The sequence below is a fragment of the Lepisma saccharinum genome, chromosome 12 (assembly GCF_977018435.1).
Source record: "Lepisma saccharinum chromosome 12, izLepSacc3.1, whole genome shotgun sequence".
NCBI lineage: Eukaryota > Metazoa > Arthropoda > Insecta > Zygentoma > Lepismatidae > Lepisma > Lepisma saccharinum.
In genome coordinates this window covers 70,590,998-70,654,981 of record NC_139240.1, presented here as the reverse complement: position 1 = coordinate 70,654,981, position 63,984 = coordinate 70,590,998, and the positions used below count along the sequence as shown (strand labels likewise).

Below are 63,984 nucleotides of genomic sequence, written 5' to 3'. Positions count from 1 at the left end.
AACTCACAACTTTAAGGATAAATCCACAGAATATTAACATCAGCCTATCTATTACATTCGCTAATTTTGTTTATGCAAGTATTTAGAATATTCTCTAGACTTCAGAAAGTTCTTTCATAGGGGAGCTTCTTTATCTGTACCTACACTGTCCCCGTTGCAACCTCCCGTTTAGACAGAAATCTGTGACTTTGATGTCATCATGCAAGTTCCCTCCGCATCTGCGTCAAAGGTCAACAACAGCTCCCAAGTTTTGGGGAGGAAGGGGAGTTTAATTGCTTCGGCCGGGGGTGGAATATACTGTACGCACTGTGATTAAATATTGTGCGTTTTTCGTGTGTGATATACATATCTGTATCATCTAAAATAGTATGAGGTGTGCAAGGGATAATTTCAATATCAGTCAATTAACACCAAGAGATGTTTTAAAACATGTAGAAAAATGTAGTATTTGTGTAGTATATGATATTTATAAATGAATGAGGGCCCCCCCACACATAATTCACCCTCATTTAATATTTTTTTAAAAATGAACTTGGTTTACAAAGCCCCCCTCCCCCCGTGAGCCTCCCCTGGAGATCAATTCTAGCTACGGGCCTGGATGCTGCAGCATTAGGCCCATTCCTGAAATAGGCCCAGATGAAAACAGACGAGAATTTTCCGAGAGCTGAACAGTTTTCTTTTGCTATATTAACCTGAAAATAAATCTTAGATTGAAATTTGGAGCCCCAATTTCGGACGCCTAGACACAGCTTTACTTATTATACAGTTACTATTATTCTTTTTGCTGTGACGTAACTATAACGTCGTTGCGTTTATTGTCCACCGAAGATTTCAAGCATCAGGCCCAATTTCGTCTTAATCCGACCCTGCCTGTCTCACTATCCGGTTCAACAAAAGCAAGTTGAGCGCAGTCTCTATTTCGACGCACGAAGAAGGTTTGTCTGTCGCATTATCTTCCTCCCTATCACAACTTAAGGTGTGAGTGGCGGCGATTAGGGGAGGGGGCGTGCCCCCCTCAGTTTTGGCACTTTCCCCCCTAGTTTTGCAACCCAATCGCCGCCACTGGCTGCGATAGTATTTCACATCGACCAAGCGTGTATTCTCTATTTCACAGCAAGCCATCTGTAATACTGTCTGAAGTCTTGCGGCCGAGTGATTGATTTACTTTATTATACAGGATGATTCAAAAGTCCCTTATAAAATGTAAATTTGAAAAGGATAATTCAGTTTAATGAGTATACCTGTAGAATGAAATAGTGTCGTTATGATGGAATTATTAAATAGAATTATTGAGAATATACTAACAAATATTAAGGATCTCCAAAGAAGTTAGGCTGGGTACAATTGGTCATGATAGAAACAGGTTAGGCCTAGGGGGAACTATATTGGTGTGTTCTAAGCAGACGTCCGCCATATTGGTGGCCGCCATATTGATTTCAACTCAAAATTTTTAAATGGGAAGAGTGTGATGTGGTATATCAAATCAGGCTAGAATTTCACGAGAAATGCAATGGTGTAATGTTAAGATTTGCGTTATTTTTTTTTTGGTGCGTCGGCATATCGTATCATTCTAAAGAATGATGGGATCTGAACCAGTCATTGTGCAATTAATTGCTGGGTGATGTAAGTTACTCATCATTCATCCTCTGATGAGAACACTCGTCATTGGCACGAGGAGTTAACGCTTGGCAATACGAAAGGTACAAAATCAAACTAAGGAACTAAACTGCAGAAAAGACAATGGTCACTCGTTGGGTTTTGTGAACCTTTGAACCTGAATCATGGCTGGGTGTTAGGATAGTTACCTGTCTATCTGATGAATTATGATGAATAAAATATACGAAGTCCTCTGTTGGCTTCTCTATTGGTTGACCAGAGCGTCGTCTCACTTCTGCCCTACTGCTCTCCTAACCACTTCTCCCTTCTCAACTCCAATCCAAATGTCAGTCCCCTCTCAGCTTGTCTCACCTCTATATCCCTAGGCCATGGAGCTCTTCCTCCATGCGGAATCGTGTTTTTAATTGCCACTATGCAAACCGCCGACTCCATAGGCAGAAGAAACTACCTGTTTCCTGAATAGCTCAGGAGGTTTGCATAGCACAACACTGTGCATTGTTTACATGCCTCAGAGGCTGAGACAACTGAGAAAAACAAGTGAATGCCCTGGTCAACGCGAAGCATTCAGAGAGACTTAATAAAATAAACATATAATCTTAGGGATTGATACGATATAGAGCCATTTTGCACCCTTCAAATTGTACGAGAAAAAATCCCCTTATCTAAAACCGTTACCTTAAGGTCAAAAAGGGGGTGTAAAGAGCCACTTGAGAAAGGTTAAAGAGAACTACACAGGACATTAAAAAGGTAAGGAAAGGAGAGAGTTAACAATTCCTAAGAGACATTTTAAAAGGCTCGCTCTTCTCAAAAACTTAAAAACATTTGTTAAAGCACTGTCATCATCTCCCAAGACGGATCATAATTCCTTGGGATGAATGATGATAACATGAGGGACAATCTGAAATGCCCATGGACACAAGTCCCACAGAGATTACGCTGGCCGCGAGTCCAGACGCCAGAGCGTCGCTAGTCTGCAACAATGGAGTCTAGGGGTACTACGTGGAAGGGAGGTTGACATTTGGGTGCCTTTGGAAACGGTCATCCCTTGCATCCAATGTTCTTAGTACCAAGTTCAGGGCTCTAGACCTACGTACCCCCTGGAGAATTAGGTCGAATTCATTTCCCCTTTGCAGCCTCAGCTTTTATCCTAAGTCAGAATATGTTATTTTAGTTATGGTAAGTGGCTGGGCCCCGTATAACGTGACGGGTGCAAAATAGCCTAAATGCTGACGCACCCAAAATTTTAAATTCATTTTTTTTAATTGTTGGATTTCGATGCTGAGTACTGTAACAAATCAAATAAATTAATCAGCTCGTTCAATAAGAATATTCCACTTAACATTTTACATGCACGACGCATTGGAGGGTCCGACGCTTGTGTGTGTGTGTGTGTGTGTGTGTGTGTGTGTGTGTGTGTGTGTGTGTGTGTGTGTATAGCAGCCGCACTCAGATTCCCGGTATCCTCGAGAGTAGCTCTATTACGTGTAAAAATCTCGGTCCAATCAGAGCACTTTTAAAACTTCCTCGCTTTGGCGTGAAAAGTACAGCTTCCTCTTAATGGAGGGTGGGAAAACAGGTGTGTGTGTGTGTGTGTGTGAATCTTGAAAAATATAATCGTTGTTAGAAAATATTGAAGCAAATGAATGCTATTCTACATTTCTTATTTTGAAAAATGGGATCATATTAACCTATGTATAGGCTATATTGTCAGAGTAACATGACACACGCGTCCTGATAAGATTATCTGTGCTTAAAGTGAACTCAAACTCAATCGATAGGTTTTGGAATTTCGCATTTACATCCACGTAAATATACATAAGATTCGTGAACTTGCCCCCTTCCCCCCCCCCCTCCACACACACACTCAAACTATGATTTAGCTCGTTTACCGAGCGAGATTTTTACTGGAATGTTTTTCTTTTCTGCTGGCGAGACAAGCATCACTAAGTTTCCACACGAAATTACAAAGATAGAGAACAAAGGGCAGGGAAAGGATTCAGATCACAATGCCAAGCCCATGGTGACGTCATATCACCAAGGCGCGTCACCAACGAGGTACTAATTATGCTGCGGATAAACCACGGGAAAGGAACCTAATTGCATGCCCGAAACACATTCTCTCTGCAGTCATGTACGCCGCCGGATGCGTGTGCATTTTTAGGTTCGCGTGATTGTTTTTGTTTGCTGCCCTGGCAACCCTGTTCGGCAGTGAATGGCGTATTGCAGCTCGCAGGTAGAAGGGCAGAGCAGAAGCCGAGCATTGACATCATCGCAGGCGAAACAGCTGGTCTGCTGTGCACTGGGAGAGAGAAGTGAGTACGTTCAGAAGCGCCGTGCTATACTTTGTGCAGTTGTGTCGACAACGTTTTGTTCCTCGAGTGCGTTTGTTGGTGCTTGTCCTGGGTTTGCAAGAAGCGTGAATGAAATGTTACAGCTATTTTGCAAAGTGGAAAACCGAGCTCCGGTCATGACACCCAGGGAATTGCTCGTCCAACGGGAAAGATCTTTCCGCAAGTCTTGTCTGGTCAGTGAATCTAAATATCTTGATTAAGTCAGTGTGTTTCTGACAAATTGCTTCATAGTCAGTTCTAGGTTGCTGAGCTGCAAAAGCTGAAATAGTACCCTTATCTATAGTGTCCGTCTATCTGTCAACTATCGGTATTCCAGAAACAACAAGAGCTATAAAAACAAAATGTTGTTAACAGATAGACATAAATTGTCATTTAGAGAAAACAATCGTAGTAGTATGGTCGTCGCCTTGTAATCAAAGGGTCCCAGGTTCGACGATTACCCATTCTGTGCATAAAATGAGCTTAAAAGAAAATCTCAAACGACTCATTCTAAAAGTGTGAAAAGCCGACACTTTGAACATGCTGCCTGCTCGGTGATCTAGGACGTAAGTGTTCGACTTTCGGGCTTGCCATCATATTTCCCGGGTTCGAGTCCCGGCCTAGACACCGGTGCTATTTGCAAGTCACGTCTAATCATCACTCATCCTCATCATCGCGATTAGCCAAAAGTGGTAGAAAAGCGATGGCAAATAACAAAAAATGCAAATGCTTTCAACATACCGTAGAACGAGAGAAGTCTGTTCTGGATTCTTAATACATTTAATTTAGTTGCGAAAGTGCATACATTACATGAGATTTTTTTTCGTTGAAATTTGGCAACATCTGAAATTGCTTTAATAAAATCTATCTGTAAATATCAATAGGAAAACTAAATTTTGTATTTGTATAGTTTCATATTCTCAGGGTGAATTTATTGAGGAATGTGTTTCACGTCTTTGAAGTCCCGTGGCCGATAATCGTGAACAGCTCAGCGTCTGTAGTGACATCGAGACGAAAATTGGAAATATCTCGGTCTCGTCTCGATGTATAAAAAATGCTCTCGTCTCGAGTAGTCTCGAATAATCTAGTATAAACAACATCTATGGCGAATAGTGATAGTGACAAACTTTCACACAGTATAGAGGTCATTAAAGCAAACAACTTTCCTTATGACGTTTTTCTCTTTGAAACCTCTTCGTGTTAGGCATGAACGTCCGCAGTATTTTTTCCAGGGGGGGGGGGGGGGCAACATGGCATATTTTCCCCAATAATAGTGTTCATCCCTCAAAAAACATTGCTAAAATTTGAATTTATCATGTTCGTGCAATAATTAACACACATTATTGTGGCTGAAATATGTAATCTTTGGTTGACTTTCGTTTTCCAGGGGGGGGCCACGGCCTCCCCTTGCCACTCCTTCCGGACGCCCATGGTGTTAGGGGCGATTCTTTCTGAAAACACCCAAATGTCAAGCTTTCTTCCTGCCGGACCTTGTTCGAATCCCGCTCAGGCTTGGTTGTTTGTGAATGTCCATTCATCAATTTCATCACTCATCCCCATCTTCGCAAATTAGCCAAGAGGCACAAAACGCGAAGTAAAATAAACTAAATCAAATCAAATCAACCTTTCTTCCACGTGGTACATACACCCTGGTGGCAGACAAGCGAAGTAAAATAAAACAAATCAATCAGTCAATCTTTGACGCCATTTTTCGACTCAAGGAGCCTCAAACTTTTATCCTGAATGTGTATGCAAGCGCGCAGAATACTCTCACCATTTGTCACTAAAGGATTGACTTTGCAATTATTTTTTTAAATACAAATTCCGATCTATCGGTCGCTGTATCGGTTGTAATTTATTTACCGATTTCGGCCGATACTTTTCCGCTACATTCACGAGCTCAGCAAAGATGCCGCGCGACACTTTGCAGGAGAGTAATTTTCCTGGAAATTAGTTTATTTTTATTTTGCAGTAGTCTTGTGTGAAAACGCTGACATTTGTGGTAATATAACATTTAATTCAATATTCTTATGCCGCCGGCGGAGTGGTTATCACTCGCGCTACGACGCCAAGGGTTCCAGGTTCGAATCCTGACCTGGGCATGGATGTTTGCGAGTGTCCATTCATCAATTTCATCATATCATCACTCATCCCCATCTTCGCAAATTGGCCAAAAGTGACACAAAACGCGAAGTAAGATAAAGCAAATCAGGCAGTCTTCTTATGCCGTTGTGGAATATTTTAGAGTAAAAATCTGGGTATATGGATGCCTAATATTAATCAATATTTTCCACAAATTGTAATTATTACAATTCTCAAGCATCAGTACACTGTCGGTATCGATGGGAATCGATGAGAGTATCGGTATCGGTTTTAACTGGTATCGGTTTAAAGTGGTGTCTGTTTAAACTGGTGTCGGTTTAAACTGGTATCGGTTTAAACTGGTATCTGTTTAAACTGGTGTCGGTTTAAACTGGTATCGATTTAAACTGGTCTCTGTTTAAACTGGTGTCGGTTTAAACTTGTATCGGTTTAAACTGGTATCGGTTTAAACTGGTGTCGGTTTAAAGTGGTGTTTGTTTAAACTGGTATCGGTTTAAACTGGTGTCGGTTTAAAGTTGTGTTTGTTTAAACTGGTATCGGTTTAAACTGGTATCGGTTTAAACTGGTGTCTGTTTAAACTGGTATCGGTTTAAAGTGGTGTCGGTTTAAAGTGGTGTCGGTTTAAAGTGGTGTCTGTTTAAACTGGTATCGGTTTAAAGTGGTGTCTGTTTAAACTGGTATCTGCTTAGCCCTATATACGAGTATGACTTATCTGTAAAGAATCAGGTATATTCAGGTACATTGACTTGATATATCTGAAGGTAAAGCCAATCTCGATCTTCTATCGATTTTTACAAGGTTGTCTCTACGCCATCTCTACCCGTGTCAGAGAATTCCAACATGTAAATAATTCGAGCGACTCCTATCGCGATGTTATAGAATTTGATATCTTGCCGTTTCACCGTCATCCAGCGGCGTCAGCAACGAACGGAACAAACCGCTCCAAAGCCGATGAAGCATGCAGATTTCTGCTTTCGAAAGGAAACGTGCACGAAAATAGGAAGATGCGACTCAGCTGTTCCAGATGCATGTAAGGAGAACAGCGTGACTTGTCGCAGAGCGTGACAAGTTGCGTCTGGGAGAAAGCATCGACGTCCAGTTTCACCAATAGAGAGCGACGCCTGTACACACTGCATGCATGTCAGAGATAAATGGCTATGCATGCAGTGTTCATTAATCCGGGTGTTCCCAAACTTTTTCGTTCCACGGTGCCCTTAGTGGTTCAAGTTTTTTTCCGTGGCGCCCAACTCAGTTAGGCCTATCTAGAGTTGACGAGCTGTATCTTTGCGGGTGAACCCTGCCCAAGCCTGGCTGCGCAGTAGCAAGGAGGAGGAGCTACCGGCTGCGCGTGATTATCCTTGCGTTCTGTCCTAGCTGTCGACCACCCAAAGGGCGAGTAGGTGGCAACTACATAAACGTATCTCTCTCACACTCTGCGCGGAGTAGCCAAGGCCACCCGCAAAGATACAGCTCGTCAACTCTTAACACTTGCAGCGGTCAGTTATTGTGGTTAGGTTGCTTGCCTAAGTTAAAACATTTTATGTGTAAAAAAATACTAAATAGGCACATCTTTGGATTGATGCGATGGTCCGATTCTAAAACCATGTTTAGACTGACAAGTAAGTGTCATTTCAGTGAAAATATTGGAACATTTCGCAGCGCCCCTGTAAGCCAACCACGGCGGACACTTTGGGAACTACTGCATTAATGTTTCTAAACTGTGGTTGTCCTTGCGTTATGTTAACCGTGGTACGGAAGAAAAAAAACAAGGGTTTATGTGTGTGCGCAAAAAACTAAAAACAAAACGCAGTCCATAATTACCATGGCAACAGGTCTTACAAGATATATTGATACAGGTCAGTCACTATTCTGTGACATCGTCAGTAATAGGTCTAAATATTAAATAACACAAATATCACATACCAAATTAAGAGATTAATGATAACAATAAATATTTCTGCAACTGGGAAGAACAATAAACATTGTACAACGAGAAACGAAGGGGGGAAATGACGTTTCAGCCCTAGTATCAAAAAGTGCAGCGGACTAGATAGGGCAACATTTGATTGTCATAACCAGACCCGTACCCGTCATTAATTAATTAATTTATTTATTTATACACAAATTAATTTGCTACATTTATAAACTACCAAATCAATTCCTTCAAAATGTCAAGAAATTAGAAGATAGGTGACATGTTTTTAATAAGTGTTAGATATTATCTAATTATTGCTTTTCAGTAAAAATGATAATTAAATTTTCATACTTTTATTGTGTTATGTTTTTTATAATGGTGTAAATCTAATGGTCTCTGGAAAGGAATTGTTTCCTTATCAGAGTTGTAGCTAGATATTTCAGCGCTCAGGACGAGAATGATTTTCGCATCCCCTTCACCGAATTTTCACCCCCTACCTAGATGTAGACATTGTAGAAGTTTTATGTACTTACTCTTTCTTAATTGAATCCGATGAAAATAAAACTTAGCATTCAAGAAATTTGGCTAATAAAAGGACAGTCGGTTGTGCATTCCACACCAGCAGTGTGTGTGTGTGTTATTGTTCACATTTACAAAATCGATTGCAAATTAAAGATAACTAGGTGGAGGGACAAAAAATGAGAAACTTTAAGAAGACATTAGTTTCCTATTAAATTAACATGTAAGTGCTATGTATTATTCCCGACGAAAGGAGGTGAGAAATGGAGGATAAATGACAGGTCGGTCTAATGTCTACGTTCTAGGGGCCTAGGATGACAATGACAACCACCTTCGGGGTCGGGTACCCTATTCTACACCCTCGAATTTTGAATTTTTTTTTTTTTCATTATGAACATTATTTGATCCTATTTGTGAATAAAAAAAATTGGAGCGCGGAAAGAAGTATTTACGACTGTACAGCCGTTTAAAGTTGAAATTTGTCGTTTGAAATGGTTCGCAATTATTTCCAATTTCTAGATCGTGATACTAACACGACACCAAATTTTAACTATCGATCTCAACCTAACTGAACTAACCTATCCACGCGCCAATGGTTCGTGGGGCTAGCGTCAATGGTTCGTGGGGCTAGCGTCAATGGTTCGTGGGGCTAGCGCCAATGGTTCGTGGGGCTAGCGCCAATGGTTCGTGAGGCTAGCGCCAATGGTTCGTGAGGCTAGCGCCAATGGTTCGTGGGGCTAGCGTCAATGGTTCGTGGGGCTAGCGCCAATGGTTCGTGGGGCTAGCGCCAATGGTTCGTGGGGCTAGCGCCAATGGTTCGTGAGGCTAGTGCCAATGGTTCGTGGGGCAGCAGACCATCTCCCTGTAAGTCAAGTACAGTGGGATCCATGAGTATTACCCTGCAAATTGTCCTTGACTATTTTCATTAATTTTTCTCTTACATCCTATGTGTTTTTAAGTGATGGATTTTTATGTATGGTGATGCAGAAGTTGTCAACAGCTTGTTTTGAGTTTTCTTTTAATTCTTGAAGCTCTTGTTGGGTCAAATAAAGTGCACGAACATGGTGATGGACAATTTGCACGGTAATACTCATGGATCCCACTGTACAATGTCCCGTATGTCTCGTCGAACAAAGTCCTCTATGTCCTTCATCCGTTGAACGTGTGTCAATCCCATATTTAGTCCTTTTGTCTTAATTCAATGTCACACAAATCAATTCCAATGTCTAAAGTCGCACAAAACAATTGCAATGTCTCAAATATCCAATCCGCCAATAAATTACATAAATTATATATTGAAATCGCAAATTATCCCATTGCACAAGTCATTCATAACAAGAAAAAATTGCAAATTATCCCATTGCACAAGTCAAAGATAAGAAGAAAAAGAAAATGTTCAGACGTGCGCCTGTGACATGAATCCAAGATTCGCCATGATCAAATCCCTGCAAAACCGTTTCGACGTTACATAAGGTATCTAAATATTGAAAAACGTAAGTTTCCTAGCACGTAGATCTAAAAAAATTACTTTCCGCGCTATTTAGAAACATCGTTTCTTATGAAGAACTAATTTTCGTAACGAGAATATTTGAAATGTGCGAAAAATCGAGGGTGTAGAAAAGGGTACCCGAGCCGTACGTTTTTACCCCATGATGTTGTCAGCCCTAAAGAGAGAGAGAGAGAGAAACGAGATGTATGCAACATTCACACACAAGCTGACATTGTTTGTTATTCCTTCTTTGTATGTATCTATGTTATTCTTAGTAAAGTATGTTTGAAGTCCAAACTAATTGCTTATCTTTGTTGTTATAACACACAACCAGTAAGACTGCAGACTTCTGGAGTCTACCTCTCCCCAGAGACAAGCCATTCATTTATACCATAAGGAAATCTAAATTTTTGCAAAATCTTAAAAAAATTATCCATGTTATTTTTGTAGGTTTGCATCAAAATATTTCATGGCTCGAGGGGGGTGTGCATGCCCCCCCCCCCCCCCCTCGGGGTACGGGCCTGGTCACAACACTTCCCGAAGTGGCTCGAAGTGGGCAACTTTATCCAGTGCAGCAACGCATGCAACTCCCCTCGTAGCCCACGGCTGTTGGCAGTAAGCAGGTCCGTAGAATTCCCAACCGATTCGCCTCCCCTCACGCGATTCTTATGTAACTTAATTTCGACGTGTCATGTTCCGCGTAACCTTCCCTCGCAAAGTTCGTGGCAAAGGAAAACGTCACGCAGCCTGTCAGCTGATCACTACAGGTCCTTGGTAATGAAAGTCGGGATTAGGTTCAGGCTGCTAAGGCAAGATTTTCCGGAGGAGAATGTCACAATGTAACTTATCTGCAGGTACATTCAGATTTACACTACTAAACGAGAATGAATATATTACCTACAAAATACTTTGAATTGGCTTCAAGTAAATTGATGCAATATACCGTAGACCCCGCGTCAGATTAAAATAATTGTTTTGTACGGTTTATTATGAGTTTTATAAGACGCTGGTGCTTCCAATCAAGCAACTCATCTCACCTTTCCTTACTTCAGGGATTTTTGACACTTGAAAGCATCATATTCTATGCAAAGCGTTGCCTACATCAATTTGAAATGTTTCAGTCGAAAATAGTCAATATGCACTATTCGTTTAATTATAGCATGAAATCAGTATCTGATAATATTATTTTATATGAAAAAATGCAAATTCCCTCCAACAACAAAATTCAATGAAAAGTAAACAAAAGAGAATTATGATAGAGAAAGTTAATATCGAACTCGGATGTCTTTGAGTGGTTAGCACATCGCGCTGCGACGCCAAGGGTCCCGGGTTCGAATCCCGCCCGGGCTTGGTTGTTTGTGAATGTCCATTCATCAATTTCATCACTCATCCCCATCTTCGCAAATTAGCCAAGAGGCACAAAACGCGAAGTAAAATAAACTAAATCAATCAATCAATCAATCGGATGTCTTTGATCGCAAAAGAATAAAATACACAAACACTTCTTGTGTCGTATCAAGGTATTGAGCGATCAAGGCGTTTCCTAATTTGCTGTACTTTGCGAAATATCTGTCCTTTCCTTTCACTCAATTGAATAACCGGAAATATTTTTTCTTTTCTTTGAACTTCGATCTTCAAACCTTCAATTGTTTTCAGGAATGACGTCAACCATGTTCAGATAAAACTGTACAGTTGCCAGACTTCATGGTACGTTGTTCTTATTGTTGACAAATACAATGATTTCTTTTATCTACAAGGGTGGTTCAATAATTATTGTCCCTGACATATAAGCAGTATTATTTTTCCACAAAGTCCCCCTTCACAGTAATGCACTTCTTCCACCTATGCTGTACAGCCACTATGCCAGCTTCAAAGAATGTCTGTGGCTGAGCCGTGAGCCATTCTTCCGCAGCGTCCATAACAGCAGCATTTGAGGGAAAATGCGTCCCCTTGAGGTGCTCCTTCAACTTCGGGAACAAATGAAAGTCACTAGGGGCGAGGTCGGGTGAGTAGGGAGGGTGTTCCAACACATGGAAACCAGCAGCATGGATTGCGGCAACAGTAACATGGCTTCTGTGTGCTGGAGCATTATCGTGGTGAAACAGCACTTTTCGCCGCAACATCCCACGCCGTTTCTCCTTGATTGCTTCGCGTAACTTAGGGATTAGGGCTGCATAATAGTCCCCAGTAACAGTGTGTCCCACCAGGTAGTCAATAAGTAGCACACCCTTCGCATCCCAAAAAATTGTGGCCATAACCTTGCGTGCTGATGCTTGCACCCTGAATTTGCGGGGGGGAGGTGAATTGCTGTGCCGCCACTCCATACTCTGTCGTTGGGACTCGGGATCATAGTGGTGGAGCCATGTCTCATCCACTGTCACAAACCTATCACAGAACTGCTTCAGGTCTACCCCCATCAGCTCCAAACCAGCCCTTGAACATTGAACTCTGTCTTTCTGTTGTTCACGGGATAACATTTTGGGGACCCATCGCGCTGACACCTTTCTGAATCCCAAGTGTTCATGCACAATGGTTTCCACTGAGCCTACAGAGATGTGCATGATGTCTGCTAACTGTTGCACCGTGATTCTTCTGTCAGCCATAATCATGTCATGCACAGCATCAATGTTTTCTGGGGTGGATGCTGTTGTTGGAGGACCAGCACCAGGGGCCTGTTGACAGCTTTCCCTGCCGCAACGGAAATCGCGGCACCAGTTTTTTACCACCTGGTAGGTAGGAGCCCCATCACCCAACACACTGACCATGTCCTCATGAATCTCCTTTGGGCTTAGCCCCTTTTTCTGGAGGTACTTGATGACAGCTCGTTGTTCGGTTTTCTCCATTTTTCAAACTAAGTGCCACCTCTTACACATAAAAAGAGAAAAACAAATTTACTGTAGCACCTACGGTTCTGAAATTTTGCATATAGGCATCTAAGACATTAGGCTACAATATCCCCATCATTCATTGCAATTCATATCCTCTAAGTATGCCGGGGACAATAATTATTGAATCGCCCTCGTATAATACATTTTTAAAGTTCGTTTATTGTTTGGGATTTTTCATTGTTTTTCCTTCAGTTTACTTTCCTTATGATCTTTATTCCCTTTATTGGGTTTATTCTTACAATTGATCGATTTGACGTTATCCTGTAGGATAACTTTTAAAAAGTGTATTCTATAGTCGAAAAAAAAGCTAAATCCACCCACTTGATTATTGCGCCGACCTGCGTGGTACGATGCCAGGTGTCCCGCGTTCGAATCCCGGCTTGGGCGTTCTTTGTGATTGTTCTTTCATCTATTTCATTATATTATTATCCTCATCTTCGCGATTAGCCAAAAGTGGTAGAAAGGTGAAGTAAAATAAACCAAATTAGTCATTAATTACTTGACTACCCGGTGGAGGCACAATGCACAGCCGTTCGGATCCCACTTTAAACTGTAGGTCCAGTCCCGATTAGCCTATCTGTGCATAAAGTGGAATTAAAACAAAAATGACTGTTGGATCTCACTTTGGTTTGCAGGTGATTGCTCCAAATAAGAGTAAAACAACTATTTTAGAACAATCTATATTATAGCCTTAGTTTCCAATAATGTGGGGACTCTTTTTTCCGTAAAAAAGGTCAAAATAATTATTTTAACTGTAGAATTGAATCTTAACATTTTTCATTTGGAACATTTTTTGATAGGGTGGAAAGTTTCCGAGCCAGGATTAATCATCTAGGTGTGCTAATGGAGTGCGGAATGAAATGTAGGGGATACGATGTTGAAAATAATGGAAATTGAAACATGCATGTAACATTTAACCATCGCATCAAACGCCACTCAAGTTTTAGTAGACATCTATGATAATATGTCAACGAAACTGAAGAATACTAGTTAGTGACTGGCTTCATTATTGCTTGCTTTTACCACAACCGCCACATGTTGGAACATTTGATTGATTCAATTAGGTTAGCTTGAATTACGTCCTTTTTCTGCTGGTTTTGAAATTTCAAAGCAACAGCTTGTTGGAGGCAGCCCAATGACATATTACTATGTGTTCGTTACACTCCAAGAAATTGGTCATGGAGCGTTAACATTCAGACACAAGTTACGAAGGGGCTATGAAATGACAATATGACACTGCAAGAGTTTATAGCATTTTCGGTTTGAAAGTAGATTTTGACTTATTGATTTGGTTTATTTTACTTCGCTTTTCTGCCAGTTTTGGCTAATGACGAAGATGGGGGGATAAGTGATGAAATGATGAAATTGATGAATGGACACTCGCAAACTCCCATGCCCAGGCCGGGATTCGAACCCGAGAGTCCTGGCGTTGTAGTGCGATGTGCAAAATAGGCTTTGAAAAAAGGGTACGTAAGAAAATTAAGGGGTGCGCAAGCACATCTTCACACCCTCCCTATCGCCACTAGTGTTGCCCACGGGACGAGACGGGACAGGCTTTTTAAAAATTCGAGACAAGACGAGATTGATCATGTGTCCCTTTGACAAACTAATATTTTCGAGACGAGACAGCATTTCACAGCATTTCCACGAGACGAGACAGGCCAAAGTCTCGTCTCGTGGGCAACACTAATCGCCACCTCTGTTTAAGAGATAAATGAGAAAAAAAGATGCACAACATTATTTTGGGGAACTTGTATTTAAGTCGGATGATTATGAGCGCTTTCTAAAACTAAATTTCCTAAAGTGACTAACAAGGTCTCCCTGCCGCAGAAGACTAATCCGAGAGCCCTTGCACTCTTTCTAATGCAAACGCGTAAGAGTTGTATCAACAACCGCCGCGGAAACCTTGTTATAAGTAATTCCATTTGCATTCAGAGCCATGCGCAAACATTTACTCGACGGGACGTGGGAGAAAAGCGGCCTCTTCTGCCACCGCTGGGCTGTGTTGAGATTAAAATTCACTTCACGCATGGGCGATGCGTCATTGTCATTTAATATAGCGCCACGTAACGTTTCGGTCTCCTCCCTAAAGAGCAACAGAGAAGGAACCTCCTCTAGTTTCCAGATTGCAACACTCGTCTAGTCCTGACAAGACAAGTGTGTGCGTGTGAGAGAGAGAGGGATACTGAACAGAATAATTCACTTCCGGTTTCTTCCTCGACGTAAACTGATTGGGCTGAGGGCAACAGTGCAATCTAATTCTTGACAGAAGCGAGGAAATGACTGCCATTTGAGTTCATTCCGGTCCAGGAGAGAAAATCAGCAAGCGTAAATGGGTTCTGGCCGTAAAGAACCTTTTTTTATCTGTGAGGCATTTCAATTAGGTCCAGGAACCTTTTTTCAGGATAAATTTAAATACGGTCCAGGAACCCTTTTTCCGAATCAATTTAAATATGGCCCAAGTTCCGCATTGACATGAAACAATCCTCAACTTGGACCGAATTTAAATTGTGCGAGAGAAAATGTTCCGGTCCTGTTACACCTTTAACAACCCTGGCTCAAAGCCCTGAAGCTCAAAGTAGGGAATCCACGACTTTTGCGACACCGTCGTATGCGACACTAGCATTTCTTCCGTCATAGGCGACACTGTATAGAAAATATATTCCATGACAGTTGCGACACCGTCATCTGCGACACAGTGTAAATAGCTTCCCGTCACACTTTATCCAAACTTAGGACTGGCAGCATCATGGACTGGCAACTTGTGTGTCATTTAAAACCTTTATTAGTTTTCCTTCACACTGGCATCATGGAATCTGGGAAAGCTGGATGTATTTATCCTTTGTCAATGACGGATTGTTTAGATCCCTTGTCGGTATAGGAGCAGACTGCAATCCCTTGTCAATGTAGAAATGTAGAATGCGTCGTTTCTCTTGTAGTTGAACCAGCATCTTACTATTTTCTTTCTAATTTCTGAACGTACGCCATTCTCCTCAGAAAGCGCGTAAGATCTCTATGCATTTCATAATCGGCAAACGCTCTTTGTATTATCTTATCTAATGTAATGTACTGACGTCGTCTACGTTTCCCTTTAAGATTCAAGGCCTTCCTCTCACATAAGTAGTAGTTGTACACAGGTTCAAATCTTCAAGTCTTCACTAATTGGTACACGATAGGACTTGACTTTTCCGTCAATACATTAACTGTATTGTTCCACCCCTCGACTCCATTGTTAATCCAGTGCCGCTGTTGGGAGCAGTTCCACATGAAAATGTCGAAAACAGAGTTGTTCATCCACTGTTCAACGAAATAATCCAAAAAAATCTCAATGTGTCGTGGTTTGGCGCATCTTCCATCACACACAGCCATCCGTCATCGACGTCAGCCACAGGGAGGTAAGCCAGAGCTGAAAACATTTTTATACACAGCTTCACGTCTGGATCTGATTTGTAATCGTTTGCTGCTGCACGTACGCAAATGTCGCTAATTCTTGTAAACAAATTAGAAATCGTAGGGGAGAATTCAAGCAGTGCCGCCTATGACAAAAAAAACAACAGTTTTTGCCTTAGCGTCGCAAATGACGGTGTCGGAACTCCCAAAGTAGGTATTCTCCTTCCCCCCCTTAATTTTAAGAGTTAAGCAGGGTTAACATAAATTGGAAGTTACATTGATAAGACATGTAGAGCCACAATATCCAATTCTTCATTACTGATTTTACGGTTTTAATAACGAAAAATAATAGCCTTATTATTTAAATACTTTTAAGTGTTATTGTTAAAGAACATGTTTATTACATGTATGTACTCCTATTTATTTAATACCTACATAATGACATCAAAATAATAGTAATCTCTTAGCTTAGATTGCTACATGATTTCCAATAGTATACTTATTATGTTATGCAGCAGTAACTTCAATGGTAAATATGCGATACTGCCCGAACACCTCTCATTCGTTTATTTCGTTAATTTTAGCATTGATACTTGCCTATTCTGCATTGCGGAAGATTCTTTAAGATGAAGTTATGCCTTTTTCCATAAAATAGTGTCAACTTTTCATATTACGAGTCATTATTTGTATTCCTTGTTCCGCTTGGGTAACAGACAATATGGCGTGCACTCGTCATGGATCATCACGCATCGTGCTTGTGTTTTGTCGATTTGGAGTGGGTATGCAGTGTTTCAACCTTCTTCACCGAAAAATACCTACTTTCGTATTCATTATGTCATCACAGACCATTGACGGATAGCCCCCCCAAAAACATTCACGATAGCCCCACAAACCATTGATGGATAGCCCCAAAAACTATTCACGATAGCCCCAAAAAACATTCACGATAGCCCCACGGACCATTTCCGGCTAGGTTAGGTTAGGCTGGGTTAGGTTAGGTAAGCATAGTTAAAATAAATTTTAAAAAAATTCTCGTAAGAAAAAAGCACGTTTGGAAACACTGGCGAGACCGCGTGACTTTCGACGCTCGCGCCAATGCAGGTACATAATGGAAACAATGGCATAATGTCATAAAATGCAGGTTCCATACATAAAAAGTTATTATTTCTTGTTCTGCAGCATTCTGTGGTGAAGTTTTCAGTTTCCGTGAAAGAAAATACCTCGAAGAACTTCGACAATGCTACAGAAACTGATTTCAGTAAGTAGTTTCTCCTGTACATTTGAAGTAGTGTTGCCCACGAGACGAGACGAGACGAGACATTGGTCTGTCCCGTCCCGTCTCGTGAAAATGCTGTCTCGTCTCGTGTCTCGTCTCGAAAAAATTCGTTTGTTCCGTCTCGTGTCCCGTCTCGAAGGGTTCTGTCTCGTCTCGTCTCGTCCCGTCTCGTTTTGTCCCGTCTCGTCTCGTAAAAGTGATCCGGGATATCATGCCAACAAAAGTCAAAAGTAGCAGAAACACGAAATATTTTTCCGGAAAGTGGGATAAAGCTCCAAATATTTTACCCATTGCGTGGTGAGAATAAATAAGGTTCGTTAATCATGAGGACATTAATATTAAAAATGCAGTTTGTTGGTTACTGATTGCTAGGTATCTTATGAAATCTACCTTGTGGTTTTTCTCGCTTCGTACAACTGTCTATCCATCGTACATTTATACCAAGTTTGTTAGAACCTGTCCCGTTTCCCGCGCTAGCGATCATTCGACAGTTTTGGTGCCAATGAGAAACGAGGAAAAAGTCGTCTGCTAGGCAGCGAGGAGCGAATGGAAGCCAGAAGAGAGGAGCTTACGTAGACGTTGTTGCCACGTTGCGTATTTTAATTTCCTGCCTAGCTTTGCCTTTACCCAGCACGGAGTTCAGGCGGTCTTCAGCAGCAACAACGCTTGGTTTATGCTAGAAAAGCCAGCGATCAGATACTGCGGGAAGCCGGACAGGTTGTAACAAACACGGTATAAGTGAGTGCTCTTTTTCATTACTGCTATACCTTTTGGAAGTCTTGAAATGTTTTCCAATAGACCTTCTTTCTTTCTGAATGTCGAACTTCCGTGCACTATGAAAATGTACATTTTTTCTTTAAATTCTAAGCTTGGCGCTGGGAGCAACAAAAAAAGTTTTTAAATGTGTAGTACGAACACAAAAGACTATTTATAATTTCAATATTTAGTATATTACAAATAGAAAGCATTTATTGTTCTTAATATTGTTAAACATCTTCTATGACATAAGTTTCAAAAAGTGTTTCTTTGTGATGTTGTGCTGTTTCTTATGCTCAACTTATGACGCACATACTTCTTTGTTTTCCCTTTAGCCTCTAAGTCCTGTACCACCACCACTTGATCTAATTTATCCTTCGGCAGTCACGCATCTATAAATATATGTCGGGGGAGGGTGTCTGAGCCAAGTGTTTCAGAAAAAAATATAATAATAACATTAACGACAACAATTAAGCAAATGTTTAAATTAATGCATTAATATAATTCATAGGTCTATTCACTTGAATATGTAAATTAATCAATTCTATTATTGTTATTGCATGACATGTTACAAAGATGGTAGAAGAATAGTAATATAACAGCACGAATATTAGCTAATATCTAGCTTACGTGTAGTTAAGATCTGCATAAAAACAGCTGTCCTGGCAAGAAAATTAATGTCAAAAAAGGTGATGAATTGAATATTTGCTGAATAACAAAAAAAGATGTTACATCCAGTTGACGAAAAATAAAGTTCCTGATTAATATTTATGCTCATTATTATAAGTAGTAGCGTACATCAAACTTCATTGATACTGTCATTCAAAGCAGTATGATCCCAATAGAATCCTTGTTTTCTAGTAAGTTCGGCAGGAATATGTAACCCTCGATTATGCTAAACAAATATATTTTATGTTTAGCTAGAGAAAGGCCCCAGGAGGATGCAAGAAGCCTTTCCTGCAAAAGTGTATGTTTTACGAAGCGAAGAAACGTGACAAAACCACCACGTATGGAAGGCAAACCTGCGTTAATTTTATATCGCACGTTTACAGAGCCGTGCCTCCTGAAGTTATAAAAATCCCAACTTCAATGATTCTTTTAGATATGCTATAGTTGAAAAAAATATGTTTAGATGCACCCAAAGTGCATCATTATCAGATTATGCATATAATGTGTTATTGGAATCAACATATTTGTGTAAATTGGGTGCCTCCCCGATGGCGTAGTAATAACGTCGAGGTCTTGTTATGAAGGGTCCTCGCGTCGATACTCAATGGAGGCACAAAGTGGATAGGATCGCACTTTAAACTGTAGGTCGGTTCGCGATTTAGCCTATTTGCGAATCAAGTGGACTTAAAAAAAAAAAAAACTCAACAATATCAACCTTAAGAATATTAGAATAAACTAATTCACTCGCATGTAAGTTAAATTTCACATATCCTTCTTCATCCTCGTTCATAGACTTCCTGCAATACTCTTGTGTTGCATCCCACCAGGTGCGAAAAATGTGAAGTTATTATTTCCCCGTACTGCGTTATTTCTTTTCATAACAGTAAGGCTAAATTCTCGTTTTATCTGAACTCTTCCCATGTATGTGTAAAATAATCCCACTCTGTCTCAGAAAACCTCTTCCTAAGATCAAATGAAGGAAACAACTCTCAAGTCTCAACAATTATAAATTTTTGCTTAAATTTCCTATCATTTATACAAACAGTAGCACACATCACGTCCTTTGGTGCAACACTGTCAACAGCGAATGTTACTTTCCTCGTCCTAATAAATTTACTTCCAACCAGTGACGGCGCCAGGGAAATTTGACGGGGGGGGGGGGGGGAAGGCTGGCAACAAAATATTGTAAGGGGGCAGTCACATTAAAACGCCCGAAAACACTACACACATATATATACTTATATATTAATAATTATAATAATAACTTTTATTATTATTATAATTATTATTATATTCATGTATGGTGTTTTGTGTGTGTCTTTTATTTAGAGTGGACGTTTACTTTATCTCCACATGATTCGTTTTAATAAAGACATTAATTTTTTTTTATTGGTAAGTTGCGTTGTCTCTAGTGGCCTATTTCAGTACTGAAAGACATTCATAATTTTATAATTCATCGTCTTTCTTGAGATGAAACTACTAATATAAATATTTAAGTTGTAAGATAATAATATAAATGATGAAAATAATGCTTCTAAGAGTTTAATTTTCTTGCAAAATAAACGTGACGTTGGAAGAAATTAATCTTCTTAAGTATTAGAAACAATGTGAGGCACTTAGTGAAGTGCAATTCTCCTGTAGGAGAATTCTGCTCTATGTGCTTTGGAGAACACATTGATCACCTTTGGTACGTCCAGGACTTGACATTTCCTCTCAATGGCAAGAACAGCTAAATGAGGCAGTTTGCATCCAGCATCCTGTTTCGAGCAAACCTTTTCAAAGATTTTAAGGACAACCATCTTCGTAACGCTGAAGAGTTTTGGGCAAAATTTGTGTTTCACCTTTCAGGGAAATGTTATCACAGGATAAAAAATCAGACAAAGGTTACAGTTATCTCATAATTCAAGAAATATTCTGACCCTGGCAATACTTACTCTTACTCTACCACTCCAACGTATGTCTGTGCTACCCAATTACAGGCACCTATGGAGTTTGTGGGAAGAAGTTCTTCGATTTTGATATATACGAGAAAGAGCGAACCTGCATCTAATGATTGAAGAGTGGCAAATCCTAATAAGCGTTCTTTTACCTGCCAGTGATATGTTTTGTATCGAATTTTAAGTGTAATTTGCATTTTAAGGTTCACGTTCAATACATTTCCAAATAATATCCTCTCATTAGCTTCAAGAGTATCGAAGAAATCCCCTTTGTTAAGGTTTCGTCAGACTCATCATCTCGAAATTCAAGTCCCTGAATAGTAAGAAACCGCGATGAATCCACAACAACTGACATGTAGTGTCGGCTTTCTTGGATCACTTTTGGTCCCGGGTTCGATGCCCGGTGGAGGCACTTTAAACTATAAGTCCAGTCCCAATTAGCCTTACTGTGCATAAAGTGGACTTCAAACGCCAAATAAACTAACCAACCAAATCTTGAATCAACTTTGAATGTCTTTTAATAATTAGCGTTGTCACTAACGACCACGATTAGAATAATTTGCCCGTACTACAGATGATGTCTTGTGGTCCTGAAAATATTCGTGATGTTTTAAAATCATCCACATTCAACACTTTTTTCCAGTTCTTAAGACTGGTTAAAACTTAGGTTAATCTCGGCTATTACAGGACATAAATGAATGAGAAATCACCTATGCCCAGGTCGGCGCTCGAATCTTGGACGAAGCAAATTAATATTTGTTAATCAAGTTGGCATTATAAGCAGGAAAGTGATATCATGCAGAATACACCACTTTGAAAAGGTGAAAATCGTCATACTCTTATAAATGAACTCTCTTATTATTCGATATTTAATTAACTTCAGTTGGAAGGCCCGGGTGGGGGTGGGGGGGCGAAGTGTCTGACATGGGGCGTCCCCCTGCCCCCTCTGGGGTCGTCACTGCTTCCAACCCTCTAATAACTTCGCAGCTGATAGCCTCACCTTCGAAATGTAAGCTTGTGTGTCGGCGAATAATACAAAGAACTTGTGTTCACTGTCCCTCTTTCATTCAAAGTCTGCCATTTTCATTTTCAGCTTTTCCTGCAAAACTTCCTGTCAGCAAGCAAACCAAATTACAGAATTTTTATTGCCCCTCCCTTGCATCAACTTTCATTCCTACTTTAGGCCTGGATTTATGGCACGTACCCGCAACTGCAGGTCAACCTCGCCCTATGTTTGGTGTTTGACCCCTGAAGCAACGGTGTCCATTGTTCAAAGCGAAACCTCTTACAGTGGGGAACGGCGAAAGATAGTCTCGGAATACACCCCGGTTGTAAACAAGCTCCCGCCACCCTGACATTGGTGTCAGCTTCCCTCTGAAGTTCGATAAAACTACTTTGTGAAATGTGTTTAATAACGAGTGAAAATGTAGACAGTAGATACTACATGTATTTTGCTCATAAAGTTGAAGGCTAAATTTACAGAATAAAGAGAACAGCTACAACATTCCTTCATCTCATTTACAGAAAGGCTAATCGGGACTGGATCCACAGTTTAAAGTGGGGTTCAAATCACAATGTACCTTCACCGGGTATCGAACCCGGGACCCCTTGATTACAAGGCGACGATGCTACCACTGTACCATCGGGGAGTCCCCTCATAGAACAAAGTTTCCTTCTACGACGATTATACAGAACTTAGTGCCCTTCCTTCATTTGAAATCTATTCTATATCAGCCTCAGTATTTCGTTATTACAATCCAAGGAATAGTATTCTCCTTAAATAAGAAATAAAGAAATAAAAAAAGAACATTGGAAATAATCTTCAAACGGACGTAAAAAAATCGAATCCAACCACCTGCAGAATGCCTGAGGGAACCAACAAGAATTTTATCAACAAAGACATATCCGAAATTTCCATAACATTCTAATAATTTCGCAACCCGTTCAAATAATCATGTGGTAAAATCTTGTCGTGGTTCCCTGTAAACTCTAAAATCACCAAATTACTTCTTTCCATATTTCCCGTATTTTCTCCTCCTCTTTAGCTCTCAGCTTTTCGGAGTGGGATAATGCAAGATTATTTGTCCCTCATTACCTCCTTCTCTTAGTCTTGCTTATATATTGGACTCCTTAATAACTTTCCCAACAACTCCTTATCAATTTGTACTGCCATGTTTCCTACAATGCTTTTCCTACTTCCTAATAACATTCACTTCTGTACACCCTTTGATGGAAAAATTAAATAATAAAAATAAACCATATCCGTCGGTCCGTTTATCTTTCCAACTCTAGAGCTGAGACTATTTTTACAAGATAAACCTCGGACGCAGACATTCCACGATCTTTTAGCCCCTCCTTCCACCTTCTCTACCTGCCCTTTTACTTGATGTTATTCAGAACTGTATTAGTATCTAGAGTACTATCGTAACATAAAGTTATTAACCTGGAATAATTTTTTTTAAAAAAATGGGGAGTAACGCTGTGTTTCGAAAGAGTATAGGAAATAAGTGTAGGTATTCATTCATGCCTGTCTCTAGAATAGTCTTCTTATTTTGTCTTAATACACGCTTATCAACGTTTCTAATTGAAATACTTTATTCCAAGCAAACAAGTATTTGCAACTGATTAAAATTTTTGCTTTCATTTTTTCGAGACATTCGAGACGAGACGAGACTTTTCAAAAGCCGTCCCGTCCCGTCTCGTGTCTCGTCTCGAAAACGAGACGAGAAAGGCATTCCGTCTCGTCCCGTCTCGAATTTCAAAAGGCTTGCCCCGTCTCGTGTCTCGTCTCGTTTACGAGACGAGACACGAGACGAGACGGGACATGTCCCGTCCCGTGAGCAACACTAATTTGAAGAAATCCGTTCGGGCGATATCGCATATTTACTACTTTAATTAATTATTGTCAACAAATCCAGCGTTTTTAAAATCGTTGGATTTAAGAGTAAGGTTTTGTATCTGAAATAATTTAGCGATACTCTGTTGTGATTGTACCCACCTCTGGGTATGATTCCTAACCTTGGAGAGTGGAACAGACAGGGTGACTCATCGGGAATTCTGGGTGAATTATTGGCTCCGGGAATTATGCGTTTACTGCGTGAATTTTTCTCCGTAGGCGCGAAAAATTGCAACTTTTATACATCCAAGTCCAATTGAATGTACCTGTATAAATGCCCTGAAGCAAGTTTTTCACAGTTCAGCTTCTATTTTTATCGAGGATGGAAAGTAAAGTTGTGTGGAAAGTAAAACACATTTCTCTCAATCCGTTTACTTTGTCAGTGTCCTTTACACAACAATCTATCTGACAGACTGAAGATTATTGGAAGATAAGCTATCTTGAAGTTGGTTAGTTGAATTTGAGCTTGAATTCTTATACAATTAACAATTTCTCGTAGATTAGTATATCCCGTAACATTTGTGGCTTGTGTTTTTATATGAATTTCGAGCCTGAGTTTGTGAAATGACAAATGTAAACTTTGCACCTTCAATTCAATATTTTAAATGTAATTTGAACTGAATTAGAAATTTTGGAAACGTTGGAATCATATAGATCATTTATATTGTTAATCTATTTGTGTGTGTTTGTGCCTGGGTGGTGAGAAGCGGTAATACGTAAGGTTGATGAAATGGGGAAACATCGGCTTGTATTTTTGGAAAGTTCGGCTTGAAAACCGGGAATTATACTTGAATGTTGTCATAGTCCTATAATGGACACCCTGAACGGATCAACGAAACAAACTGCCACTTTCTTTGCCATGGTAATGCGTTTCTGGTACATTATCAATAGATTGGTTTTCTGTGGGGTTGTAGGTCTCTCGGACTAATCCTAGATGAGGCCTCTGAACTCCAGCAAATAATATGCTCAAGAAACTCAAGTTCTGCAAGTTTTGGACTATTTATTAATTAACCTCGACTTTACGCTCTTGTACACGTACGCAAATAATATTGCTGTTGAGAATAATTAGTTGAACTCCGAGCTGTTCCTCGCAAGACGCGTGTGCGCTTGAAGGCAAAGTGAAATCAACTTACAACTTCAGCCAACTTCCTGGTGCTTGTTCTGCATTGCTTCTGCTGCCGAATAGCGGTGCAAAGACCTTTCTTGTGTGCGAAAACTTGGCAGTTTCTTCCCTTCCTTGTTTCAGGATGAGAAAGAGATTAATCGTTTCATTGTCCAACTTAAAAGAGACGAATGTTAAATGTGGTAAATTTCCCTCCAGTTTAACGGATCTTAACTGGGTACACGCATCACTCATCCATATTCATGTTCCTAGATTGTCAGTGGTACCCTTTGCAGTTTACGACACTTACATTGTTGACAGTTAAACAGTTGAAAATTTGTAGCTAAATTTGGTAACTGTTTCCAACTATATGTTTTCTCTGGATACTAAGGTGAAAGGAATTCGTGGAATCTTCTAAGGCAAGCAAGATATTCTTCTTTGCATGGTAAATTTTAAACGTTCACGCTTTATTGCAATTCGTCATAACATAATGTAAGTCCTCAGATACAAGAATTATTTATGTGGACTTGAAGACTTTAGTGAACACAAGCGTAGGCTACCAGGAATTTACATCAAACACAAGAAAGGAAACAAAATATATGTACTGATGGGGTGAAGCTCATTCGAAGGGAAATATAATATGTAAACACACTTAAATTTGTCTTGATTTAAAATTCAATAATTTCTATAGGCACAAACATTTTCTGTAAAGTAATATACACAGTACTAATCATGTAAACCTTAAATGATGTGATTATCATTAAACTGTAAATATACATGGCAGCTGATATTTTGCGAAATATCATTAAAGAAATTGCCAAAATTCAGCTACAATGACATGAAAATATATTTTAAGTTACATTTATTTATTTAGCAAAGATCCTTAACAGAACATATTGTTCCAATTATAAAGGATTAGCATTGCCAGACGTCCCGTATATACGAGATTGTACCCTTTTTAAAGAAATGTCCCGGTATCCCGGAAAATGTTCTCGGGACGCCCATTTGTCCTGTATTTAGCTAAAAAAATAATAAGTGAATGAGAATAAGTCATGTTCTGAATTTTATAGTAATGCATTGGGAAAAAATGTCCTCTTAAAGGACGTCAACAGTTTGCTCAAATAAATATATTTTGTCAAAATGTTAAAAATTAGAGATTAGCAATGCTTTAAACAGCAATTGATTTTGTAATGTTTAAAAATGTTATAAAGAATAAATTTAATTATTTCCATGCCTATATAATTTGTATGTCCCGTTTATTTTATTTTAGAGATCTGGCAACCCTATAAAGGATCATATTAAAAACATTTATAATAGAGAATAAATATACATTTTAAAGAAATACAGGAATACAGAACTACAAAATTACAAGGAAAAAGAAAAATATAGACATGGCAGTAGGTATGTTATACAAAGTAACAGAACAAAATATAAACACAATATAGTACAATCACAACAGAGTATCGCTAAATTCTTTCAGATACAAACATATTATACGTCACACAATAGTCGATGAACACTAAGATTAATTACATAAATTGTACAAATATCAAATCCATATGAGAGTAAATGAAGCATGACTGTAAATACATAGTATCGATAAAAATAATATAATACAAACACAGCTTCACTAAACACTGAATAATTTTAATACAATCAAATTTAATGTGAATTTAAATGTAGGCAATGACAACATATTTCTTTTTATTATTGAACTATATATTATAAAAGGATTATGTAGTACATTCAGAATGTGTTATTTTCACTGGATGAAAAGTTACTGAAATTATTAGTTTTATTAACACACTCAACAAACATTTCCATAGTAGGTTCATGTACACAGTATCAGAAACATGTATATTTACATGTATTTTTTTTATTTGCTTTAATCAAATATTTTACAAGGCTGTTTAAGAAACATATCTGTATGTATGGTGCCAAGAAACACACACAATTTTAAGCGTGTTTTTTTAAAAATTATCAAAATGATTTTCTTAAAAAATAAAAATCATTATTTTTATCCACCCTGTTCAAGCAGAAGAAAACATTGCATCGATCAACAACAAATCAAGAAACAAACAAATGCATTAATTAAATTTGATGCATTTTCTATTCTTCCTGCAGGCCTAAATCTGCTATCACGGTACAGTACATCAACAGAGAAGGGGAGAGAAACCGTGGGGAAATTCACGGGCGACTGCCCCCATTGCAAAAAGGTCAAAGAATCCTGTTTTGCTCCATTTGCAGACGGAACCGATGTCCGTGTGTCACGTTCCGTTCTCGAGCCAACCTTGTTGCATGGAGTTCCGTTACTCACGTGCGGGGGGGGGGGGGACTGCTCTCTCGCACGGAAACACCTCAGGATGTTCACACACGGCTCGGGCGGAAGTCACTTCCTGTCAGAGTCATCACTTCTGGTGCAGCAGTCACATGTGAACCACACTCCTGAGTGCGATGCTGAACGGCTTTTCCTTGGTAATTAGCCAATAGTTTTCTTGTAACGTTAACGTATATTTATCAATAACGGACACTGGCGTACGCAGGGAGAGCTGACGGGGCTGCAGCCAGGTACGTAGCCAGGGGGAGGGTTCGAGGGCTTTAGCCCCCGCCTAAATCCAACAAATATCTTGGTTGGTTGGTTGATTTAGTGTTTTAAGTCGACTTTATGCACAGTAAGGCTAATCGGGACTGGACCTATTGTTTAAATTGGGATCCGAACCACTATGTGCCTCCACCGGGTATCGAACCACTACGCTACCACTGCGTCATCGGGGAGGTCCTAAACTTTTTGTGTATAAGTTGTAATAGATTTAGCGACAAATTTGTCTTCAGGGCTTCTACCGCCACGCTGATGCTAATAAGGGATGAGCCTTCCCGAAATAAAATTCTGGCTGCGGGCCTGACTACAGCGCCTCGTTTGGTTATTTTACGTCACTTCCTGCCACTTTTGGCTAATTGGGACTATGATGATGAGTCATGATTGATGAAGGGACACAAAGAACACTCATGCCCAGACCGAGATTCGAACCCGGGACCCTTGGCGTCGTAGCACGCTGCGATAACCACTCCGCCACGGATGTCGGCTAAATTCCTACAAAGAATAGCCATGCCCAGGCTTGGATTCGAACCTGGGAACTTCGGTGACCAGATCGAAATTCGAACACCGTGCTGACCAGGTGTAAATATGAAACACTTCTTATGAGTATTTATTTATTTACGACTTGGTTTACATGGTATTGTTAATAGTTATGTAAATATAACTGTTTATATGCTAAAGTTATGTGCGTAAATAGCGAGAAGTTACGGGACGAAATGCCGGCATCTGCGTCATGTCACGCGCTATCTCGGCCCACGCGCTTACTTCGCTAACGTCCAAGAACTGAAGGAAGTCGCCGCCATGACCGTGGGTGGGGTTAAACAGCGGGTGAGTTGTTTTCGTCCAATCACACTCAACCTTCAGCCAATGGGCGCAGCTCTCATTGTGCTCGTCTACTCCACGTGGAGTCTCAGTCACATGACTGCGGATACGCTGTTGCCGTACTTTGCAACTTCAATGTGGAGACCGTGGAAAGGCGGAGGGACAAGGTGGCGTAGAGTAGATGTGTGGCAACACTGTGCGTTGAATGTGATTGTTGCAACTGGTGGGCGCGCTCCGTGGATTAAAAAGCCAGCTGGTTGTTAACGAAGCTAGCGCGTCGACTATAGTAGCATTAACTAGAGAATATTTTTACTATTCCACTGCTGGCTCACCTGAATTGTCATTGTTACCCTTTGTTGTTGCATTTTTATACGAGGTATTGGTTATTGTTCAAATTCAATTGTTTGTGTAGAACTGTTTCGAAAAGAGTATTCAATTAATGTGGAAATGACGAAACAAGAAGCTCTTGAAAGGAGTAGGTTATCCCACCCGGTGAACTTACTGCATTGAATGCGTTAACATACATTAGCCAACAATAGCAAACACTACTTTCACTATTTCTTGAGCGTTGTACACACTGGCACTTTCCCGTTTTTTGGAAACACGAAACTGATTCAGCGATTGCTTCACTGCAAGGCATTATGGGAACTCCCGAGTTTGATTCTAGGTGGAAGAACCTAGATCGCACTTGCAATTATATGTCCAGTCCTGTTTAGTCTAGGGATTGCTACAAGATCCAGATTTCAAATTATCCGATATCCGTTTCGGATGCAACGGATAATTCGGATAGAACAGATTTCATGAAGGATTTGTGGAAAATACGCACGGTGAAATACAATTGATTGATTGATTTGGTGTTTTAAGTCCACTTTATGCACAGGAAGGCTAATTGGGACTGGACCTACAGTTTGAAGTGGGATCCGAACCACTGTGTGCCTCCTCCAGGTGTCGAACCCGGAAGCCCTTCCTTGATTACAAGGCGACGACGTTACCACTGCGCTATCGTGGAGGCCCGACAGTGAAATACGAAAATGAGGAATAAAGGGATATGTGGATAGACCGTAAAACGGATAATGCATCAGAATATCCTGATATTTGAAATCCAGATAGAAAATTATCCGATATCCGGATAAAACTGGCCATCCCTAGTCTACTTGAGCATAGAAATAAACTTTACCAAACTCTCTCTGTCCCTCTTTTCTCTATTTATCTATTTCTGTCTTCCTCTCTCTGTCTCTCTCTTTCTGCATCGTCTTCTCTCTCATTTTCTCCACTTTTCTCTCTCTCCCTTTTTCACTGTCTCTTTACCTCTCTGCCTCATCTTTTTCCTCTCTCTTCTCTCTGTCTTTCTTCTCCTCTCCCCCTGTGCATAGGCGCCGACTCCATGGGGCTTGGGGGGCTCGAGCCCCCCAAATAATTTTGCTTAAGAGGATCTAATGTATTATTTTGCTTCTCTTGTAAAGTTTACTCTGAATTGTGTCACATGAACTTAACTTTAAATACACATTTGAAATGTTCTAGACCATCAAATCTGGGGGCTGAGACCGCTAAACCATCAAATTTGTGGGGGGGGGGGGGGCTATGTCAAGAGACAGCAAAACACATGACTTATTACTATATACTAAGTATGTAATTATGAGTATTGTCAAAATTTTTACTAAAAAGAGTTTCAAAAGACGATGTGCATGAACTAGGGTAGTGGATGGGACGTTCGGGCTACAAATGGCTCTCACGACATCATTGATATATTAGGGAGATCTGTTTTGCGCTCCTTGGTAGCAGATATTAAAAGTCTGGAATATTTTGCTATTATGGTTGACGAAACTTGTGACATATCCATTCGTGAACAATTGACATTCTGCATTCATGAGATTCCGAATACTGAGGCCAGAACTTAAAAAGAGAGAGAGTGAGTCATTCATTAATTTTAACAAGTCGGCGCACCTGCCCCTGTGTCTCCCATACTGACTGTCTCTTTCTTTCTATCTCTCTCTCTCATATTTCTTCTCACCCTCTTTTTCACTATATCATCCATTCTCTCTTTCTCACTCTCCTGCCTTCCTCTCATTTTCTTCATCTATCTCTTTCGCTTTTCTCCATATGTCTCTTTCATTTCTCTCTTTTTTGTACGTTCGTCTCTTTTACCCTGCCTCTGTCTTTGTATCCGTCTCTCTCTTTTTGTTTATCTCTCACTCATATTTTCTTTCTCAGTCCTTTTTCTCCATATTGCTCTCTCTCGCTTTACTAGAGTGCATCACACATATCTTTGCCGTTGCGCAGATTCAAATTTTCGTTTCGTCTCCCTCTCTCTTAGCATCACGTGTTCTACGCTGCTCTCCAACCTTCGCCATTGTTGCCATATTGTCATTCCATTCCTGGAGACACTCGCTCAAACTCATTGAAAACAATTGAATGGCGCTCCAGCTCGCGGTTCACACCGTTCGGCAGGGACGGTAATGTGGCAATATAGCATGACGAAGTGGTTGCGTCTTTTATGAAGTGCATGTTCATTGGCTAGCTAGTAACTAGTGTTGCCAACTGTAATAATGAAGCACTATTTCTGTCATGAAAAGAGAAAGGCAGTTAAAGTGACTGTGAGTTTTGTTGGATTCGAAGCACCATATTTTATTTCATACTAAGTATTTGACCGGTTTGACGTTGTGTGCGTATATTGCGTGTGTGTGTATGTGAAAGTGTGTGTTTGTTAATGAACGTTAAATTCCATAATGCCTCCAGTTCTGTCAAAGTTGAAATCAAAAGCCTTGCAAAGCCAAGCTCTGGAAAGTCACAAATTGTTCATATTTCATAATTTTGGAATTGTTCAAAAGAAATAAATTATGTGTCTCCATGATCATTTCAACTCTTGGCTCCGGCACGTGTTCTTGTAGAAATTGCATAGAGGAGGCTGTCATTTTTGCTGCTTAATGCGATGCATATTGTTTTCTGTGTTAAAATTACCATGCTTTGATGGGTGACAAGTTCATAGCAAAAAAAAAAAAAAAAAAAAAGACGCGCAGCTTATCGTCTAGTGGCAGTATTGATACTCGTTATCGTTGTGGAAGCTGGCATCGTTTGTAAATGTACAACAAAGGCAAACGACTGTCTCCGATCACAGAGAGGCAATAATACTGCCTGAGGAGGAGTGTTGTGGTCCAATTGTCACGGTTTAACACGTTCGCATGTTATTAGTTCTCAAAGCAGTGGTAGTGTCGGTCGTGTATTATCTGTCGTTGCAGTTCCGTACCAGTGTATACGGGTTTTGGAAGTGAACAGTTAGAACGCCACCAGTGCATTAATGCAATGAAAAATAATATAAAGTGTTTATTTTGTTTGAAATCACTCAAATAAGGAATCACTATGAAGAAGTCTTCTTTGCAGCATTTTTGGTAATTTTACGTATGTGTTAGTCCATATTTTGCGAATTTTTAGTCCATATGTATGTAGCTACATACAAAGTCACTTGTTAGTACATATTAATCCTAGTCCTGGTATAATGCATGGCGTTTAAAACTCAACGTTAGATAGACCTGAGTTCTCTAATTTTCTTGTGCGTAATAGCTGTGCATCGGCGCACTGCAGCGATTTTTCTATCTGCTCCATTAGCAACACTGCTTCTTGAGTTGTGTCGCGCATCGCACGGCAGAAATATATGTGTTGGGCTCTACCTGAGGCATTCTTCTATGCACTCTTGTTCTCTCTCTCTCTCTCTCATTACTTCTGTCTGTGCGTTTCTGTCAACTCTCTCTATTCCCTCTATCTTTTCAATCCCTCTCTTCTCTTTATCTGTCTTTCCCTCTCCTCTCTCCGCTACTTAAGGTGATTCTTCTTTGTCATTTCTCTCCATTCTGTTGATTACCATCCACGAACTAGGATGCATTTACGTGAACGTGGTATCGTAAATTGAACTCCACCACAACAGTCATCATGCTGTTTGGGCGATGGAAGTGCAGCGTGGGTGGTTTCTTATGAGACTGCGTGGTTGGTTGGCGTTAACAAAAAACGGGCGATTTCGTAGTCAACAGACGGTGAGATCTTTCAGCGCGGACAACTTTCTACTGCAGGATAATAGCTCTCTGTCGGTTGCGCTGAACGTATCCAGCACTCGCAACTGTTTATTGCCGGCCACGCAAGAGGGCGTGACTCTGCTCTTGTTTGTTCCTCGTCTTGCGTAACGCTTTATCAAAGAATGTATTCGGGCTGAGAGTACAAGAAATATAATATCGGTCAAGTTTTTCTTATCGAAATGTTATGACAATATTTGCACTTGCATCGTAAAAATGTTAATGGGGCCGATGTTGGTGTTGAAAAGTTGCTCTTCCAGGGTGGCTGCTCACCGGGAATTCCTTGAATTCCGGGAATTGTGAGTGAATTATTGGCTCCAGGAATTATGCCTGTATACTGCGTGAATTTTTCTCCCTGAAAGTTAGAAATTGCAACTTTTATTCATCCAAATCTCATTGAATTTATACGCGTACATATTTATAAATGCCCTAAGCAAGTTTTTCACAGTTTAGCTTTTATTTTTATGGGGGAGGAAATGAAAGTTGCCTGGAAAATAAAACAGAATTCTCTCAACCTTTTTAGTCCACCCCCCGTGGTTAGCACAGCGCGCTACGACGCCAGGGGTCCCGGATTCGAATCCCGACCTGGCCATAGATGTTCTTTGTAATTGTCCATTCATCAATTTAATCATATCATTACTCATCCTCATCTTCGCGATTAGCCAGAAGTGGTAGAAAAGCGAAGTAAAATAAACCCAATCAATCAATCAATCTCAATCAGTTTACTTGTTTGTATCCTTTGCAAAACAATCTATCTAACAGACGGAAGATTATTGTAATGTAAGCTACCTTCAAGTTGATTATTTATATTTTAGTTTGAAATTCTAATACAATTAACAATTTTTCATAGATTAGTATACTCCGTAACATTTGTGACACTGAAAAACTAAATATTCTGACCAAGGCAGTAATTTATTTAATTAAAAACATAAACTAAACGTAACGTTTCAACCTTCTAGCAAGGTACTTGGTACAGAGTCTGAAGAAGACCTTGCTAGAAGGTTGAAACGTTACGTTTAGTTTGTTTTTAATAAAATAAATTACTGCCTTGGTCAGAATATTTATTTTTTCATAATCATGGAAACAAGGCTTAATGGTGTTATAATTTGTGACACGTGTTTGTAGATGTATTTCGAGTCTGAGTATGTGGAATGGCAAATATAAATATTTTAAATATGCATATCATATTTTAATTTAATTGAATTAGAATTTTTGGATACATTGGTATCACATAGACCCTTTATATTAGTAATATGTTTGTGTGTGTCTATTATATATGTGTGGCGGGGGAGGGGAGGGTGAGAGGCGGTAATACGTAAGATTGAAATAGAGAAAGCATCTGCTTGTACCCTAGAATTTTTGGAAAGTTCGCCTTGAAAACCGGGAATTATACTTGAATTTTCTTATGGTCTCAACTGCGGATTTTCTTTCTTTCATTGCGCCGCTGTTAACCAGGCAACACTATAACACCATTAAGCCTTGTTTTCATGATATGAAAAACTCAATATGCTGACCAAGGCAGAAATTTATTTTATTAAAAACATAAACTAAACGTAAAGTTTCAACCTTCTAGCAATGTCTTCATTTGTACTTGGTGCAGAGTCTGAAGAAGACCTTGCTAGAAGGTTGAAACGTTACGTTTAATTTATGTTTTTAATAAAATAATCTGCCTTGATCAGCATATTAAGTTTTTCAGGAAACACTCCTTGATTGATTGATTTACCTTATTTTGCTTTTCTTTCTGTGAGTTTTGGCAGTCGCGAAGATGCGGATGGGTTATGATATGATGGAAGGGACACAGAGAATACTCATGCCTAGACCCGCATTGAAGCCTTGCAAGACAAATCTCTCGTGTCCAAACCGTTTCTTTGTGCAACCTTGGAAGTGGAGTCGGAGCCAAGCAGACCGTTGTAATCCCGGAATATTGTGTAACTGCGGTTTTCTTGCAGCGGATATACGTTGATAAGATAGCGCGGAATTAGTTCACAGCAAGACCTCGGATACAGATAGAGCATGGAAACTCAATGGAATGAGTTTCATGTCACGTAAAACTTAATCAACGAAGCTGAATGGCCGGGAAAAGGGCGAATAGAAACCACCCACTCAGGAAAGAACCCACATCCCCTTGTCGAGAAAGATGCACGTCTCATTCTCTCCCTCCCCGAAACGTTCGGATAGATCACAAAAGTGCACACAGAGGCTGCCAGGGGTGCCTGGGCTCCCCCTAATGTATCCTCCCCAAAATATAATATGTAAAAACTAAAATAATATCCGTGATTTTAAAAGATAATTAATTTCGTTTTATTTTAGATGCCCCGCTTTCCCCCCGCCCCTCTCTGCAAAAGAATATGATATTGTTTACTGTAATAGTCAATAATTTCATGTAGTAAATATGAGTGTCATTTATAAATCGCACAGAGCTCGTCTCCGATGCCGTAGTGTTAATGTCGTCTTCTTGTAATCAAAGGGTCCCTGTGCCAGTTGAGGAACATTGAACAGTCAGAGACTGTTAAAATTTCATCTTCATATACTTTATAGTATCTGTGAGAAAGGAATATGAAGTTACTACAAGTAGGCAGTGATGTGCGTCTACGCGTAAACAACAATAGTCTACATTCTACACGTAGACTATTTAATACACGTAGATTACGTAATCTATGTAAACAACATGGCAAAAGGTGATAACTTAGCAAGGGGCGTCGTGAAATTAAAATAAAATTATACTGCGTGTCAGTTGCTGATGTGTAAGGAGAACTTTTCGTACTCTTCCTTCCAAATTCTAACAATTTCTCACCTAGGAAGAAACCTAATATACGAAATATTCCCGTGTTTTATGGGGAAATGACCACTCTTGCCTCACGACTGCCATCTGTTGTTGTTTTTTGCATACTATTTATCTTCTTCCATAGTTGATAATTGAAGAGAAGAAAAATTGTTTTGGATTCTTTTCACTTCGTTAGAAACCACTATAGTTGAAAATGTCACTTTCCTTTCATGAAACCCTTGAAAATTAATTTTAATGCACTCTAGATTGTCTACGTAGTCTATGTAAACTACAACCCAATGTAATCTACGTGTAGACAATGCATGTAAACGTAAACTTATAATCTACTGCACATCACTGCAAGTAGGCTAACATTGTCCAGAACGTCCTTTAAAGCACCACCAAATTTATTAGTCTGCCCACGCCTATGGGATAGATAAAATGTTGTAAATTTTACATCAGCAGGGTGGCTGGCTACTCAACAGGAATTCTGCTTAAAATTTTCTCCGTAGACGTGAAAAATTGCAATTTTATGAATGGATTAATACAATATATTTATAAATATACTTACAAATGCTCCGAGGCAAGTTTTTCACAGTTTAACATCTATTTTCATCGAGGAAGAAAAAGAAGAGCTGCGTGGAAAATGGAACAGAATTCTCTCAATCCGTTTACTGTGTTAGTGTCCTTTGCAGAACAATCTATCTGACAGGTGGAAGATATCTTGAAGTTGATTAGTTAAATTTGAGTTGGAACTCTTATACAATTAACAATTTTTCGTAGATTAGTATATCCCGTAACATTTAAGACTTGTGTTTGTAAATGTATTTCGAATCTGAGTATGTGAAATGGCAAATGTGAACTCCGCACCTTTAATTATATGTATAATATACCGGGTATTTGAATTGAATTATAATTTTTGGATAAATTGGAATTGCACAGACCCTTTATATTGTGTGGGTGGTGAGAGGTGGTAATTCGTACTGTTGAAATAGAGAAAACATCTGCTTGTACCCTTGAATTAGTTTGCCTTGAGAAACTGGAATTATACTTGAATTGTATCGTGTTCCTAGAGTGGTGACCCTGATCAGATATACGCCGCGCTCCCGTGGCAGAGTGGTAAGCACAGCGTGCTACGTCGCCAAGGGTCCTGGGTCGGCCTGGGCACGAATGTTTGTGAGTGTTCATTCATCAATTTAATCATATCATCACTCATCCTCATCTTCGAAAATTAGCCAAAAGTGGCACAAAAAGCGAAGTATAATAAAGCAAATCAATCATTTATATATGTAAACACCAACGCAAAATATGATTTTATATCTGATATTATTAATAAATTATAAGAATGCAGTCGGAATTTCAACAAAACCCCAAGAAAGTAATTTCGGATTCAAGAAGCCCTTACATTTCTTAGAATTACATATTTTTACCGCGGTTGGTTTGACATGAAAGGTATATGTATGATCGTTATTTTCAATGTTTATATATGAATCAATTTATGAATATGTTGTATATTATTTTCTAACGATGGAAGCGGCCCCGGCGCCCACCCAGTGTCGAATAACATGGGTACCTGGGGGAAACCCTGGGGGGTAAAGGTGGTCAGGGGCATGATGCTGATCACATCACCCCCACTCACGACCGGATCAAGAAAGTGTGGGGCGTTACCCGCACACCCCCTATACGCCTTCATGGCGTGGTGCTATGCACAGGGGAGCACTTTACCTTTATTATGAACTTTTTGTATGTGGTTGAGTGTAAGAAAAGGCATGAGCTTAATCTCCGCCACAAATAAAGAAGAGACAAATAAATAAATAAATATACTATTATCTTAGTGATTACTCGGTGTCGTACACATAACGACGTCATGAGAAAATCATTCATTGATTGATTTGGTTTATTTTACTTCGCTTTTCTGCCACTTTTGACTAATCGCGAAGATGAGCATGGACGAAAATTGATGAAGGAGCACTCACAAAGAACGTCCGTACTCAGACCGAGAATCGAACGCAGGACTCCTGGCGTCTTAGTGCTCTGTGCTAAGCACTCCACCATGGAGGCCGGCAGACCGTGCTACCTGGCCGGCAGACCGTGCTACCTGGAAGAGGGGTTGGCATTTGGGTGTTTAAGAAAGGGACACCCCGTCATGAGAAATGGTATGCAATAATTGTTTCTAAGCAATGGCTACAAGCTTACTGTGCATTGCGAGCGAAGCAAGAACATTTTTAGATCTAGTTCTTGAAACGAATTTAATAGAGCGCCTGTACTTTCATGGAGTGCCACTTTATTCTTATTTTTAAACGTTCCGCACCCCCTCCCCCACTAGGGCACTGGTTTTCAACTCTTGCGTGTTAACTTCTCGAGTGTGTCATTCAGCGAGCTAGTGTCGCCTCCAATATGGCCGCTCTAAGTAGGATAAATCTTTGTTTACATTCAGCAGTAGTAGGAAATAGCAGCGTGTTGTCATTGCTGGTATGGTAAAATACGTTTAAATTACGCGATATTTTTAAATATTGCGAATGCGATGTGAATTCCAGGAACTCTAACGAAGGTGAAGCTGTCCTGGGATTGAAGCATTTAATTATGATAGGGAAAATTAACACGGAAAACGCAGACGAAACTAATGTATACGGCGCTCTGGTTCTTCAAAGCAGTGCTGTATCATCTTTACCGCATGTTGTAACTGGGGTACTCGGAAGGAAATTATTTGAAAATAAAGCAATAGGAAATTGGCCTGTACTTGAAAAGCTGGTCCAGGAGAAAATTGTGAACATATCGTTGCAGTTCTATCTCAAAAGAGGAAGGCTGGTTTAATACTAATATTCACGATTTTATGACCAGACTATCCTCACTGAAAAAAGGACATCGTACTGAATGAAACAGCATTTTCTTCTTCTGGTTTTGACATTAATTCATTCTCAAACTATTTTCATCTTCTCTCTTAATCGACTTACACCTGTCCCAATACGCACATATGTAATACATGGATGCATTGGGTAAGACTTCATGGCTTTTAGAAAAAGAAAAGTTTTATTTATAAAATACAATTTATAACTTTACTTTCATGGTAATATATATATTTTTCTCTCCAAAAATAAAGTGAGCAGACTCTTGCATTCTTCGTAATTTCCTTGCCGAATTACAGTGTTATCCCCTTTGCCAATCTTCTGTCAAATCAATTACGTTTTCCCTGATTTATTTACAGATTTCATTTTGTTCATTCCACGATTCCGTGCTTGTAGCGAACACGTGCTCTTAGCGAACATCTGAAGGAAAGGATTTGCAGGTGCGTGCTGTTAGCGAACACACAAACTTGCCCTGTCTGGTTTGTCCTTGAAAGTGGTCAACATGCAAGTGTTGCCAGTGATACCGTATAATAATTTTGTGTTTGAAATTAGCTAAATGAAGGATTCTCAACAATTTAGGTTAACTACATGAAAATTTTTGTTAGCTATATATTTTTAATTCTATTTCACTCATCTTGCTGGTTTCACAGTCGATTGAAGAAGGGTGTCACTTATCGCACAACACTTGAGCAACCTTGTGTTTTGACGTCACGGGAGAAAGCTTTTTTATTTTAGGCTAAATGCCTACGTTGTTAGGTTAGGCTATGTTTAGTTCTCTTAGCCTAAATAATCATTTTTCATTGTATTTATGCTAAAGGAACCTAACCTAACCTCGTAGGCATTCCTCGTCCGACGTCAGAACACAAGGTAGCAAAACTGTTGTGCGACAAGCAAGACCTTGGCTTATCACTGGCAACATTTGTATGGTGACCAGATTCAAGGAGAAATAAGACAGGACAAGTTTGCGTGTTCGCTAACAGCACGCACCTGCAAAAAAAAGGTAAAGTGTTCCCCTGTGATTAGCACCACGCCATGAAGGCGTATAGGGGGTGTGGGTGTAACGCCCCACACTTTCTTGATCCGGTCGTGAGTGGGGGTGATGTGATCAGCACCACGCCCCTGACCGCCTTTACCCCCCAGGGTTTTCCCCCAGGTACCCATGTTATTCGACGCTGGGTGGGCGCAGGGGCCGCTTCCAACGTTACAAAAGTTCCCGGATTTGAACCTGCCGGGGATCGAACCCGGGACCTTTAGCTAGGTAGTCAGACGCGTTACCTCCTACACGGAGGTATCCCAACCATTCACTCTTTTTCTCACTTTTACACTTTTCACTTCTTACATTTTCTTATCAACTGGACGAACACAAATACCCATGCCTTACCCGGGACTCGAACCCAGAACCCCTGGCGTTGTAGCGCGCTCTGCTAACCACTCCGCCACGGAGGTCGACTAAACAGACTGTCAGAATGATGTTGTTGTTGTTGAGTTGGGGTCTTAAGTCCACTTTATGCACCGACTGAGCCACCGCGGCCACAAATCCTTCCGTAACTGTGTTCGATACGAGCACGTTCGCTAACAGCACGGCACCCATTCCACGGGGTGGAAACACGTGTTCTGACCCATAAAATGATTTAGAGCCAAAAAAAAACAAAATCAAAACTGAACATTAGACCTTACTCTTTTGCGAATTCCGAGGAGATATGTTCGAGACCTATGGGAAACCATAGTGGGAATTTAAGGAACGCCCTCCCTCTACCACCTGACCTTGTCCTTGTATTGGAAACGACACGAAAGGGCGCGGAGAAAATTATGTCCCTCGTCCAGTCAGGGGATCGAAGTTGAGGGTGGCGGTTTACTTCGCAAAGTTCTTTTTTTTCCTGTTGGGTGTGTCCATGGTTGTTCTCTGTGACACGCGAGACATGCAAAGGTCGCCGAACCGAGGAAACTTTTTTTTTTTTCAACATTTCGACCGAAAAAAAAGCATTGCTGCAAGATAGGTTTAGTCGAAATGTCATTTGCAGCACAGCAATGCAACACATTTTAATTGAATGCGACATAAACATTTTTCCTTGTTTAGTCAAGGCTGTCAAAAGGAAATAGATGGTTTTCAGAACCACATTTTTTGTGGTTTAAAATGTGTTTAAAATGCTCCTATTGGCGGATTTAGAGCGAGGGCACAGGGGCACACACTGGCGTACCCAGGATTTTTTCGGGAGGGGCTGAAATTGTAGAAATGGATAGTACATACTGTGACATACACAGTATGATATTTCCTATTTTTAGAACTTTCCACTCTCAAAAATAGCAATCGTGGGTTATTTGAAGAGAGGTATGCATTTACCTCTTGGTTTTTCCCTACTTCTTCGCTGCTTATATTTGAAAACGTTGATGTTTTGAAAATTTCGGAGGGGGCTGTAGGTTCATAAGCCCCCCCCCCCCTTCTGCACATGCTCCTTTAAAAAGGGATGACTAATATTTTCTTTAATTCTTAGCAATGTATTAAGAAAAAGTAAAGTAAAGTGCTTAGCACCACGCCATGAAGGTGTATAGGGGTAACGCCCCACACTTTCGTGATCCGGTCGTGAGTGGGGGTGATGTGATCACCATCACACCCCTGACTGCCTTTACCCCCCAGGGTTTCCCTCAGGTACCCATGTCATTCGACGCTGGGTGGGCGCCGGGGCCGCTTCCAACGTTAGAAAAGTTCCAGGATCAATGTATTAAACGAACTAAAATGTTCGAGCAGCCCTTTTCCAGATATTTGAGCACAATTACATTAATCGGGATACTTAAATAAGTCGGAAATCGAATCGGAGACTTGTTGGTTACAAGGCAATAGGCTACCGTTAACTGCGATAACATTCTATGGCCTGGTGCAGATTCTCGGTGAAAGCACATTGAACGTTGCTGCAGTTCTTCAACGATTGCAGAGAGACAGAGAGAGAATGTAAAAGGTGTGTGTGAGTGAATGTGAGAGAAAAGAAAAAGTGAGGCAGACAAGAAAAGATTGTAAAATAAAATAAAAAGGAAAGGAAACAGAGGGACAATTCAGAGAGAAAAAGAGATGAAGGAAGAGCGAGAGAAGACATAATGAACAGTGATATAAATAGATAGGGACAGAAAGAAAATGAAAAAGAATGACAGAGAGAGAGAGGGTGGGAGGAAGGGATGGCCGTTGCTGATGGATGTCCAAAGTGCATACAAACTTGATTATGGCATTTCTAGAACGTTTTTCGTTGTTTCAGCACTTATTTTTACACTAAGTAATATCGATTAGAGAGAGAAAAAGTGTGTCATATCTTGACATTTATATCATTCTTAGTAAAGGGTGTCCATAAAGTCATATGTTTCAATGAAGAAAGGCCATAATTGTCAGAACAAGAACATTTATTATGTAATGGTACACATGGATCCATGGTAGTATATAAGGGGAGGGCTTAAGGTATCCAAACGTCTCCCATTGCTTTAGTAAACATTTTGCATTAATTGCATTATCAAATCAACAATTAATAATTTCATTATATTACTTGGAAGAATTTTTAGAAAAATATTTATGGTTTATTTGTAATGGATGATCACATATCTAATTACAATAATGTTATTTTTTCCTATCCTAAGCATGTTATGGAAATATAATACTGTAATTGGCAATAATCAATTGTATACAGTCTCTAAAAGTGAAAAATTCAGATATGTTTTTCAAGAATTGCAGCCCAATTTAACTCTACATGGTCTCAACTCTGTGAAACACTCCATCGTTCACGTTACGAAAGCCTTGGATTGAATAGCTTCACAAGTTCAAAGGGGGGTTAGGTCGGTAGACTGTGCTGACCCATACCTATCAATATTCCGGTAAAGGTATTGTTCAGGAATTCACGAAGAAATAATTACATATCGATGTTTTCATTGAAATATAGTGTGACTTTAGGGACACGGTGTATGGACGAATGTATCATAAGGCAGTGTTAACGGACGCTTTCGTTTTACAGAAAATCATGTCGAGGTTGGAGTTGAAGAAGCATAAGCCCGGACAGGACTCCCCAGGGCGGGCCTCCGAGTCATCAGACATGGCGAGGAGTCCCGGTGCAAGGGGACCCCGAATCCCGACCACCCGCTCCTCCAGGGGCGGCCCCGGTTGGTTCAGGGTCTTCCGTCTGTCGGGACTGCTCCTGCACACGCAGTGCTGAGCGCGGACTGCGTTGCAACCCAGCGTTCGCAGCAATAATCACCACAGCTGGGAGCAGAAGCAGCCGCTCGTAGAGACACCTAGCGGGCCACAGAGGAAGTAAACATCAACCCTGTTTTTTCAGTCAGCAACTTAACGTACTGTACATGTTCCATTCCGAAGCGTTTTTTTTTTTCAGGAGTGTGATCTTGTAAGTCCGAAACTCACTTTACCCATTGTAAACACCCTCTTTACACGCCAGACTTGGTAGAATTTGTTAGGTTAAGTGACAGCTGAACCAAACCACATGCAATAAGTATAATTTACGATGGTTAATGTGATTTTAGGAAGTACACGATACAGAAGTGTTCATGATTTTTTTTAGTCTGTGTGTAGAAGAGTTTTAACTTGTGTATACCAGTCAAACCAATGCAGTGGCAGGTGTATCTCTGTTCCTACGCATTTTGAGTGGTTGGTTAAAAAAAAGTGTCTTATAATTGTATTTTTTAATATTTTTTCTTGAAATATGTTAATTATTCCAAGACACAGTCAATTTCTCACCCTCACCGAGGGAATTACAATAATTGTTATGTTAAATCGTCCTTTTTGTAAACAAAATAAAATTGGAACAATATATACGTAACATTTTTTCGTGGCATTGTTACTCTTAGACCGTTTAAGATAAGGAAAAACCAATACGATTCGCTGTCAGGGTACATTATAAACAGAGATCTTCCATTAAATTTGAAAAGAGCGATCAAAAATTACTGGCGCGTTTTTCTCTTGTTATTTCTATTGTTCTTTTGTACATTGTAACTGGTCAACTATATTTTTTAACAGTGGGTTTAGCCAAAGATGTTTTTTGGGAGTGTAAGCTTTGAACAGGACGGATGCTCGACATGTCTTTTTGCAGCCACCAAGTTCAACCGGGCATTCTTCTCGTATGGCCCTTCAATAACAATAACTGTTGACCACTTGTACCATAGGGAAGTTGTGTATAAAATTCTAGTTGTTGTCAAGAATAATATACGTTAATTGTTGAACATTTCGTGTATATTTAGTCCGAGTTCCTAAAATAAATAAATATATAAAATATGTGTTGTACATTTTTTTTTAGTATCAAGCGATCTTATATGATTGTGTTTTTTTATGTTCCTACCCTAGGATATTTGTTAATTTTATCTCTTTAGTTCTAGAGCTGTGGCCCTACGCAGGATTTTTCTCCAGGGGGGCAGAGTAATATTTCATATCTTGCTTTCAATCATAGAAACTTCGTTATTGTTACTACTAGTACAGTAAAACCTCGTTAATCCGAACTAATGGGGGGATAAGTTGACCGGTTTAACGAAAGTCCGGATTAACTGAAATAACCTAAAAGAACAGTTGAAAGTGCATTAAAACTCCGTTTATAGAAACAAAACACGTTTATTATGGTGCATTTAAAGGGTATAGGTAGGGAGACAAATTTATGGTAAATAAAAACTGAGGAGAGCGGTAAATAAAATGTTAGCTCAGCGGTATATACCAGCGGTGGAAAAAAAAATTGGCACACACTTTTTCATTATGAGAGGAAACAACATACACAACAGCTATAAATTGATAAACTACTTCATTTTTATATACTGTACACATACACAAGTACTTAGCTGTCCAACCAAAAAGAAAACATCAACACAAAATCACTTCATTTCTAAATTGCATATCTCAATTGATTTATTCACTGTATGTATTTAAAGGATATCCTTGCTCAAATAAAATAATCACTACTGCACGTACTCAAACACGTGTTGAAAATCACATGATGATAAACAAAATTCATTCATGACTGAACACAAATGACACCATTGTTTCCCTTGATGTGCGGGAACAGACTAATCTTATCGCTGCTACAGCTAGCAAGTTCAATGAAACTGGAAGTTGAGTAGACATTCGGGGGAAGACAGGAAAGCAGCTTGACAGGGAGCAAAGTTTTCGAACTGAGATTATGTGCATGGGAAATCCCAATTTGCAGCGTCTTCCTGATGTGATCGAAGATAAAACGTTCTTCAGCTGCAAGTGGTAGGAAACTTTAGGCAAACGTTTCGTTACAAAGGGAACAGTTTGCGCGCACAACCTCGATTGCCGGTTTTTGCGTGTTTTCTACTTAATTTGATGATATTTCACGGTTATTTCGCGAAAAAGCGTTCATTTCGTGGAAAAGCACACATTTCGCATTACTTCGCGAATAAAACTCATGCATATTTCATCATTGTGGGTGTAGTTACTTGCAGAATGTTCAAAATTCCATCTTTTTTTCACATTTCCCGATTTCGCGCATCGCGAAAATTCAATGTCCCTAGGTATAGGCCTAAATACACTATATAGTACAGTACAAAGTCTGCGGGAAACAGAATTTCAAGTGGTTGACTGCCTTTTCTTCGGGAATTTCTCTTGTTGACTTAACTTCTAGCCACATTTTTTTTATTTTTTTTGCCTGTCCGGATTAAGCGAAGTCAGGCTTATCAGGGTCCGGATTAACGATGTTTTACTGTACTACTATACAAATCATAAAATTGAAATTGAATTGAAAATACTTCGGCGTTCAGACTCGAGTCTGCTATTTACCTAGGAACTGGATTCGCCTTTTTTTCCCATAAACTTCTATCACTTTGTCGATGAACGGTTCTTTGTCTTCTTGTACTTTTTCACAATGCACAAACATCAAACAGAGAGCACTTAATCTAATGCCCTTCATGGTACCTCTGATCCATGTTATTACGTGCCGAAGGGTGCTGTAAGAATAAAGTAATCATTCAAAATGTTGGAGTGTGAATTATCAAGGTCAGGTTACGACTTATGGAAATGATTTCCTGACAATTGCGGCGATTAGGGGGCAGTTGCCCCACCCCCACTTTTGACCACTTTTGCCTCCTCACTATGTTAAACCTTTTCTACCTAGGGTAAGTAAAGTGCTCCCCACACAGTTTTGGAACCAAATCGCCGCCACTGTCTGACTTTTCTTAATCCCGAACAGTCGAGAGGATCTTATTTTAAAAAAGGTTAGTTCTTGATATTTTCTGCATTATAAGTGGCTGAAATTTCTTGAAATTAAGTTTTATTCCGGAAGTGCAAAATACAATCACTTGATTGGGAAATACTGTGTACAGTGGGATCTATGAGTATTACCGTGCAAATTTTCCATCACCATGTTCGTCTACTTTATTTGATCCAATAAGAACTTCAAGAATTAAAAGAAAGCTCAAAACAAACTGTTGACAACTTCTGCACCAGCATACATAAATATCCATCGCTTAAAAACACACAGGATGTAAGAGAAAAATTAATGAAAATAGTCGTGGACAATTTGCACGGTAATACTCAAGGATCCCACTGTACAATGTGACATTTTCGCTGGATAGAAGATTGGGATTTTTCTTCAGTTTCGAATGTCAGAATTATTAATATTTCCTTCCCAATTCTACCCCGACCAAAACTGTTTCCGTGCGCACACTCCTAGTTACGGCAGCCAATAATGATTCTAATGTCTTGTGAAAACGTTCTCTCGTTATTATGTTGGACATGACAGTTCCTGTAACTGACAACCTGTAAATCGCAGAATGCAATACTCTTTGTAATAAAATATCGCTACAATTTGAAATAAATATGTAACTAACCCTATAAAAATTAAAGACATTTGATCATATATTTCCACACCTCTAGGTAGGACTGTGAGAGGGAGACTGGTAGTCGGGAAATAGGACAAGGCCCTTACGGGCTGTAGGGCCACCGGTTATTATTATTACTAACTAACTAACTAACTATCTAGCCTTCTTAAACCCGAAGGTTCATGGCTGCAGCAACACAGGCCTTCCATCTGTCCCCATCTTGAGCAAGATCTATATACTCTTTTCCATCCCTACCGATTTCCATTAGGTCCATCTCAACGTTGTCCCTCCATCTTCGTCTTGGCCTTCCTACAGGTCTCTTACCATCTGGTTTCCCAACAAGAATCCTGTAAACTCCTCTTTCCTCTCCCATTCGTGCCACATGGCCTGCCCACCTAAGTCTTCTTGATTTAATTATTCTAATAATATCTGGACATGAATACAAATTATGTAGTTCTAAATTATGTAACCTTCTCCACTCACCTGTCTCCTCATCCCTTTTAGGTCCAAATATTTTCCTAAGAATCTTATTTTCAAATACTCTCAATTTATGTTCCTCTTCCAATGTAAGGGACCAAGTTTCACACCCGTATAATACTACAGGCAAAATTACTGTTTTGTATATTTTAACTTTTAGTTTCTTAGATATTAAACGAGAAGACAAAAGTTTATGAAGAGAGAAGTAACATGCATTTCCTGAATTAAGCCTACTTTTTATTTCCTCTTTAATATAATTTTCATTTGTTAATATTACTCCTAAGTATTTGAATTTGGAAACTGGTTCAAACGAGTTGTTATCAATAATTAGATTTTGATTATTACCTAACACTTGGTTTCGGCCTGTAAGCATATATTTAGTTTTCTCTTTGTTAACTTCCAAACCTATCTCTTTAGCAGTTTTGAAAAATATTTTAGCATTATTCTTAATCGTATTTATATCATCCCCCAGTAAGTCTACATCATCTGCATATGCTAACAACTGAGTCACACCATTTAATTTTAGTCCTTCTTTAGTTTCTTTTACCTTCCGAACAGCATATTCTAAGGCAAAATTAAAGAGCAATGGAGATAATGCATCTCCTTGTTTTAACCCATCATGAATTATAAATTTGTCAGACATATTATTACCCACACGAATTTTACTTTCTGTTTCACTGGTGCATATTTTTATCATACTAACAAGCTTCTTAGGTATTCCAAACTCTACTAATATATTATATAATTTATCTCTTTTGACCGAATCATATGCTTTTTTGAAATCAATGAATAGCTGATGGACATTTTGATTATATTCCCACTTTTTTTCAAGTGTCTGTCTGATGTGAAAAATTTGATCTGTAGTTGATCTGTTACGTTTAAATCCACATTGATAATCACCTATAATTTCATTAGCATATGGGGTTAGTCTTGTTAAAAGAATGTTAGACAATATTTTGTATGTTGTTGAGAGTAGAGAAATTCCACGGTAATTATTGCAGTTCATTTTATCACCTTTTTTAAACACAGGAACAATTATGGATTCTTTCCACTGTTGAGGGATTTCTTCTTTATTCCATATTAAACAAATTAATTTATGAATTTGACATATTAATGAATTTCCACCATATTTAATTAACTCAGCTGGTATTAAATCAATGCCAGGTGCTTTGTTATTCTTAAGCCTTTTAATAGCATCTTTAACTTCAGTCAAGTTAGGTTCTGGAACTAAAGGTTCTGCTGTGTGGACTTCATTTACTTCTGATTTATCTCCTACATGGACATTTAAAAGGTCATTAAAGTAGTTCTTCCATCTATTTAGAATATCGCTTGGGTCAGCTAGAAAATCATCGTCTTTATCTTTTATCAAGTTTACTTAAGTTGCCACCCCTTTCTAAATTCATTTACACCTTTATATAAATCTCTGATATTTTTATTTTTGCTGTTTGTTTCAATTTCGTTAATTTTGCTTTTCAAGTAATCTCTTTTTTTACTTCTAAACGTGCGGTTAACTTCTCGCTTTATTGTATTATAATTGCTTAGATTTGTATCATCCGAGTTATTTAACCACCTAAGTCTAGCCTGATTTCTTATTTCTATTAGATTATGACATTCATTATCAAACCATGGCTTACTTTTTCTCGGTTTATGGTATCCTATAGTTTCTTTAGCTGCTGATTCTATTGCATTACGTATGTGCTCCCAATTCTTATTTACGTCTGTTTCATTTATATTTTCATCATCATTTAAATCCTGCAAAACCTCAAATCTATTTGACAGTTTAATTTGGTAATCTTTCTTAATTCTTTCATCAGCAAACTTTCCTGTATCAAATTTTATAACTTTTAGATTTTGTTGCTTATGATTTATCACTGAGAGTCTTTCTCTTAATTTAGCAATTACTAAATAATGGTCACTGGCACAGTCAGCACCTCTATGTGTACGAAGGTCAATTATACTAGTATGCCTTCTCTTATCAATGAGAATATGGTCTATCTGATTATGAGTTTTACCATCTGGAGAAGACCAGGTATATTTATGGATATCTTTATGTTTAAAAGTGGTAGGTACTTTTCACAATTAAATTCTTTGAGGTTGCAAAAGTAATCAATCTTATACCATTATCATTACTTAATTCATGAAGACTTTCTTTACCAATCGTGGGTTTAAATGTCTCTTCTTTGCCAATCTGTGCATTACAGTCACCTAACAGAATTTTCATATCATACTGAGAAAATTTATCAAAGACCTGTTCTAACTCTGTATAAAAATCATCTTTAGTATTATCATCTTTATCTTCCGTTGGTGCATGTATGTTTATTAAAATAATTTTACACCACCTACCCTGTAAAACTGCATATGATATCCTATCATTAATAAATTCTATTGTTTTAAGAGCCGAGATAATTCTATTATTTATGAAAAAGCCTGTTCCAAAATTATGATTTTCAGTACCACCATAGAAAAAAGTATAATTTTTAGTTTTACAATTCTCTTCTCCTGGCCACCTAACTTCCTGGACAGCTACTACATCTAATTTATACTTCACTAGCTCATTAACTGTACACTGAAATGCCCCAGGCCGGTAAAGGCTCAGAACATTCCAGGTGCCTAATTTAATATCCTTATTCCTAACGTAGATCTTATCCTTAGTCCAGGGACCTCCCAAAGTAGTCCCCACCCGGAGATCCGAACGGATATTATTGTTATAATAATATTAGAACTATTTAAACGTTACGTTTTTATGAATATATTTTTATACTATAGAAGTTTGCTTGATCAGCATTTTAATGTTTTATAAACATGGAAACAAGGTTTAACAGTGTTAATAATATTCATTCAACAAAACTTACAATATTTATAATTAACAATATTACCCCTAATAATTATGAAATTAATCTCCATTCGAATTACATGAACATCCTGGCTCACCACTGCGGGCGCCTTGGTTACTTGTGGCAAGGCACATGCTGATGCCACGTGACGAACCAAGTCGATTTTTTGCGGGGGCGGACGTTTCTGTTATGTGGCAGGAAGCGGTTGGTATTTACGCAGACGTTACCTTGGAAACGTGTCTCCTCATATCCCCCTCCCCACAACATCCCCCTGTGTTTGCAGAAGGATTAATTTCTTATCCCTTCCTGCAAGGGAACAGTGTAAAATCTCTTCCCTAATACGCGTTTGCAAAAACACTGATACCTCAAACACAAGAACATTACAATTGAATTTTAATATCACTATGGCTCGGACGTTTATGACCTTGAAACTTACAAATTTGTCAACACTAAACTAGTTTTCAATAATAATATTTCTGTATTAATCACTTATACATCATCGCACATAACGTTTTACAAACCGTTTCCTATATTCAACAGTCAGTTGTTTATTTTTGGACATGTACGTTCATAAATTCACATTATAAAGTTATCATAACTCAACGTAACACAACATTGTAACTATTGTTCTCGTCACAACCTAATAAAAATCTCATAAAATTACCCTAATATTATTTTAAACTGACCTAAAAATGTCAAGAAATGACCTAAATATAATTTTCGATCTTGAAATGAAAATGATTTTTTCATGAACTTCAAGAGAGTAGTTGAATAATTTGATAAAATCCGTTGCTTGCTGGTTTAAACTAACTCTTTATTTTTAGTTCCAAGGTTACAGGAAACACGCAACCAGGTGTTTCTGTATGTCATTCACCTCCTTTTAGAGAGCGTCTTGCACGATATTGCAGTCGGTCAGCATCTGGAAATACAGTTGTGTTTCGCGTACATCAGATTATATATAGATATGTGTGTAAAAAAAAAGTAAAGTGCTCCCCTGTGATTTGCACCACGCCATGAAGGTGTATAGGGGGTGAGGAGTTAGGGCCCCACACTTTATTGATCACGGCCGAAGGTGGGGGTGATATGATCAGCACCACCCCCCTGACCGCCTTTACCCCCAGAGTTTCCTCCAGGTATATGACGCTGGGTGGGCGCCGGAGCCGCTTGAACAGGTGAGATCGAACCCGGGTCTCTCGCATGGTAGTCAGACATACTAACTACTTTTTTCATTAAACGGAATACTCCAAAGCGGTAGTATCCCCGTCATTCATGTTTTTCTCAACTTTTGCACATAACAATTTTTATTATATTCTCGGTTTTCTCATTACGGACAACCCAAACATCCATATCCTAGCCGGGATTCGAACCCGGGACCCCTGGAGGCCGACAACGACTGAGCTACCACGGCTTCATATATATATAGCTATATATAAAAAAAGGGAGAAATGCTGCCTCCAAAGAGTTCGCAGCATAAGAATGGTGCCCGACTGTAGTCAACCGTCAACTACACTGCAGGGCGTGATACTAATGCACTCCTGGAGTCGTTCGTCAAAGCGTAGTCTTCCCCTCATAGATCCAGTCCAGCCGGATTTCTCCCTTGGGGAAACCTCCATTTCATGCAGGCATGCACTAGTAGCGAACTACAACCTTGGTGACAACGAAGTTCGACCAAAAAGGAATACGTGATTAAATGCACAGAGGCATAGGCGGTGGAATGGGTGACCCGCAGAAGTGACGCAGGTGTGTAAGAGGACGCGTGTGAGCAGGCAAGAATCGTGATCCCAGCATGTTGCACCCAAGGTCACGTAAAGAACGAAAACGGGGAACTATACGCGTGACATTGAACTTCGACCAGGTACCAGACCCATACGGGAAATTTCAGATAGTGGCGCATTCGACGGAAGCATGACGTCACGGACACGATAAGGGAGTCCGCCGTATATAAGCGCGTGCTGTGCACCGAAGAACCGCAGTGCATCATCACCATGGCCAGGGGCAAACCTATTGACAACACCTTGAGGAGAAGAGTGGTGGAGTTGCAACGGGATGGACTCAGTGAACGGGAAATAGGGCGCCTACTGAACTTACCCAAGTAAACCGTCCACTGCATCATCAAACACCACCAAAATACGGGTACTGCAGAGCCAGGTAAGGCCCCCGGTCGAAAACGCCTGCCGAGCGTGCGTGACCTACGGATATTTAGGCGCTATATGACCAACAATCATGTTTCTGTGGCCGAATTACGATTGTGGACTCGAGAACGCTTTCACATTGAAGTGTCAACCAGAACCATTCGCCGTTACCTACAGCAATGCGGTTACCGAGTGTACAAGGCGAAACGTAAACCCTTCCTTTCCATGTTGAACAAAGGCAATCGACTACGGTGGGCACGAACGTACCGGGGATGGACATTTCGGCAGTGGAACAGGGTTTTGTGGACGAACGAATCCATTTTCAATATTGTGTACGGGAAAATACGGAAAACAGTCATTTGTCGGAAGGAGGAACAGAATGAAGCAAAATGTTATGCACGTCGGGTACGGAAACCTGCGTCAGTGACGATAAGGGGATGCATGACGGCATCTGGGGTTGGCCCACTACACGTCTGTGAGGGTATTGTGAATGCACACGCCTATACACGCATACTGGAGCGGCATCTTCCTACAGTGCGAAGGCACCTGTTCCACAGGCGGCGTCTCATCTTTCAACACGACAATGCCAGGCCCCATACAGCGCTGCTGACAAGAGAATGGTTGACTCGCCATCACGTGCGAACTCTACCATGGCCACCATCGAGTCCCGACCTCTCGCCCATTGAGAATGTGTGGCGTGTTCTTAAGCGACGTGTGCAACAGAGGGGACCCACGACAGTGGCTGCTCTTATCGCCTGCCTGCAGGAGGAATGGCACCGCATCGATGTGGAATACCTTGAACGACTCGTCCGCAGCATGCCCCAACGCATTGCCACAGTTATTCGCCGCCGGGTCGGCGTCACACCATTGTAAACAGGATCCCCTCTAACAGTGGTCGAACTTCAATGTCACGTGTAGATGGACGAAAATGTTTTATTTTGTGTGGACACCATACATTGCTGCGTTGCAGCGGAAATTTATGTTTTCCTTTGTTCCATGTAGCCTGCTGAATAAAATATGTTCAGCATATGCATGTGTTCTCCTTCTTTCACAATGCACTCCTATATTTGTGACTGGTCGAACTTCATTGTCACTAAGGTTGTACCTACAGGATATCGGATATCATGCTCCTGGTTTATAGTCTTGTTAAAGAAGACTTTTACCAAGTGTATTGGCGTACTAAAAAAGTTAAGGAATTTAAATATATAAAGGCTGAATCACACGGAACTGGATTTCCAGTTAGTTGGCGCTGAACTGGCTACCTGCCCGGGTGTGATGGCTGGCTGGCTGGCTGCTTGACTGTTCTAATTGCTACTGGCTTTCCTCGACTGGATTCTGTGGAACAGCCAATCAGAGCAAAGTTTGACCATGTGAAGATAATCTGCGAGTTTGCAAAGGGGAGTTTTTTGTCTGTGGTCTGTTTTTGTTAGTTTCTCAATAAAAAAGAAAGCAACGAGATGACGTACAGTGCATTCGTGTTCGGTTCATTAATATTTAGGTATTTATGCAAGGCGATGAGATGTGTACGTGACAAATAAAATTAGCCGAAAATGAGAATCCTTTATTATTACAAGTGTATTAAATTAAATGTGTGATTTAAAAAAAAAAAACGGGAATGAATCCTGCCAATCTCATGTATGAATATTGGACTATGCATACCCGAGTTAATTGAAAGCTTTTTCGGTACCAATCTCTGGTCCATAATTTTCTTTTTAGTTTTTAATAAAAGCACAGTGCAGTAATTCTCCTACAACATTCTTCAAATTGCTCGTCCATCTTTACAGTACAGATGTCTGCTCTGCGCAATGTCTTATGGGAACAAAAGTCTATCGACAAGTGCGCGGTAACAAGTATCGTGTGCAGTATGGGTAGCCAGTCCAGCGCCAACTAGGGCATTCCTACTGGAAATCCAGTTCCGTGTGATTCGGGCTTTAGTTATGTTAGCAAATGCATGAAACAACAGAGAAGGAGCAAAAAGAAACCTAAAAATGATTTTAAAAATGCAACAAAACTCATCAAATACTGAAAATTACCTAAAAGCCAAAAAAGGCCGTACAGAATGCAAAAAAAAAAAAAAAAGAAGCAAAATAGAAGCAAGGTTTCCTGATTGTAACTTCAGTTACAATTAACTGTACTATATCAGGTTTAGCATTGTCTTGAAGCTCCAGAAATAAAAATATGACTTTTCATCAACTTCCTAGCCTTAAATATCACCTTTACAGTTTTCCTTCACTGCATCTGTCTATTGTAGATATATTGCGGAATATTCACCATCCATCCTCATCTTCGCGATTTGCCAAAAGTGCAAGAAAAGCGAAGTAAAAGAAACTAATCAATCGAGTTTTATTGTGCAATGTTTTATGATCATGAACAAAAATGTCCAGTAAAGAAGTTACGAGGGGAAAATGCGTTGAAGCAGAAACAATAGCTTTGGCCAGTTCGGGGAAAACTTCAGTCAACTGCATGATACGATTTGCCGCTTAGAGCGATCTCCCCGCTCTGAGTACCGACTGACATTCAGGTGAACTTTCAGTGTGAAGCCCCCTCCGTACCCGCTTGACATTTACTGCTGGCGCACGACCTATGACGTCATAGTCTCTCCACACACACAGAGCACCTCCGGGATATAACTCAAAGCACTTTTCCTGCCACCAAAACATCAAAATCTTGATCAGGCGCCAAAAGCTTCAAGAATGCCACAGGTGGAAAGCATAGACTCGTTTCGGAAGCAGGGGGTCATGATTCGCATGCAGTTCTGTGCATTATTTTTAGCACAGACAGGAAAGTAATTTTTGTAATTCAGTCGTAATGCGCTATGTTTTCATTGCAGCTGGTACCATTTAGGATACAGCTAATCATGATTTTATTCATACAACTCGTCTACGTTCGTCGCGACTATCGACGCCTAGGCCCGTAGCGAGGGTATTCTATAATCTAAGGATATTTATTTCTACCGAACTTGATTGGATTGGGATCATACTGCTATAAGCTGATAGTACCTAAGATTTATGCATATTACTGCTCATGATAATATGCGTAAAATATTAATCAGGAATTTTACTTCTTTATCAACTGGATCTAACACCATTTTAATAAATATTCAATTTTTTAAATTTTAATCTTGTTGCCAGAACTGTTGTTTGTATACAAATTTTAACAATCTTAACTACACATGAGCTAAATAACGAATAGGTGGTGTTAAATCTCTATTCTTGCACTGTCTTTTTACCTATTCATGTAATAATAAAATGACAATATTAATTTACATATTTTAATGATTATTATTATGAACAGACCTACAACTTATATCAATGTATTAATTGAAGGGTTCGGGTGTAAAACATGTTAAATGACATTTTGGTCATTTTTTAGTTACAAAGTAAAATGTGCCATCTGTCACGTGCCAGTTCCGACGACACAATGAGAAATGCAAGGAAGGAATGTTTCCCGAGAGCGACGATAGATGGCAGCACGCCATATAAAGAGGAGCAGAGTTGATTGTAGAAACTAGAAGCGGAGAAGAGTGATTATATATATTATAGCAAATGCAAAATACATAAAGGAAGAGTATAAAAATTATAGAAGGAGTGAAAAAATGTTGTAAATAGCCAATTAAGATAATTAGGAATATGCTCATATAAGAAACAATTAGGAAAGTTAATAAGTAAGCAAATTAATTCAGAAATGTATCCTTTTTGATCCTAGTGATCAAAATTTGATTGAATACCTCTGACGAGTAGAAAGTCGTCAGCTTTTATGGTTGTCCGTCTCTCGGTGGCGCTGTGTCCAATTAGAAACCCCGAAGCACTTACGGTTGCGCACCTTATTAGACGCACTGGGCCATAGGCAGCGCTTGCTGTTAGCGATCCTGGGTTATCCCCCTTTTGGTCGTTACATAGGAGGTGGCGCTATTGTCAGTTTAGACGCCCCTAACCTTTCTATAAGTATAGCTTGTGTTGCTGTATAATGCCAAAGAAGCGGGGAAAGCGAGCACATATATATAATCACGCTTCTCTTCCAAACATTAAAATTTAATGCTAAGAAGGACATGTTGCGGTTCAGGCAGCCTTTTTATTACAGTAAATCCAACTCAACAGAACACCAGAATTCCCCCATTCTAAGACTATGTATTAAACATAATGAAATAGTCAGAAACGGTGGAGACTTGGATTTCGCTATGCCATTCATGCAATTCCTGTCCGTCCTTCGTAGAATATCATGAATAAATAATAAATAATTATAGATGTTTTCTGTGTATATGGGTATGTTTGTAAATACAATTTGCCTGTATGTGTGTATATTTGTTTATATATGAGTATTCACATGTGTATAGTTATAAATGCCTCAGTCTGTATATAGATATGTACCTTGTTCTACCTCAGTGAATATCATTTTTGGATTTATGTTCTCTAGAATACTTGTGCTGGTGTTCTTTATGAAACGATTATTGTAGTTTTGCTCTCCTTTTTCTTCTATTGTTTTTGTATTGTTGGAATTATAATTTTTTAATTGTTTAAAATATATATATATGTAAGCCTATTGTAATTGGAGCGAAAGCTCTGTTATAGGTGAAATAAATAAATAAATAAATAAATAAGATTATGCTTTAAAAGGAAAGAAAATAAATTAGAAGAAATAAAAGAAGAAGCAGTCTTCTCTTAAATCGAAGAAGAAAAAAATTAGAAGGAAAAGAAGAAGAAGCCTTTTTCCAAACTAGGAGAAGAAAAGAAGAAGCTTTTCTTATTGGAAGAATAATCCATCTCTATTTGAAGAAGATGAAGACGATTTCCTTTCAATTATACATATATACATACCTATATACATTATATATATATATATATATATATATATATATATAAGAAGAATATAACATGTATTCTTGAATTATATATATATATATATATATATATATACAAGCTTCGCTATATATTTTTCTCTGTATTGTGTACAATTTTCAGAATATAGATCCGCATTTAACTATATCCTCTTGGCTATAAAACGCTTTCTTATTTGGAATTCTCGAATAAAGAACCTATCCCCTGAAATTAAGGTATTTCTATAGCTGTGGTAAATAACATTTAAGTACGTGCCCTAAGGGAGTCGTGGCACATCCTGCAATTTTCGAGTGAAATTGCCATGTCGTACAATTTGCATTGGTCTGAGTGAAGCCTTCTAAAATTGGTAAACACAACACGAAAACAATTTGTCTACAGTATATCTTCTAATAACAATTGTTCTTAATGAACTCAGAAATGACCAAAATATCACAATGTTTTACACCCGAGCCATTCAATTACAAACATTTTTATTACTATTATTACTATTTCTGAGATACTTGGTTCAGATCCTTCCCGAAATATATTTCTAGATACGCACGTGCCAATTGGGTGGACTGGAGTATCCTTTGTCTAACATTTCATCCTTCTTTTGAAGACTTATGAAGATACGAGACGAGTCCCATTCTCCAATAAACCCCTCCGTGGTAAAAGTGCTTATTGATCGCCCGTGAAAGCCTTTACGTAACCTCGCAGTGGTTTTTGTCTTCCTCTTCCGTGACGTCGACGTGCAAACAAATGAAGGACATTAATTTATGTCTCCCCGTGGGAGGAAGATTTGCGTAGGATTAGGTGAGACACGTCGATGCACGAATCGAACACTTTATTCATTAGCGTCTTGCTTGTGCCTTCGTATTTATGGTGAAACTGGTTTTGTATCATGTTCTTACATTGTTCAATTTCTTCACATGATCCTATTAGTCCAGGGGAATATGTCGATATGTCCGTGGGTTTTTGAATGAAGGGAATATATGACTACCAGTACCGGTGATACATTGCTAGTGTGGTACACAATCATGTACAACCTCTTGTGTTGCCCGCAATTGTGGTATATGGCCTGTGTGACGTCATAAATCCAAGATGGCTGCCGCTTCATGCACTAAGAAAGATAATCGATCATAACTCCTTTAAGAGTGCTTTTTGACAGTTTTGTATACATATATTTTTTGTTCATAATTTAAGAAGGAACAAAAATATTCTTACAGATTTTGTCATATCTTATACTGTTATGGAGATATATCCAGTAAAATTATCTCGTGTCCTTTTCTGCAAGGCTTCTTAGCGTATTTTGCACTTTACTTGACATTCTGGCCTATTCAGGGGAAAAATTACTGCCTGTGATATTTTGTTTATGTCTACTATTGTGGCGTATGGCCTGTGTGACGTCATACATCCAAGATGGCTGCCTCTGCGCTGCGGACATTAACAAAGAAGAACGACCATATCTCCTTACTTCATTTTGGAAGCTAAGTGTTTTACCAAACTATTGCCTCTCGGTTCTAAGTACCTTAGAGCAGTGTTTCTAACTTAGGTCATTAAATCGTATGATAACATTTACACGTAATTGAGAAACGCTTACTATATTTACAATCTAAGAAAACTGAAACTCATGCTCAAAAAGACCTACCAAAAATTTGACCACATTTCATTGCCAAGTCCAACTTAACGCCCATCCTACCTAAACGTTTCTTGTGAACACTTTCATGCATGTAACATATCAGCACTATAACATGAAAACTTAAGTGTAGAACAGCTTGCTCTGGCTTGATAAGGTTGGTCAGTTGCAGAATGGTGTCTTATTTAATCCACAAGGCTGCATACTTTTCGTCAGGGAAATTTTTGATAAGTGGACCATTAATGGACAGGAATGATTTTTCAATTGTGTTTATTACATCGTTAAGAAATGGTATAGGCCTACTCTATGTTTCAATTTCATTTTCTTTGAGGAGGATAAAAACATCCCTGGCAGGTGTAAAAATAATTTTCGTTTGCCGGGGATATATATATATATATATATATATATATATATATATATATATATATATATATACGAATATACGAGGGTTAGGTCATAAGTAGACCTCGGATTTTTAGGTTCCTAAAATAGGTTCTAAAAATCCGAAAATAGGTTCTAAAAACCTTAAATTAGGTTCTAAAAACCATATATTAGTCTCGAAAAATCCTGAAATAGGTTGCAAAAAGACTTAATTTGGTACAAAATTCCTGAAAAATACTGATTAGATACAATCGCTAAAAACGAAGTTTCACAAGAACCATAATAATCATATTAATTTTCTAAACAAATTTTCATTTCTTTATATCGTTTTCAAAAATATCTACAAATTATTATAATACTGCACTTGTGCTGTTAGAACAAGTTACTTGTTGATATGAAAAATGAATTACGTATGTATAATTTGCTGCACAATATCAGAGTGGCTACTCACTTGGAATTCCTTGAATTCCGGGAATTACACGTGAATTATTGGCACCGGTAATTATTCATGAATTTTGGCAAGACATGAAATAAGGTACAAGCGGTTGTTTTCTCTATTCCATTTTTCTCCGTAGACGTGATAAATTGCAACTTTTATTAATCCAAATCCCATTAAATTTATACATGTTTATAAATGCCCTGAGGCAAGTCTCTCTCAGTTTAGCTTTTATTTCAGTCATTTTTTTTGAGGATGAAAAAGAAACTAACTAAAACTAACTAACTCTCTAGCCTTCTTAAACCCGAAGGTTCATGGCTGCAGCAACACAGGCCTTCCATCTGTCCCTATCCTGAGCAAGATCTATATACTTTTTCCCATCCCTACCGATTTCCTTTAGGTCCATCTCAACGTTGTCCCTCCATCTTCGTCTTGGCCTTCCTGCAGGTCTCTTACCATCAGGTTTCCCAACAAGAATCCTGTAAACTCCTCTTTCCTCTCCCATTCGTGCCACATGGCCTGCCCACCTAAGTCTTCTTGATTTAATTATTCTAATAATATCTGGACATGAGTACAAATTATGTAGTTCTAAATTATGTAACCTTCTCCACTCACCTGTCTCCTCATCCCTTTTAGATGAAAAAGAAAGCTATACAGAAAATAAAAACAAAATTTTCTCAATCCGTTTACTTTGTTAGTTTTTTTACAGAACAATATATCTGACAAACGGAAGATTATTACAAAATAATATATCTTTAAGTTGATTAGGTAAATATTGTGTTACATTGGAATCATACAAACCCTTTATATTGTCAATTGTTTTGTGTATGGAAGGGAGGGTGAGAGTCTGTAATACGTAAGGTTGGAATAGAGAAAACATCTGCTTGTATCCTTAAATTTTTGGAAAGTTCACCTTGAAAAATAGCAATTATACTTGAATTTTATCATGGTCCTAGTGACCACCATGAATCTTTTTGCGTTATCCACATCAAACTCCACCTGTGAGGATCATTTCATGTGCTGAAAATTATATTTCAACAGAAACATAGTCAGTATACCGCGTTTGTTACAACCTGTCCCCTTTCCCGCGCTAGGGAGCGCTCGACAGTTTCGGTGCCAATGAGAAACGATGAAAAAATCGTCTGCTGGGCAGCGAGGAGCGAATGGGAGCCAGAAGAGAGGCGCTTACGTAGATGCTGTTGCGACGTTGCGTATTTTAATTGGCTGCCTGGCATTGACTTTCCCCAGCACCGAGAAAAGCCAGGGAGCAACTAGCGCGGGAACAGGGACAGGTTGTAACAAACGCGGTATAGTGCTAATTTGAATGCTGAAATATAACTTCGCAAGGCGTGAATGCCAAAAAGGACCAAACTGACGCGAAAGTGAGCAGGGCCATACAGATCAGAAGTTTTTGCACTTGAGACTGTGCAGGCAGTAGAGACGATTGGGTGCCAAAACTGAGAATGGGAGGGGGGGGGGGCAAGGAGAGTTTTCTTTATCTTAGGAGGCAAGGCTTAGCATTGAGAGTCTATAGTGCAGGGTAAAAAGTAGGGGGGAACTGTCCCCTTTCGCCGCCACTGTCTGCAGGTAACAGTGACGTCAGACATTTTTGTTTTGTTTAAGCTTTGTAAAGCTTTGATAAACGTCATATACTTGGAGGGAGGGAAATCGACAGAAAACATGTTTCAAACACGCCAGTCATTGAATTATTTCGCCACCAAACCTAGTTAATACGAGGGTCACTATTTATATTTTGAGCCTTGGCAACACTGATTGAAGTTAGGCGCGATATGACGTTTGCACGGAATCGTCTGGCATTATTGACCATAACGTACTTCAAATGTTTTGTCAATAGCTTCATTTGTGTTGTTTATGTTGCCTTGGAGATTGCGCGACGACAATAAAATGGAATTAACTCGTGAACATTTTCGTGCGATGATTTTTTTACGATTTTCGACGTGGATAATCAAGACAAGAGTGCATCGATCAACTTACTTCCACATTTGGCGATGAAGTCCCATCCTTTGCCACTGTGAAACGCTGGTATAACGAATTTAATCGTGGCTGCCATTCGCTCACCGACGAGATTCGCGAAGGTCGTCCAAAATCAGTTGTTGTTCAAGAAAACGTTGATGCTGTGCAAAACCTAATACTGCAAGATCGTCACGTGACATACTGTGAGATTGAGGCAACCATAGGCATTAGTTCCAGCAGCATATATAAAATATTACATGATCATTTAGCTGTGAGAAAGGTATGTTCTCGTTGGATCCCACACAATTTGACAAAAACTCAAAATGACGCTCGCGTCAATTGGTGCAAACAAATGCTCAATAAATACAATCGTGGTGCTTCAAAAGACGTATATGAGATTGTAACAGGTGACGAATCATGGATATATGCATACGAGCCGGAACGTAAACAGCAGTCGACCGTATGGGTGTTTCATGATGAACCCAATCCAACAAAAGTTGTTCGCGCTCGAAGCACATCGAAACAAATGGTCGCCTGTTTTTTCGGGAAAACTGGTCATGTGGCAACTGTGCCTTTAGAGGAACGGAGAACGGTCAACTCTGAATGGTACAGAACAATTTGTTTGCCAGAGGTCTTCGGTCAAATACGGAAAACAAACAAACGCCGTCGGATCATTCTTCATCAAGACAATGCCAGCCGTCACACATCTCGTCTAACAACCGACTTTACGAACAGTCAAAAAATCGAATCGATGGGTCATCCGCCGTACAGTCCTGATTTGGCACCCAATGACTTCTTCTTGTTCCCGAATGTCAAGAATAAATTGCGTGGACAACGATTTTCGTCGGCGGAAGACGCCGTTGATGCGTTCAAAAACCATATTATGGAGGTGTCAAGAAGATTGGAAAAACTGGTTTGACAAATGGTTCGAACGAATGCAAAAGAGTATTGACCATAAAGGAGAATACTTCGAGAAACAATAAAGCAGTTTTCAATGCCAAATTCCTGTTTTTTCATTGTTAGGCTCAAAATATAAATAGTGACCCTCGTACCTCTGTGAGCTTGTATAAAAATCCTGTAAAACTTTAAAAAAATAAAAACCTAAAAAAAGGTTTAATTTAGGTACATAAACCTAACAAGCAAAATAGGTTATTTTAGGCACTATAAAACTTAGTCAGTTATTTCGTTTTTTTATGAAATGCCTATATAACTTGTTATTTCTTATTTATATGCAAAGGAAAAAATAGGTTAAAAACCTAAAATCCAAGGTCTAGGATATACGTTTGATAGTGTATGGAATGTACCTTCGAATGAAGTCTGGATGCAGGAGACTCTCGTAGGGAAGAGGCAGAACACAGGACGTTGGACAACAGTGTTTTATTATGGCATGAACAACAAGTACACAAGACTACACTGTTTAACAACCTTCGAAGTATTCACCCAGGTTATCCACTGTTTCATAGGGCATGGCATGCACACCCAGTACTTCCCGTAGCTCTGTAAGGCATTCCCGTGCATTTCTGCCACGGAGAACTGCTATTTTAACGTACGAACTTCATGACCTCCATCTTCGAACGTGGTCACTCACCGACTGAATTTGGGTGCGTGCTTATTACCCATACACCATCTGGTGGCTTGTTTCAAAAGTACATTCCATACACTTTCAAACGTATATCTTAGATTTTTAGTGTTGTCCCCTGTTCGCAAGAAAAAAAAGTAGTTGCCATGACTTATGACTTAACCCACGTATAAATTTATTTATTTGGTGGGAAACCCCCGACATCTCCCCATTAATTCGCACACTGATTTTAACAAAGAGAAAATAACACAAAAAATGCTCAAATACTTACACCCTGTCCCGGTTATCTCTGGAGTAAGGCCGCGATTAGAGGCAGAGAAGGGGAGAAATCGAGTGGGCACAAGCGAAGCAGAATACGCTGCTGCCAAGACTGGAAACTGCAGTCGCTCCCCCTCCACGCAATCCCGTTCCCTCATTGCTGGAGCCGTCTCGCGTCACTATTGCGCAGAGACTTGTTTTCATTCGCTTGCTCCAGAGGTAACTGAGACAGTGTATAAGTCAAACGTTACACTTCCCTCATCTGAATTCGCTAAGTGCGAATCACAAAGGATAGAATCTGAGAAGTAATAACTAAGGAAAGGATTTTAAGGTGCAGAATTATGGTCGGGAAAGAGAAAAAAGGAAAGGGAGATGATAAAATGCCTTTATTCAATGCTCTTTCTTTCTGCGCCTTCTGTATATAATGCGCGCGGACCGCAGAGAGAACGGTGGTTCTGCCGAATAGGTTTTGTTGAAGATTGTGTTTTCTCTCGCTGGTTTTGCTACATTATCTTGGGAACTATTGGAGCTACAATTATTATATTATACCATTCTATAGCTCTCGTTCTGCTCTACAAAATGAAACTATAGAGTCAATCCATAATATGAAGTCATACAACCTGGTTGCTTGACCATTTTTAAAAAAGTTTATTTTTTGTGTGGTGTGACCCTCATATGTTGACAGTTCAGAACCACTGTTATTTTATTTTTACTATCACCGTTTTGAAGATGGCGGGCATTTTTTTTTATCATGGCGCGCGTTATTTCTCCATTTGTAAGCAACAGCGGCAACTATTTTATCTCAGCTCTGATAAGTCCTACGACAATGAGACAAAATCTGCAATATTAAGCACATTATAGGCTACAATTATATTTCTGTGTAATTTTCTAAATATTATTCCTTCATAATAAATTTTAAGGTCAAAATTGTGTATTTTAATCGCTCAAAATGACATTTTCGAACTTTTTTTGGGAGGGGGGGGGAAGGCAGTTTGTTTGACACTTGAACTTTTTTGTGCAAGTACATGTGTACCAATAGAGTATGTCAAAATTATTTGAAGCTTGAGACTTTAATATTTTTTTCTGCAGGCTCATAAACATGTACTTTTGTTAAAAAAAATTCCAAGTTCAGGGTTAAATATCTCTGGTGGGCAGTTGTTTAAAAATCTGATATTTGTACACAATACAGTACTCCATGATAAGTAACTTCAGTAAAAATTTTGAGTTTGAGATTAAATTGGTTTAAGAGATACAAAACTCGCGAAAAATGCAATATTTCGCATTAAATATGGTATGCCTAATTTAATTTCTTGTTAACATTTTGTGTTAAAATTCTGCAAACTGTAATTTGGAATGTCAACGAACAACATTACAATCCTGAAATGGATCTGCAATAAAGTATATATACGAGGGCATGCTGAAAAGTAAAGCTTTCTTTGTTTTTATTTTCTTTGTTACCTTGTAATCGCATCTTGGATTTTGAGCAACCATACATTGCACTTATAAGACTTTCCCGCTTCTCCATTGAAGGTTTCAAACTTCTATCGCCAGGGGGTGCTGAACTATTGCGAGGAAAATGGCAGCTTGTAACCGTGCAATGTTGGTGAAGCGCCTGAAGTAGGATTTTATGTAGCTGCTCAACAAGAGTGAAAATCATTTATTTTTATACAATTGTTTA

At 39.3% G+C, this 63,984-nt stretch overlaps 1 long non-coding RNA gene across 5 annotated transcripts; it reads left to right on the top strand.

The window, feature by feature from the left end:
* The first annotated feature begins 3,830 nt into the window (after nucleotides 1-3,830).
* Nucleotides 3,831-43,228, top strand: LOC145996539 (uncharacterized). Of its 5 annotated transcripts, none has more exons than XR_014442799.1 (2): nucleotides 3,831-3,929; nucleotides 41,966-43,228. It is a non-coding gene; the product is annotated as an uncharacterized LOC145996539 (long non-coding RNA). The 5 variants fall into 5 exon arrangements; XR_014442801.1 differs by having other exon boundaries at nucleotides 3,831-3,933; XR_014442800.1 differs by lacking the exon at nucleotides 3,831-3,929 and adding an exon at nucleotides 3,940-4,141.
* The last annotated feature ends 20,756 nt before the right edge of the window (nucleotides 43,229-63,984 follow it).